The sequence below is a fragment of the Sorex araneus genome, chromosome 10 (assembly GCF_027595985.1).
Source record: "Sorex araneus isolate mSorAra2 chromosome 10, mSorAra2.pri, whole genome shotgun sequence".
Classification (NCBI taxonomy): domain Eukaryota; kingdom Metazoa; phylum Chordata; class Mammalia; order Eulipotyphla; family Soricidae; genus Sorex; species Sorex araneus.
Genome location: NC_073311.1, coordinates 46,282,923 through 46,343,870, shown reverse-complemented (window position 1 = coordinate 46,343,870; position 60,948 = coordinate 46,282,923). Strand labels below are relative to the sequence as shown.

At 41.5% G+C, this 60,948-nt stretch overlaps 1 protein-coding gene across 2 annotated transcripts; it reads right to left on the bottom strand.

The window, feature by feature from the left end:
- Positions 1–549: 549 nt before the first annotated feature.
- On the bottom strand, positions 550–51,615 carry WASHC4 (WASH complex subunit 4). Of its 2 annotated transcripts, XM_055118360.1 has the most exons (33): positions 51,501–51,615; positions 47,751–47,890; positions 45,111–45,164; positions 44,948–45,013; positions 43,536–43,581; positions 42,395–42,462; positions 38,947–39,029; positions 36,960–37,002; positions 35,765–35,868; positions 35,000–35,120; positions 33,285–33,408; positions 33,046–33,173; positions 32,241–32,401; positions 30,190–30,316; positions 28,724–28,849; positions 26,118–26,225; positions 25,022–25,168; positions 24,819–24,898; positions 22,993–23,098; positions 22,302–22,418; positions 20,492–20,660; positions 19,811–19,965; positions 18,331–18,405; positions 17,975–18,079; positions 16,065–16,199; positions 12,840–12,948; positions 11,525–11,591; positions 10,763–10,849; positions 10,326–10,473; positions 6,317–6,413; positions 5,377–5,573; positions 4,980–5,079; positions 550–2,884 (listed from the first exon to the last, which is right to left on the bottom strand). In XM_055118360.1, exons 1-33 carry the CDS (start codon positions 51,559–51,561, stop codon positions 2,817–2,819), a joined length of 3,522 nt encoding a protein of 1,173 aa, XP_054974335.1. In that variant the 5' UTR covers positions 51,562–51,615; the 3' UTR covers positions 550–2,816. The 2 variants fall into 2 exon arrangements, with proteins under 2 accessions (XP_054974335.1, XP_054974336.1); XM_055118361.1 differs by lacking the exon at positions 22,302–22,418.
- Positions 51,616–60,948: the final 9,333 nt, after the last annotated feature.

The window sequence follows — 60,948 nt, the reverse complement described above, 5'->3', positions numbered from 1 at the left end:
ACCACCACGATTTCCTTTCACCTTTGACATATCCAGAATAAAAGCGTATCATGATAAAACTGTGTGACAGTTTTCTCATCATTCCCACAATCTTACAGATTTAACACTCGCCTTGATCTTACCCAAACAATTTCTCTAGTATCGTCTACAAAAGGCTTGTCTCTCATCTCCAGAGCAGCATTTAAAAGACTGATATTTATTGTCTCAGTTCAGTTCATGTTTGCAAGTGACACCAGTTATTTCTAATACTCTGTACTGTGAACTAATGATCCCTTCTCGGGATTAAGATTTACAATGAAGTCTTGGTGCATTCTTTAAATTTTAGTGAAAAGAGATATTAAAAATGATCCTTAAAAAAAAAAAGTTCTTCACTTGGAACACATGGAGAGGAGCCAAATACCAACTTGAAATTTCTGGCCTAAATAGCCAGAAATCTTTTCAAAGACGCAGTCCATATATCTTATGAGATTAAGGGGAACTCAAAAAGAGCTACTACTCAGACTGCTGGTTTGAAGACATTCTATTTTGAACATAAACATCCAGGGGAAGTATATTTTGAAATTATATTTATTAACGTTTTATTATATATAGTGTATTCTTTAGAACTGGGGCCCGGGAAGCCCCACTCAAGTCAATAACAAAGTTTCCATCTCTTACAAAATGTAATTAGAACAATGTTATGATTACTCTTTAATTCCTGAGAATTTGCACATTATTAAGCTTTCTGTGAATTTTCAAAAGATGCTCACTAATTTTAAATTACAGTATTGTGAAAAAAATTAAAATGTTAACATTAACATGTTATCAAGGAAAACCATCATTCAAATGTGTCTATTAAGTTAGGTATAAATACACTCAAGCCCTATTATCCTGTTATTTAAGAGCTTTAAATAGGTGTAATCTTTTTAGAGATTTTTATATTTCAAATGTATCGATTTGCTATCATTATTCAGACTACGATAACTTTATTTGAATTAAAAGCAAAATAATAATCTGTCACTTTCTTCTTGAGAATGAGAATTCCATCCATGTGGAGATAAAATAACTGACACGTGGGGCTAATAAACAGAAACATCTGATTTTCAAATTACATTTTGATCCCTATTGAGAGATGAAATTTTTAAGGAAGTCAAAAGAAAAACAACTTCTATGAAATGGTGACAAAATTCGACACAATCAAATCCAAGAACATTAATATGAAGATTTATAGCAATGAAAATATAAATTATGAATTAATGCAGCATGCTTTAGGGCCATTTCTACAGTCAGAATGAATTACAAATACTACAAACCTTACTCCACGGGTGTTCGTAATTCAGTTGAGCCATGTCTACATAATACACAAGAGACATTTCCTACCTAGTTCTGTTTCTTCTGACTTCAAACAGAAGTGTTTCTCCCGGGGTGGGAAAGCGTCTCTGGCCACAGTGACGTCAGACGGGGTCACTGGTCTCCTGCTGCAGGGCTGGGGCCCCGGCAGCAATGTCAGGGTGATTTGGGAGACTTACCCAGGTAGATTCTCAGTAGACAATAGCAACTGGAGTAACCAAGTCCTCCCCAAAGGGCGTTAGCAATGCGTGTCAGGTTAGACTCACTTCCTCTCCTTCGCTGAAAAGGCATCACTGGAGACACTACAGACTACACAGGACTTCATGAACCGTTAACTATGAAGTGACAGAACCTTTACAAAAATAAAGCTGGTAGCTTACCAGGAACTGAACTACTCAAAAATCTCTCTGTACTTTTGAAATCAGTAACTGATCTAATAGAACTTCATTCTCACAGTGGTAGAGATATATATATATATGTATATATATACATATGTATATGTGTATATATATATATACATATATATAGTTTTTTTTAAGCCTGCACAGTGCTTATCTGATGTCTTAGATTATACTTGGTTTAAAGAAAAAGGTCTATTCAAATTATCACCAGGATTTCAATTCAACCTAATGTAGAAGAAAACCTGAGTTTAGATGTAGAAATAATAATTCATCCCATTTCCTCTGATATCATATATAGTGCCTTCAACCAAAAGGGGACTCTTCACACGACTCTATGGCTTTGAGTTCTCTTTCCTATTGCGTGTTAAGCCTGACACTGAAAGCAGTTGCTGGAGGTTAATGTTTCAAAGCAATGTAAACTAGTTATAAATGTCTCGTCAAAGACATCAGCAGCTTATGTAAGTCACATGAGATTAACAGAGAATCAGCGTACACTGTCTATAAAGGTACATAACAGACGCGTGTCTCGCCTCTAGTATCAAAACCATCTTCATACAGATTCCTTTTATAAGAATATTGATATGTAAGCCTCATGAATTTCAGGCTCAATTCCTTTTTGTTTAAAATGTATTTACTGCCCAGCACCGCCAAAAGTAAAAAAAAAAAAAAAAAAGTATTTACTAGCTGTACACAGTATATGCATTGAATTTCCAATGACAGAGACAAATATGGATCCAAGACCTATTAAACACAAATTACAAACATTCACAAGACCACAAGCAATTTGAGGTGGCAGTTTAGGGATTTGGATTTGCCACAACTTCACAATTTCACTGCGAGTAACTGTAGGCACATCATTTCCAGCCTAAAATCCAGGCAAAAATACCAGGTTAAAAAAAAAGAAGAAAAAAAAATCTCATTCTCAACTTCTGAACACTAGAACTTCAGAAGGATGGGCTTATCTTGAGAGCACTGTCTTTCAAGGGTCCCAGCATCCAAACACTCCCAGGAAACACTTCCTCCGCCGCCCTGGCAGTGGCGCAATGGGGCGCTGACGCGGTACGGGGGCGCTGCTGCCCTTCAGGGTCACTTGACCACGGGATCCGCAGCCACGGTGCTGTCCGGCAGGGCTCCGTCGCTGGCCTTAGCTTCTTCTGGAAGCAACAATGAAATTAACAGTGGGTGCGTCTGTTTAGCTAAAATACGTTACAACAACCGACTGTTTCTCCATCACAAAATAGACTATAACTTAAAATACCTTTTAAAAAAAACAAAACCCACTAGGCTAAGTATTCTAGTGCACCCTATGGTTAGACTAAGTACTATGATGTGCAACCCGTGACTGGTTCTACTGAAGAGGAGCACGGCGAGAAGACGCGCCAGGTTTGCGGCCACGCTCCTCCCTGCACTGGACGTCCCAGCCGTGCCACGACCAAGCCACCGGAGTATAAGAAATGGGATGCAAAGTCACAGCAAAAATGATCCAGAGTAAATGATTCACCCCATATATATTTTTATGCTAAAGGAGGGTGTTTTTTTTCACTGTGATAGTAAGGGAATAAATTCCTAGCATTTTGTGCAGAATGTCACGTGTACGTATTATTCTGAGAAATTTTTTCTGGAGGTCCTCGGAGAGGCCAGGAGCCTCTGGCGGTACCCGGCCAACCTCGCTGGCCAGTCAGTGTGAGGGACCCAGGCTCTGCAGTGCCAGGTCCTTCCCAGGCCGCGCCTATGACAGTCAGGTGGCAGATGGCAGGGGAGATCCAATCAGGATTGGACACGTGCCATGATCGCTATACTGTCTCCCTGGCCTGACAAAAAGTATTTTGCCTATGTACCCCCCACCCGTGACTGCATTACTTTTCGGAGCAATAAAACAGAGTCCTAAACAGCCACCACGCAGGCACGTCAACCCACTTCTGCCTGCAATGATACACACCGCCAGGAAGCCTGGAATGTTCCTCAGGAAGACCAACCAAAGCAAAGACAGTCACTAAAACTCAAAGGTTTATGGGATTTGTCTTAATGCTTTAGGCCTTAAGGGAAATATTCAATCTACCTTGTAAAGCACATCTAGTCCCCTGGGACTACAGTCAAAGTTTTCTGGAGCACGAATAAAAATCTAGGCAGTGACTGAATTTCTCCACACGCCATAGACCATATGATGCATTCCTATACACATTTGGCTAAATTTTTGCTAAATACTGCAAAAATTTGAGAAGTATCATACCCTAAAAAATGAACCTAAAAACAAACGTATTTTCAGGCCATAAATGCTGAGCATTTTCTATGGAACAATCTGGAATTATTTTTCAAGCATATAATTATTGCTTAGCCTAAATTCCAAAGCGGCCTGCATACACTCCTAACTGCACTGTAGCACTGTGCACTGTTGTCCCGTTGCTCATTAATTTGCTCAAGCGGGCACCAGTAACGTCTCCATTGTGAGACTTATTGTTTTTGGCATATTGAATACACCACAGGGAGCCTGTCGGGCTCTGCCTTGAGGGTGGGATACTATTGGTAGCTTGCCAGGCTCTCCGAGAGGGACGGAGGGATTGAACCGGGGTCAGCCACATGCAAGGCAAACGCCCTACCCACTGTGCTATCGCTCCAGTCCATCGTCATTAGTGTAAACAACATTCCTAACTGATAAATGGTAATTTATGAGGCATTATCAGAAAATATGCCGAGTGTTTCTGCTGATTCTACTCCGACTCTTCCTTCTTAATCTCACAGACCGGTTGAGATGAGGTAGAAGTGGGGGTGGAGGATGGCGGAGGGGAGCAAGGGCAGGGTCGGGGGAGGGACAGGGCCTGTTCAATTTTATATAAATTAAGAGAAAATCAACAGCTATCCCAGAATGCAATGCTGAACTGCACATTTCTTTCCAGTTCACCTCTGACCCAAGTGACTTCCATGAAAGCGTGTACTGAAGGGCCAGAGAGGTAGGACAGTGGGTGGGCATTTGCCTGGTACACAGCTAACACGGGCTCAATCCCCAGTATCCCAAAAGGGTCCCCCCACGCTCGCCAGGAGGTAAGCCAGTAAGCCCTGACTGCAGAGCCAGGACCAACCCCTGACACCCACCAGGTGTTCCACATCCCTACAAAGAGAATTCTATTAACAGGGCTGTATTCTTTTTCAAAAGGATACGGAAGCTGGAAGTCTAGACAAATAAAAGGGCTGTAAGTATCTACTACCAAAAAAGGATTTCTTGATCTTTCCAACTTTAATCTACTCACTGACCTTCTTTCTCTTTCTTCTCTTGGTTTTCTTCAGCCGCAGTCTTGTCAGCTCTGAAGAAAATTCTTGCACTGCTCAGTGAGAAGTAGAGCAATTCAAATTCCTAATAAAAAATTGTAAACAAAGTCTGAAAATACTTGTCACAGCCAGAGTGTTAAAATTACCATATTTAATATCATTATTTCTAGTAAATCACAAATTCAAAAAGTGAACTGAGAAGGATCCATCCACTGTTAAGATCTGAGTCCAATGGCTTCCAAGAACCCTTCACTTAAGAAAGGTTGTTTTTTTTAACCAATATTCTCCTCATTTAAGGCGGGGGTTTCCATACATAACTTGCTTTTTCAGGTATCAACTGAAGTAACTGTTACTACAAAGCCAGCGCAAGCGTGTGCTCTACCTGCAGATACACATCGAGGCGCTTCTGGGTGAGATTCATGGTCTGCAGCAGCTTTTCGTCCTGACCCGCCGCCTGCACGTGCTGCTGCCTGGCGACTGCTCGAATCTCCTTCAGGTACTTCTCCCGGACAGACTGGAACCAGTGAAGGGAGTCAAACTCCTGGTACTGGTCCAGAAGCTTGAGAATGTAAGCCACACCTGAAGCCATCAACCAAACCAAAGGTACGTTTGAGTGACACAGCAGCCCCATTCTACCCTCCACCAGGGTCCCCTAGTATGAAACAAGCCATCCTGAATCAATCCTCTCTCAAGAGACATTTCATAGGGAAAAAGAAAAATGACAAACTAAGCCACACGGCCGAATGCCTCCTTTCCAAGACGAGACTCTGGGCTGCAGAGGGCACATCGGGCCGACCGGATGCAGTGCGTGCAGGACGCCGGGTCTGACCCCAGCACTGCTCAGGACAGCCCCCCAGGATGTGGGCCCAGACAGCCCGACACAAAACACTACGAAGAACCAAAGACAAACCAATCAAAGGAGGGAGGGAAGGTGGGAGGGAGGACGGGAATTGCTATAAAAATGGTCCAGAAATAAGATGGCTGTGAGGATGAGGAAAAACTTCTACAACTAAACTGACAAGAGCTTGGGAACTATCGGAGAGCCCAGTACAAGCTGCTCTCACCACAAAACCACCACAAAAACCCAAGCCAAAGTATTAGATCCAACTAAACTATGCCATTCCAGTATCAAGCGGGCATGAATGAAAGTTACAAATGGTGGAAGCAATTATCACCAATCGGATGACTTGGCTGAAAGAACATTAAATGTTGCTTGTGAAAGTATGTGGCAAGCACATACATCTATCCTCAAACAAATCTTCATAAACACCCAACGTTAGGGGGACAGAGTATCAATGTGAAGATGATTCCAATAAGCTTACCCATGGCAAAGCCATCATCAGTGAATGCGGCTCCAATTTTATTTTTTTTATTCAATTTCTCCTTACAACTAATGGAATGCTCTACAAAGTTGAGGGTCTAAAAAGACATAAAAGCATATTAGAGAACAGTCTTAGGAATAATTCTGGAATTTATTCCAAAGGCAGTTATTTTAAAAACTATACACAAATCTGGTCTAGATTTCTGTTCTATTCTTGACATTTCAAGTATCTGCTTCATACCAAAAGCCACTGTGGAGGTGACAAAGTATGCAAGTATCCCTTTCAAGTCTTTAAACATAAGCATCCTACCGCTCATCACTTACCCAAGCAGAGCTTATACATTTTAAACTATGCTGCAGATTTTACAGAAGTGGACACTGAGGCTAGAGAGGCTTACTACTTTACCCACAGTCACCTTCTAAGTGAAAGCTGCAATCAGAAAGACTTCAATTCTGACTTCTGACTTCGAAGCATGAGCACAGATAACGACGGTAACCATCTCCACCCACCCAATCTGGGTACCCCCAGCTACAGTGCTTAGGGTTATTCCTAGCTCCACGCTTCAGAGTGGCCCCTGGAAGTGACCAGGGGCTGTAGCCAACCCAAGCGCAAAGCAAGTGACTTACTTCCTGTACTATTTTTAAACCCTTCCCCACCCCATCCAAGTATTTTTGGTTTGGGAACCATATATGAAGGTGCTCAAATAATTGGCAGGGCCCTGGAAGTGTATGGGGTACTGTGGATTGAACCTGGGTTGGCAGCATGCAAGGTAAGCACCCTACTTGCTAACCTATTTCTCCAGACCCCACGCAATTTATTTTAAAATACTATTTCCTATCATGTTCTTTTTTTTTTTTTTTTTTTTTTTGCTTTTTGGGTCACACCCGGCAATGCACAGAGGTTACTCCTGGCTCTGCACTCAGGAATCACCCCTGGCAGTGCTCAGGGGACCATATGGGATGCTGGGAATCGAACCCGGGTCGGCCTCGTGCAAGGCAAACGCCCTCCCCGCTGTGCTATTGCTCTAGCCCCTATTTCCTATCATGTTCTTTGTGAAAATGGCAGCTGAATAAATTCCCCCATCAGCACCTCTCTTAAAACTTACCTCCAAAACACCTACTTGGGTGACACACCCAACACATATTTAATGAAGCTTATATGATGCAGGCATGAAGTTCACATGAGAAGGAAATGAATCCCGTCCTTTCCTCTAGAGCAGGGCTCCTGAACCTTGACGCAAACAACCCTCTCTGCCTGAGAACTGCACCATGTAAGTGCTGCCAGAGCCGCCTCGGATTCACTACACATTGACATTTGACTCAATTTTCGGTCATCACTTTTTCAGAAATCTTTTACTGTTGGCAAATTTGTCCCGGGCCCCATCCTGTTACAAGGCCTATACGGGCTTGCAACCTGCACTGCTAAGCTCAACTCAAGAGAAGCACTCAACCATGGCGGAGACGCACTGAGGCCACGGGCCACGCACGGGGAGGCAGACACAGTGAGGCCATGGGTCACACACAAAGAGGCAGACACAGTGGGGCCATGGGTCACGCACAGGGACACAGACACAGTGGGGCCACGGGTCACATAAGGGTATTTGCTATGTGGCCAACACAACTAAAGAACTGGATTTTTTATTTTATGAAACTTTAATTTAGGGGCCAGGTGGTTACAAACAGGAACACGGCTCTAGAGGGATGAAGGAAATATGTTCTTAAAAATAATATGATAGACTGACACCCAAGGACAGTAGAGATAGGGCCAGGAGACTGCTGCATGGTTGGCAGCCTGCCTCATGAGCTGGGGGAGAAGGCAGCTGGGATAGAGCAGGGATCACCAAGTCAATGATGATTGGAGGGATCGCTCGGGATGGGAGATGTGTGCTGAAAGTACATAAAGGACCAAATGTGATAGCCTCTCAGTATCTATATTGTAAACTATAACGCCCAAAAGTAGAGAGAGTATGAGGGAAATTATCCACCACAGAGGTGTGGAGGACGGGTAACAGGGGGGGATACTGGGGACACTGGTGGTAGAAAATGTGCATGGTGGAGGGAAAGGTGTTCAATCACTGTATGGCTGAAACTCAAACATGAAAGCTTTATTAAAAAAATAAATATTATGATATGGTTTGGTAGGTACTATATTCTCCCTTACTGAAACCAAAGCATCAAATTTCATTATCTTTCCCTACAAAACTGAGATATTTATCAGTTCCTTTAAATCCCTATTATTTGTTCCATTTATGTTTATCTTTTTTTCTGGAATTAGATTGTAAACTCAAGTACAAGAGAAGTGTCCTACACTTTTTGTAGTGTTATTAATCCATCATCTTTTCCCCTACCAACTCATTCTGACAGCTGCCTTGCAAAATTCTATTCTTCTGCAAACCTACAAATGGTTCCCCACTCTACCCCAGGGCCTGAGTGCACTGTCTTTGACATACAGACATGTGGGGCTGGAGCAACAGCACAGTGGATAGGGCATTTGCCTTGCACGCAGCCGACCCGGGTCCGATTCCCAGCATCCCAGATGGTCCCCTGAGCACCACCAAGAGTAATTCCTGGATGCAGAGCCAGAAGTGACCCCTGTGCATTACCAGGTGTGACCCAAAATGCAGGGGGGAAAAAAGACATACAGAAATGTGAAGAACCCTGGGTGGAGCTCAGTAGTCAAGGACTGGTTTGCAGGGGTGTGGCCCTAGTTTGGATCCCTGGAGATGGATGGGAGAGAGGGGTAAACATAAACACACACACACACACACACACACACACACACATGCACATGCGCTGCAAAACATCTTAAAAAACAATGAAAACTCATACTCACACATATGCTGTAAAGTGAAATAACATTAAAACAAGATACAATGAAAACTCACCCTGTTATCAAACTGTTACCAAAAGTATAACTAAGACTGATTTCTGTTTGGTTCTGTCTTAAGGTGAAAAGTTGTTTTCAGAAGAATGTGGACATTTCTGCTACATCAGTTTTAACATAATAATTCTGATACAGCACCAACAATAAATGCATTTTAAATGTAGCTGGAAAAAAATAGGGCTACTCATAGATTTCTTTACCAGCTATTTTAATGAATAGCAATTACTATACATAAGAAAATACAAGCAATAGGCAACACTTTAAAAATGCTACTTTTTTTGGGGGGAGGGGGGTCACAGCCAGCAATGTTCAGGGTTGACTCTTTCTCTGTGCTCAGGGGTCACTCCTGGCTCTGTGCGAGGGCTCGCTCCCGGCAGGCTTGGGGGGGAGGGGGGGCCGTACAAGGTGACAGGGAATGAATCTGGTTGAGCTGTGTGTGAGGCAAACCCTACCAGCTGCACTAGAGCTCCAGCCCCTAAAAATGTTACCTCTTAATGAAAGACAAAAACGAAAGCAGTGATGTTTTGGTTTTCAGAACGAAGCATTTATCATTTTTTAATAAAAAAATTCACTATTAGGAAAATATGATTCTTCTTGTTACCTCTTTTGAGTCAATTTTTCCCACCAGGATAAATGTTTTTATAATAGAATTTTGGGAAATGTGAGCTAGTTTTAGATGGCAACTATAGAATTAGAGCAAGATATGATAAAGAGGAAGAAGTAAAAATTAAGGATGGATGTTAATATTTACTACTCAATAGAGAAAAAAGTCTTCGAACAGTACACTTTCAATAGATGCAATAGAGATGCAACACAGTTTAGCCTTACTCAGCACTTACCATTCTGTAATCAGCACAATTACAGGAAATACTTATAATGGCATACACTTCAGTCATTAAAACTGCATCAAGAGTCTCCTAGTAGTTATTAACAATCTATCTTAACTATAAATAAGTCTTATCTTCACAGCTCGTAGTCTAGACCACGTCCCAAGATCAGTTTTACTTACAATCAGAAAATCACAATATAGGTGATATAAATTTCCTACTGCAAAGAAACTGCACATGCTTTTTAGCACTTTTTTAAAAAATCACTTAGAATATTTTAAATTTGCAAAAATATTTACCAAAGGGGGAACGATGATATAGAAGTTTCGGAGATGTATATTCTTTGGCCTTCGAAATTCTGGTGCAAAAACATCTACAAGCATTTTGAAATACTCTGTACCTTCTGCAGAATTCCTTGTGTGATCACTGAGGACTGAATCCAAATGCCTAAGATGTAAAAAAAATTTAAAAAGTATTGCTCAAAGGCAGGCAGATGTGGATTTTCAATTTACCTCTTAACAATGTAGATGAATCAAAGCACTCAAAAGCAAAACACCGTAAATAAATTTCACTAAATAAATTTCACTGGAGTTCAGAATGAATTCATTTTCATACGTGTTCAAAAATCAACATTATTTAACAACCCTAGTCCCTAAAGTAAACTAGGAAGGGCATCTTGAAACTTGAAGAGAACTTTGTATTCTTCTCACAAGGAACGGGAAAGAAATCCTCTTACCTTGCTGCTTTTAATGTTTCTTCTGCAAGACCTTCTTCTTTTACAAGTTCTTCAAAATTTACAATATCTTCAAGATCAGGAACAAACCTACCCAAGAATTTGGGAAGGAGTTTATTAAAACACATCAACGTGCACAACTGACACAGACATGAAAATGGTACAGTAAGACTTTACTTTTTCATTAATTGCATATTTGGAAAGAACCTTTCGTATGGTCTATTAGCATCATTGCTTAAGCTTTAAAATTGAGATTTTGGGCCAGAAAGATAGTACAACCGAGCCAGTCACTGTTAGGTGTGGCACAAAGTCAAAATAATAAATGAGTTTTAGATATAATCAATTTTTAATCCTTAAAATCCAGTATCTGGAGGGTATCAGAGCACAGCCAGCTGGGCCCAGGGATGCCCTGGCTGTGCGGGCAGGGATCGTGTCTGGTGGGGCTCAGGGAACATTTGAAAGGCTGAGGATTAAACCAAGCTGGGCTGCCTGCAAGGCAAGTGCTTTAACCACTGCATTACTTTTCTGACCCCCTCCCCCAAATTACATAATCTTTATTTAAAAAACTGCACTAACAAAATAAGACACCTATAACTAAGAGAAATAGGTTTTCAAAGGTCTATAGTTCTAAAATTTTAAGGAGGGAAAAAATACCTAACCAATAGAATGAATTTTTCTGTACATTATCTCAAAATACAGTCTTCTCTATAATATTACAATGAAAATGACATGAAAAATGTTCAATGGCAAAAGGCAAATGTTTACCTAATGGCATTGCTGCTGCAATGAAGACCTCCAGATCTTATCATTCGTACGTAGCCCATAGCATTACCTTAAAAACATACACGCAAAAATCAGGCATTTGTAGAAAGAAGTCTAAACGCTAATAATCACAAGTAGCTACACAGAGGGATCACGCACAGGGCTTCAACTTCGACTTCCCAGCAGATCCTACAGTGTACAATTTCAATGCTTGCTCCACAAGTCACACCGATACATATTTCAGCACTTAAGTACAAGTGAACGTATAATCATATCAAGCATTTTAAGTGCAGCTTTCTCAGAATAATAGTGGCATTATTTTATAAACCCAACATTTGACAATCGCTAGTTTCCCCACACACAGCTGGAAATGACGGCCAGAACGTCCACTCGCTGCCCACCAAGATGATTCTCTCTGGTCTGGAATAATCACTAAGCTTTTTTTTTGAAAATCTTAGGCCAACACAGGCATGTCTAGTAATATGTCCAAGCCAAATTTAGGATTTCTGCCCCCAATGATATCTCCTCCATCAGAAACTGACAAGTCAGTCCTTCCAGTCGCTTGTTCGGGTACCTCAGTCACCCCCGGCCCCTTTCTTTCTCCAACAGTCTGGAACTGACTGACTGGCGAATCACAGGCCAGTCCCTGGCCCACCACTGGCCTCATGTCGCCACTTCCATCGCCAGCAACCTGCCCACTCCCCAGCTACCACCCATCTAGCCTCTCTTCAGCAGTCTCAAGCTGCAAGACTGAGGAGACAGCACAAGGAGGAATGACACCCGTCTGGAAAACCTGAGGCCCCAAGTTTCACCCCCGCCCCACCACGGGTGGCTCTCAGCACTGCCTGGTACAGCTCTGGTGGCCCCCAAGCACTACTGGCTCTGATGACCCTGGTGGCCCCCACACCTCAGGTGAAAGCAGTGCTGCAGTGCTCAGTCCGAGCACTAACCCCGAGGGCCACTGAGAGGCGCCCCTTAGGAAATAGAAAATGCTGCCAGGAAAATGTCTGTCTGTCTCTCTCTACTTCTCTCTCTACTTCTCTCTCTCTCTCTCTCTCTCTCTCTCTCTCTCTCTCTCTCTCTCTCTCTGTCTCTCTCTCTCTCTCCCTCTCCCTCTCTCTTTCTCCCTCGCCCCCTATGGATGCCCTCCCACCCACTCTCTCTGGCCCACTATACTTTTAAAGCTTTTGATCAGAAAAAAAATTAGTATGATCAAATTAGACTCAGGAACTCACATGACCAACTCCCTTTTCATATGAGAAGTCTGACATGAGAGATATGGGGGGGGTTACTTCCCAACTCCATTTTAATAACTTACCAATTTGGCTGATGAGTTGCCTGAACTGATCAAGGTAGCTCTGTCCCTCTGGGGTTATTCCAAGTTTTCTGATGCCTCGGTTGAATTTTTCTGCTCTTTCAAAAGGATACTAGGAAAGATAATTTCAATACTACCTCTAATTAATAGAGAAACAAAGCATAAAATGCCCATTATGCCAGTATCACTTTCCTTTGAAATTTCAAGCATTCCAAAAAAAGATATTCAAGCCTAATGACAATATATATAATATAGCACAAAACCTATCAATGTTTAAGGGCAAATATAAATTTCTCTATGATATAAGCCGAGTAATATTTAATGCCAATGCACCTCAGTTTCCCACCACCAACATTAATCTCCTGTGACTCAACTACTCTATCAAATAGATAAAAGGAACCAATTCCTCCTAGAAACATGTTCAAAGAGGTGTGAGCGAGTTTCTGTAAGTTGAACGCATTTAGGGACTAATAAACACACTGCTGCCAAATAAAACACATTAGCTAATATTTCCAGTGACCACCACCAACTAAAATATAATTTTTCAAAGTTTTAGTTGACTGAAATATCTAGAAAAAAATCATTATGTCAGTAACAAGTGGAAACAATTCCTGTACAATAATATAGTGATTATGTCTCTGAATACTGGTAACTTCTGTACACCCGGCACGGCCTTTGCTTTGCATGCAGCTGACCCCGGTTAGACCCACAGCACAGCACAGCACCTGGTCCCCCAGTGCGGCAGGAGTGAGTCCTGAGCACTCTGGGTATGGCCAAGTCCAAACAGAGGTCACCTAATCCTTTACTGATGAGTGAAATCTGTAACATCGGTGTAAAACCGATCACTGTTAAAGGGCAGTAGAAAGCAGTACTTTGCTGGCTGTACACTGAGCAACTACCAACTGATATGTTGAAATATAGGGGCTTGGGGGCTGGATCTATAGCACAGCGGAGAGAGCGTTTGCCTTGCATGCGGCCGACCAGGATTCGATTCCCAGCATCCCATATGGTCCCCTGAGCCCTGAGCACCGCCAGGAGTAATTCAGCACAGAGCCAGGAGTAACCCCTGAGCATCACCAGGTGTGACCCAAAAAAGCAAAAAAAAAACCAAAACAACAACAACAACAACAACAAAAAACGGGGGGGGGGGGGTTGGGGAATATTAAGAAGGGTAATTTAAAATTTTTTTTAATTTTTAATTTTTTTTTTATTTTTGGTTTGAGAACTCTGCCCAGCTGTGCTCCTGGCTTACTCCTGTGCTCAGGGATCACTCCTGGCGGGGCTCCTAGGGCCAAACCCCAGTCAGCACAAGGAGCCTCACCCAGGGTACCATCTCCCTGACATTCTACTTTCATTATCATCGTCCCTTCCCTTTATTATCAACTTCATAAAAAGAATGAGATCAATTTGAATGTAGTGAAATGTGATGAGGACATTACTTTCTGTTAGGAATAAAAGGCAATATACATATGTGTCAATGTTTAACACAACCGTGAAAAGTACCTTAGAAGGAAATACATCCAAATACAGAAATGGGAGGAAAAAGAAGAGGACAGACACTGAGTTTATGCACTCTTTGTTTACATGTTTCAAAACGGCATGAATATTTTCTGCATCACTTTAAAATAAAGAATATTAATGCCTAGCTACACTGATAGTTTGATTTCCGTACTTTTTTGACTTTAAAGATTGAAGAACTGAAAACTGTAAAGGAAATCAGAAACGCATCCGGACTTCGCATCAGGTTACCAGCATTGGGCCACCCCAGGTGGGAAAAGTATCGTCCCTCCGCCTGTTCCCCTGGCGGCTCACTGGACGCCATCTTCCAGAGGCCACCTGACAGTCAGGAATGGGTCCGCAGTGATGAGACACAGGGGGCCTCATGGGATGGAAGAGAAGCCACCCTTGTCCTCCCCCACCCCAGTGAGACCCCGAGTCCCCGCCCCCAAAGGGCTCCTCTGGCTACTGATTAAGCTGCTTAACGGCCATGATCCCAGAGACACACGAACAAACCTTGGAACCCAGTGGCTTTTGGCAGATTTATTAAATCATTAAACCCTCCAGATGTAATTATTAAAATAATTTTAAAATTTAATAATTAAATCCCTCCAAAGAAGGGGATGGGCAGAGAGTCTCTTGCCCGCACACCTGGCTGTCTTCCCCGGGACCCCTCGGAGGGGATGGGCTCCAGCTTCCGTCCCTGCCCCGAGCAGAGGTCCCGGCGGCCAAAGACCACCGGAACCTAGCCACAGCCATGCTCAAGGCTCCTCTCCACATGTTCGGATAGGCCTCACGCATGAAGGTACCGGCAGAGGAACCCAGGTGTGTGTAATCCCATCAATGGCCAACATCCAGAGACTTAAAAGCAAGCTCCCAGAAGATATCTTATAACCTACTTCTCCCTCTGGGAGAAACTAGCAAGCTACTGAGAGTTTCCTGCCCACATGGGACAGCCTCACAAGCTTCCCATGGTGTATCCATAGGCCAAAGCCAGTAACTGAATCTCATACCCCTGACCGTGAAAGAGCCTCCAATGCGGCACCGTTGGGAAGGTCGAGAAGAGAGAGGCTTCTATAATCTCAGGGATAGGACGAATGTAGAGGTTACTGAGACCACTCGAGCCACTCGATAATCAACAGGATTTCATGATTCATGATTCATGAATTAAATCCCTCCAGATTTAATTATTAAAATTTCAGAATTCCGAAATCATATGCTATTCATAATCAGCAATAGAAAACAAATTGTCTAATGTTGCCTTTTCAGCAGGTCTGAGTATTGGAACCAAATTAATAATGGTGGGTCTGGTGTCAAAATATTGCATGTGATCAAAGTAGAGAGAGAGAGTAATGTGGAAATCATCTGCCACACAGGAAGGGGGAGGGCATAGGATGGGGGTATACTGGGGTTTTTGGTGGTAGAAAATGTGCACTGGTGAAGGGACGGGTGTTTCATCCTTGTATGACTGAGACTTAAACCTGAAAGCTTTGTAACTATTCTCACAGTGAGTCAATAAATAAATTTATAAATAAATAAATAAAGACTGAAGAACTGAAAACTGTAAAGGAAATTTTAAAGTCAAATCTGGGAGATACTGAGTAAAAATTTAAAAACTTAAACCCCGTAGAAACAGATTTAGCATTAACATGTAATGTATATTATATAACTATATAAACACTACACATACAACAGTTGAATCAAATTATGATTAAAGAAGATATAAAATACCTTGTGATCATTTTGGTCCTTGATTTCCCGGAAAAACCTAATATCTTTAATCAATCTAGATTTGATATGCTCATCATACATAAATTGGCTGAATATATAGAACTTCTTTTTCAAAAACTGGTAGGTGAAATTAACCTACAAAATAAAAATTTTAGAAATTAACACAAAGAAAAAAAAGAAATTAACACAAAGGATGTCACATAAATAACAATTAAATCAAATTATGTTAAACAATTTTGTGTTACACTTTATAATGCTTAGTATTTATAAAGGCTAATTCACGTTGAACCTGAAATACTTAAATGTTAGGAGTTTTGGGTTTTATTTGGAAACCATCTTCAGCATTGCTCGGGGGAGTTCCAAGACCTAACCCAGGTCCACCACATGTAACGCAAGCACCTCCCCTCAGTACCATCACCCCAGCCCAAATGTTAGTTTAAAGGCTCACTTTACAGAACTTTTTGTAAGGCCCACATAAATATTTTTACTACCAAAGGGAAAAAATAGAAAATATTCTCTTAAGAGGACCAAGAGTTATTTTTTGTTTGTTTGTTTTATTTTTCTTTTTTTATTGAATCACTGTGAGATAGTTACAAAGCTTTCATGTTTGAGTTTCAATTATACAATGATCGAACACCCATCCCTCCACCAGTGCACTCTCTCCACCACCAACGTCCCCAGTATAACCCCTCTTTCCAACCCTCCAGGACAGACAACTTCCCCCATACTCTCTCTCTACTTTTGGGCATTATGGTTTGCAATACAGATACTGAGAGGCCATCATGTTCGGTCCTGTATACTTTCAGCAAGCATCTCCCATCCCGAACGATCCCTCCAACCATCACTGTCCTATTGATCCCTTCTCTATCCCAGCTGCCTTCTCCCCCAGCTCATGAGACAGGCTTCCAACTATGGGGCAATATTCCCGGCCCTTGTGCCTACTGCCTTTGGGCGTCAGTCTCACATTGGGTTATCTTATATTCCACAAATGAGTGCAGTTCTTCTACGTCTGTCCCTCTCTTTCTGACTCATTTCACTTAGCATGATACTCATGGAGGACTAAGGGTTGAGGTGAAAAATCACAATACCAGATTCAAACCCTGTTTTTTGTTTTTGTTTGTTTGTTTGGCCAATTGGTCAGTTATTTGGGGGCCTCACCTAACAGTGCTCAGTGCTGATTTCTAGTGACCCACCGGGGACTATAAGTGGTGCCAAAGATCAAAGTGTGGTCAGCCACCTGCAAGGAGAATGCCTCACGCCCTCTACTGTCTCTCTGGCCCGGGACCCTGGTTTTTAACTCACAAACCACAGTATTAAGCTTTGATATTACTCCGCCTAGAAGATCCTTCACCACTCATCTGCACGGTACTTCAGAAAGAATCATGCTGATCTTTCAGCTTTCACGGGGGAAGGCAGTAAGTATTCAATTTTTATTCTGGGGCATCTCCAGTGGTGCAGAGGAAGCCTGGGGACTCCTCCCAGTGACTCTTGGCCAACCAGACCAAGTTCAAGGCGGCGATGGCCCCAGATGTGGTGCTTGTGGGGCCCTGCTGTGCCCTGCAGGCCGCCCGAGCCAGCCAGGCCTCACCTGGCAATGCTGGCAGAACATGTGATGCCGGGGATCAACAAGGGTCAGCCGAAGGCACATGCCCTGGACCCTTACACTATCCCTCCGGCGCTTTTCCTTAGGCAGGCGTGACACGGGTATAACTGGGGTGTCATACACGCCAAACAAGTGCTCTCCCTCGAGCTGTATCCCCCAGCTCAAGTAGTCAGTGGTCTGTCCTCGTACATACAAGGAAGTCGCTCTCATGTTACACACGGCCCGTGCTGACCAGAATACCCTGTTTTCCCAACTACCAAACTAAACAGGTCTCTATCCCTCAGTCACACTGCCAAGAGGTACTCACTGTTGTGTTCATGATCCCTGTGCCGTGTGTTCGGATTGAATTAGCAATATGTCGAATATTGATAGTATTCAAGTGTTTGTTATTGCTTGTTCGTTCAATAAAAATCTACAATAAAAAAGAATTTATGCTAGATAACACAACTCATCAAAAACACCTCAAAGAAAATGTGAAATCTACTTGAAAATAATGTCACTAGAAAGTCAGTAAAGAAGGTAATAAAATCAAAGAAATAAAATGCTGTCTAAACAATTTGGGGAGTTTATTTTGCTAAGTTTCTTTACTTTAAGAACTATGTGCCCCTCCCTTGGGCTTTCCATAATATACTCTTTATTTTTAAAATTTCCAAAACTACTCACCTGGTTGTTGAGATTATAGAGGTATCTAGATACAAATATATGAATGTTTCTCATAATTTCCAAAACATCCAGGCCCTATAAAACAATCCACAGAAAATTCTATTATTAGTTTAATAAAAATCAAGATTTGTTTCAATAGGGACTTGCTGCTTATGTTAAGCTCCCCAACATTTTAAATAATTTAAGAGAACAACTACACAAAAGTATGCCCAAAAGCCAAAAAAGGGAGTTCAGATAAAACACTCGGGATTATCTTCTTAAGGGAATGCAGGTACATTACTGCACTGTCCTTCTGGGCAGACAGAAACTTAAGGTTAGACTATTCAAAGTTGTATGACTCGCAATCACTACCCCTTAAAATGAGCTAATTTGTTTGTCTTCCCAAGGATCTCCTATTCTTTTGTTATAAAATTGAACTAAATGGCCAGATTCTGGAAGATAGGATATGTTGTGATAATTATAAAATACATACTATTTTTCAGGACTGTGGAAGGTTCTTTATATGTAATTCTCAAAAAATGAGGTATTACTCTTCTAAATTCCACAGGTGAAGAAAATGAGGCTAAGGGAGTTCTCCAAAGTCAAACAGCTAGGAAGAGGCAGAACCCAGGCATTTTAGAAAGTCTAATTCCAAATCCTTATGTTCCCTTTAATTATAGCAGATCATCAATACCCCTGCAAGTTTTTTATTATAGTTTTTCTCATATTTTTATCTAAAACATTACTTACTCATCTTTTCCCCACCCATTAAGCTCTAAAAGCTTATAAGCTGAGACATTTTCTATTTATTTTTGTATCCCTAGTTCAGTGCCTAGACTGTTTTCAGTAAATATTGTAAGTATACTGAGTATACATACTGATCCCAGAAATGGTCCCTATATGCAGCAAGTTGGCAAAAAAAATTTTAACACTTAAATTTTGGAAGTAAACATTTTGGGGACTAATTTGATCTGAACAGTATTTTTTAAACGTACATGCAAATTAACTGAAAACAGTTTATTATTAATTTCATTATTGCATTTTATGAGTAACTGCCATATTAAAAATTATACTGCATTCTTTAGAGAAGCTAATTTACACTCTTTATTTCAGGAACACTTATAGGGACAAATTTAACCATTTTTCCTAAGACATGAAGGCTTATGAAGCAAATGTTTAAAATCATTATTTAACTGCGACCCAACTAAACTTTTCTGTATTCTGCATAAATCACCTCATTATCCTGATGTTTCTATAAAGAGCTAAATTTTGACGCTGTAAATGCTCAGCAAAGCTGAGTGTAAACAGGAAGCCTCTGGTAGACAGTTTTCATTAGCCCGCATGTATATCAGATAATCTTACTCTTTGCAAGTATGAGGTTTTATTTAGCAAACATTACATTAAAGATATACCAATTAAGAAAAAATATATATATTTCTTACAGAATACTATTATCATGCTACTATAATCTGGCTGTGCTAGAAACATTTTGATACTGTACCTGTTCCAAAGTCTGGCTAGGAAGATGTGCCTCCGTCATAACCAATCCATACCGCTGAGTAGCTAAATTTCTCATTTCGCTGTAAGTGGCCCAATCATGAAGAGCTACTGTGGTTAAATTGTAGAAAGTCTTGTCTAGGTAGTGAGTTACATAAGCTGGGGGGGGGGGTGGAGTTGGAGGGAGGACAGAAAGAATGATAAAAGAAATTTATGAACTTGTCTTTTTGATTTCTTTAGGGGCCACACCTGACAGTGCTCGGGAGCTAATTCTGAGATCAATCCTGGCTCTGTGCTCAAGGGACCACAGGAACGTCAGAGAACGTCAAGGGCAGCAAGCACCTAGATCCCTGTAACCTCCAGCCGAGAAACAACTTGTCTTTGAACACTAGGCTCCCTTCCTTAAGGAAAATGCAACTAAGAATCAAGAAGGAATTAGAGAACAAAAGGAGTGGGGCCCTGGTCCCCTGGGTCCCCTGGGTCCCCTGGCCTGACACAGAGCCCCTTAGGCTCTGTTCCCGGCAACACACAGGATCCCCAAAGCACAGCAGGAGTGACCCCCGCCCCCGCCCCACCCCTCTCTCTTAGAATTTCAATAAAAGAAAACCCCAACGTTTCCAATTACTTGTTCATTTAGGGTAAGAAGACCAAGACGCCAACCTGAGAAGGAAAGCTGCACACTCACCTCGAATGTCAATGAATCGATTGAAAAACCGAATGGGATTCAGAGAGAAAAAGAGAGCCAGGTCTTTCCTGCCCACTTTGAAGGGGTTTCGGTCGTCCAGCTTGAGGTGTGTGTGCACAGAAAGTCGCAGATCTTTCTCGATTTCTTTGCATAACTTGTCCAACAAATGCTATTCGCAAAGAGGTGGGAGCTTAATTTTTCAAAATGACATAACGGGTTGTTTTTCCCCTACCCACCCGTGCTTTGTACTTGGAGTTTTATAATCAATTCCATGATGAAAATTATTTTCTCAGTCTGAATTCGGTATAAATATTCCATGGTAAAATCTTGAATCAAAATTTGCTCTACATTTTATATCAAAGATTTTACTTTTGATTTCTTTAGGGGCAACACCTGACAGAGTAGGGAGAAAATGCTAAACTTGTGTTTTCATTAATACTTTTCTAATGGCTTTATTTCGAGAAACATGAATTCAAAATACAAATAAAGCAAACAATTTATGGGAGCTATCAACAGGGAAGAAAGGTCTTTTAGAAATGATATTTTGAAAGCTTTCTACAGGGGCCGGAGTGGTAATACAGCAGGTAGGGCATTTGCCTTGCACACGGCCGACCTGTGTTCAATCCCTGACATCCCATATGGCCCCCCGAGCAACGCCAGGAGTAAATTCCTGAGTACAGAGCCAGGAGAAACCCCTAAGCATCACCAGATGTGACCCAAAAAGCCAAAAAAAAAAAAAAAAGAAAAGAAAAGAAAAATTAAAAAATAAAAAGCTTCCCACAGTAATCACTGAAAATCATGAACTAAAAAGTAATGAAACAATCATGCCTTCTAGTTTATCATAAGCTTTAAATACTGATGAGACATGGCCCTTAATTTTTAGCCAGTAATATTTAACATAAGAAACCATAAGTTTCCATAATCATAACACATTTTACTTATACTGTGACCCTTACTCATTTTAAATTCTTCCCTCCAAATATATTGCTAAGTGGCAATTTAATTTTATTTTTTAGTTCTTAAGTAATTTTGTGTTTATAGTATGTACTTCATTAAAACTGAAAGGGCTACATTCTATCCCCCTCCAATTATTTCTATTATGCAAGTCTTTAAAATAATTTCCCCTCAGAGAATCAGTACTCTTCAAATGAACAGTGAGTTAAGACAGACACTAACAGGGGAACATCACAGGCCCCGGGCACCCAACACTGAGCACTGGGCCTCAGCAGGAAGCTTATCACAACAATATATGGGGGAACAGACTGGGAGTAGGGACACGGGGACCACCGTGACGAGCAGGGGACGAGCTGGTGGCAGGTGTGCTGCTGGGACGCTGTACGCAAGAAACCCTACCACTAACAGTATTGTAAACCACAGTGCCTAAATTAAAATTTTTTAAAAAATAGTCTAGACCCTTAAGTTGTCTAGTATTAGCCAGCACTCAATATTCAAATCAATTCTACATCTGCATTCTTCTACTAGAATTTTAAATTCAAATATGCAATTTACTGAAGGAAATTCCAAACTTCTGATCTGGATGCTATAGAAAACCAAAACCCAAAGACTGATTTAGCACAACAGTGACATTTTTGCTAATAACAGTGTCCAGAGTCCCGTTCTGTGTGCCGGCAGTGGGGACAGCTCCCGGGGCCCACACGTGCAGGGAAGGCTCGACACTGACCCGCAGCCCTTCACGATGGCCCGTAAGTAGTGATTCTAACTCAGAGAAAGCATGCTACAATCCCCAAAGTTTTTCCAAACAGTACATTCCAACTATGTTTTAAGCTTTCAATTTCAAATATGATATTACCTCATTTAAAATTTCCATAATTTCCTTGTCGTAACAATCCAGGAGTATTTCATAGGACGCCAAATGCCTTGCATGCATCATAGCAGGCACACAATCCCGTAACGCACTGAACATGTACTAAGAAAATTAGAATGTACATCAATTTAGAAAAACTAAATAATATTATTAATCCAAATAATATTACAAAGATTATCTTAAAAGAGGAAATCTCGATCTGAAGGGGTTTTTAACACAAAGCTATTTCACTTTCTAAAAAAATGGGTAGATTTGATTTTTCTAAAAAGATTTTATTTTCTAATTTAAAATTCCAATTTTAAATATATGGAAAATTCAAATCATTTATTCTTTTCTATCTGGATTCAAACAAATACTTATTTCCATTAACAAAAAATGTGAACAATACACCCCTTGCTGACAAATAAATCTGACTACTGTGATATAAATTAAAATCAAGTAAAATACAAGTGATCTAAAATATGAGGACAAGAGTTAGCTATGCCAGTTTGAATTCATTAGTACTAACACAAAACGTAAAGAGAAACAATATAAATGATCGTGAATGTGCAGAGCACTGTATAACACAGTATTAGCAGTCATAAGGTGGCTAATTCAACCAAATGATCTACTCTAAAACTAGGACAGTTTGCGCGGAGTCTAAAAAACAGTGAATATTTCTTATATTACTACTTACATGCAACCGGGCTGCATCAACAGCATTTTCATAGACATCATCTAAATAGATCGGGAAGACGGCGCGGTGCCAGTAGAGAAAACAGCAGTCACACTGGATCTGGACTCTGTGACCAACAGGGACAATCATGGGTACTGAAATGGAAGTCTCCATAAGACAACAAACAGAATCACAGTATACACTGTAAGGATAGAAGCTTAATCTCACTCCATTTTGAGTGGGGTGGGGCCATTCCCAGCTGTGCTCAGGGGTGACTCCCCGCTCTGGAAGCAGGAATCACACTTGGCAGTGCTCAGGGAGCCGGAGGCGATGCCTGGGATCACGCCCGGTCCGCCTAGTGCAAGGCACGGCCCCGCCCACTGTACCACACTGCTGTGGCACCAACCCCACTCATTTTGCATTTCTGTATCACTTAAAATTCGTGGAGACTTGCCACAAAATATTTTTTCAAATTAAATCAAATCAAATACTCCAGGTGTCAGAGCGATAGTACAGCGGGTAGGGCCTTTGCCTTGCACGTGGCCGACCCGGGCTCGAGCCTCAGCATCCCATTCGTCCCCTGAGCACCGCCAGGAGTAATTCCTGAGTGCAGAGCCAGGAGTAACCCCTGAGCATCGCCGAGTGTGACCCAAAAAGCCAAATAAAATAGAATAAAATACTCCATCAGGTATTCTAAGAATTCTGCATATGTTTTAAAGCACAAATGAAAACAAATAACTTTTAAATATGTCTGAATATTCAAAGGTACTCAAAGCAAATGTATATTCTGCATTATCTTATATGCCTAGCTGCAAATGTTATATATTCACTGTTTTTCATCTCTAAGTTGAAATGCAGGATCTTAAAAAATTTGTAATTAAAAAAAAAAAAAAACCCTCCAGTCACACAACTTCTAATCTTTGCCAAGTGACTTATTTCTTATCTAATAAAGCAAGCTCAGGCATTGGGGAGGTGGTATAAGAGACAGGACACAGGATATGCCCTAGGCAGTTCAATCTCTGACACCACATGGCCCCCCAGGCATCACGCGGTGCAGCTCTGGAGACACGGGGGCACTGATTGGGGGTGGCCCTGGCACCACACCTGAGAACACCAGGACTGGCCATTCTGAGCACCATACGGGAGCCTTCCCCTCCCATAACCCCCAAGAGGAAAGAGCGCTCAGTGTTTCAACAAGAATGGAAATATGAATGCCTCTGGCTTCATAAATGGCAGTTTCTCATATAAAAACATTAAAGTTATAAATGCTAAATGGAATCTCCGTTGTAACCTTAGCTGGGAACTGGAATTCACAAGATGTTTGTCCTTTAATTAATTTGCTACTCGATCAATGAATAGGGGGGAGGGGGAGTCACAAAATGCAAAATTAAGTTTCTAAAAACTAATTTCAGTGACTGCGCAACCAATGACTTAGTTGAAATCAATGTCTCAAAATATCAGAAGGCTGTGTGACACAGAACGCTTTTAAATTTTTCACAAATAGGTGAGCTACATTATTAAAAATATCAATCACAAAATTTCTGAAGAGAAAACCTACAACAATCACAAAACGCACGCAGTTCTGCCCGATGTTCTAAGAGCTAGATGACATTTTCTCACGTGAGCTCTTCCAGAACTTACATGTTGACTGCGGAAACAAAACTAAAGAAATAGCTTCCCTGGTCACAGCCTCACCGTGCTCACTCCAAAGGCGTTAGTCACAGACAGGAACTGTTTGGTCTACCTTCTCTCGCTATGCTTCAAGGGAAAACACTGGTGTTTCTCTTACCCTGCTGTTTCTGTTACCTAGGCACCAGAGCTGGCAAGCATCGCCTATACTTACTTACCTTTCTCTAAGTTCGCTGATGAGATCCAGTTTTTTCATGACTACCTGAAGTGGAAGGAGTTCTTCGTCCTTAAATGTTTTCTATCAAGAAAGTGAGAAAAAAGAGAAGTGGCAAAGTTAGGGCAGGTTTCCTTGGCCAAGAAAAATGGAACTGTGAAATCTCAGATCTCAGTTTTATGCCCGGAGCAAGCGCCATACTCTTACCATCTGTGTGCCGACACTTAGTGCCAAAGAAACGATAAGTCGCCGCTGCCTCGTGCTGGGCCCGTTCAGCGTGTTTTCAGCCAGAACTAGAGCAGAGAGCACATCAAGCCGCTGTTCACTATATTTTTTGTCAGAAATTACTCTTTTCTTAAAAGATAAAACAGGAAATATTCATTTTATCTTTGAAGCAATAACCAAAGATGAATTAGAAAAAAAAAATTCCCAATTATTTTTTTCTAGGATTCAATTAATTAAGAGAGCAAAAATGCTTTTCCTGGCCAGGTTCTTGGGCTAATGTAAGGTGCTTTACTTTTGTAAGATTATGTGTAGGGTGAGTCTATGCATACGTTATACTTTAATAAGGAAATCATTGCTTAAAAAAAAAAAAATCACACTATTTTGAAATAGCGTATGTTGTCACTTTTAGTGACCATACGTAGCAGCGCTGGTGGCCCCGGGTCATCGCCGGCAGAGAGTGGCTTACTGACAGTGACCATTACTGACAGTGATCACTACCGACAGGGATCATTATCGACAGTGACCATTACTGGCAGTCATCAGTAGCCTTGTGTTAATACACTTATTACATGAGCAGAGATAACGAATTCCTCTAATCAAAAACCACGGAGTACCCTGGAAATACTGGGGATCCTTGGGGGCCAGAGTGACGGTACAGGGATGAAGGCACACCCCTGGCATGTGGCGGGCTCCAGTTTGCTTCCAGCACCTCACGGTCCCCTAGATACTCCAGGGTGCAGCCCTGCAGGCCCCGAGCGCTGCCAGCTGTGGCCGAGGAAGCCCCCAGGCAGCCCTGAGGAGACTGGGGTCATCTCCGGCACTGCAGGGCCCAAGCAGACCACAGCCTCAGGCTCTGAAAGCAAACCTACAGCCCAGGGGCAAAAAAAAAAAAAAATCACCAAGAGGGGCCCCCAGATCTCCAGAGAACTGCTTGGGAGACCCCATCCCCCAGCCCAAAATAAGTGATGATCTCACGTGTGAAGGAATGGAGTCAACGGGGTGACTTAACAGCAAAACTCAGACAAGGGCACACTGAAAGGATAATGTGATTCTGCTTAACGCAGAACAACGCCCATACCTTGGCCACGGAAATAGAGTGAAGAGCCTGATGCTGAAGGTGCTGTGTGATATGTGACACCGAGTCGGCCACAACCATGCTTCTCCTGTAGAACATGTGCTCGATGGCCTAAAAGCAGTCAGACGTAATGTTGTGAGAATCAACTTACAACTTTCAGGCAAAATTAGGAAACATTTTTAAGACCTCAAATAAGGCAAAGAATTTAGAAATGAGGGGCTGGAGCGATAGTACAGTAGGTTGTTTGCAGGCAGCCGACCCGGGTTCGATCCCCAGCATCTCATATGGTCCCCTGAGCACTGCCAGGAGTAATTCCTGAGTGCAAAGTCAGGAGTAACCTCTGTGCATCACCAGATGTGACCCAGAAAGAAAAATAAATAAAAGAATTTAGAAGTGAGATGCAAAATGCATACCAGAGAGGATAAAACTGGTAAATCCAACTGTTTTAAGATAATTTCTGTTCACCAAGGAAAAAAAAGAAAAAAGGCTAGACCAGAGAGCAAGCTCAAACGACTGACAAGCTTTGCCCCAGTTTCAACCTGGACATCAGGAGTGACCTCCCCACCCCAGCACCAAGTATAGCCAAGGGTGACCCCAAAACAAGCAAAAGAAAACTGATAAAATGTATGAGACAGTATCTGCCACATACAAAGGACTAGTATTTAAATATATAAAAACCCCAAATAAATGGATTTTTAAGAAGCAAATTATCTAATTTAAAAATGAATAAAGATATGAATAGATTTTCTCTCTCACACACACACATACACACACACACACACACACACACACACACACACAGAGGAAACATTATTTACAAACACCCACATGCCCCACTTCGCTAATGGCGGTCAGCCTGAGAACAATAAGAAACTGACCCCACTGTGGGAGAGAGTAACATGTGAGCTGATAGTGACAGCCGGGCTGCTCGGCACTGTCCCAGCGAAGGGCAGACTGCACGTATGCCAGGCATGCCGCAGAGCAGTGTCTCCCCAAGGTGATACGGACTCCCACGGATGCTGGGACAATTCAAAGGGTTATTAGTAGCTTTGGTGCAATTCGTCATCATCGTAGAAAAACGTAACAGGTCTGTCACAGACAACCCAGCAATCCCCTGCCAGGAATACAGAACCTCAGAAAAACGCTTCCCAAGTAAACCAAGAAACAAACAGAAAAATGGTGACATTATTTATAATAGCAAAATAAAAAAGACAAAAAACTGGAATCCACCAAAGTCTGTCTGCAGGAAACCTTGACAGCAATGAAAACGAATGAACCACCCCAACACAGGGAGTTTAAACGTAAACTTATGAATTAAAAAAGAATAGAGTACATTAAGAATTAGTTCATCAACATGCACTGTAGCACTGTCCTCCCGTTGTTCATCGATTTGCTCGAGCGGGCACCAGTAACGTCTCCATTGTCAGACTTTGTTACTGTTTTTGGCATATCAAATAGCCACAGGTACAGAACAATGATTAGTTTACAGGCTCGTCCACATAAGGGATACTAAACTTTGACCCTGGTCCCAGAGTCTGCGTCTCAACTGCACTTGACCACGTGGGTACATATTCTATTGTCTGCACCTACCAAAAGATCCCAGCACTTTCTTCAATTGTGAACCAGCCTCGTGCTGACGGGAGCACCCACCCCTGAACATGATCAAACAGTGAATCATGCCGCAGGCCTCCAGTTCTGTTCATGCTGCCAGAGACGACCTAAGGCCTCAACCATGCGGCGGCCACTCATCCTACCAGTCGCATGCCCAGTCCAGGCCGGGCCCTCCGCCCAGCACGCAGGCCTGCTGGTTCAGTGCTTGGCTGAGAGTGCTCAGCCAGACAAGCAGAGAAGGAGCAGGAAGGTTGGGGGTGGAGAGTAGGGGCGTGGGGGAGGGAAAGGGGCACCAAGCCACCCTGAGGTGACCCCTCTGACTTATCTCCATGGTCATCTTCGTTCTTTCAGTGGTGGAAGGGGGGTACGGACACGTCCAGTGGTACTCAGGGATGATACGGGGCAGGGATCAAACTGGGGTCAGCTGCACACAAAGCTGCTGCACTCTGGCCAGTTACCTTATTTTTAACTAATGCAATTATGCTCACACTTGCAAAAGTAGAACCAGAGAGAGAGAGTACAGGGGTTAAAAAAGCACTGACCGTGCATGAGCCAACAGCAGTGCAATCCCTGACACCTCAAATGGTCCCCCAAGCATGACCAGGAGTGACCTCGAGTACTGCCAGGCGTGACCCAAAACAAAAAATAACTTTTTTAGAAGTTTATGTAAGTCACACTTTATTAAAACTTAAGCTAATCTCTCTCTCTCTCTCTCTCTTTCTCTCTCTCTCTCTCAGTAAAACTTAAGCTAATCTTAATTTTCCCCTCTCTCCTTCTAATAAGGTTAACTTTTAACAAGGTTTAAACGCATTGATCATCTACAGAAAGTTACTTGAAAGTTTCTTTCGCTGGCTAGCTCCTTTCTCAAAATAAGAATAAAGCACATTTGTTCCTAATGTTTTATTTTCACATAACCAACAAGTTAAACTGTAAAAGACGATCCTACTTTTACAGGCCATTTTAAACTGTAAGGTAAAGTAAAATCACCTCAAACATACCTTGAGAAGTTCAACAAGCCTGCACAGTGCTTTAACTGAGGTTTTAGTCATCGGCTTCTGCATGGACATGTAGAGATTCATTGTGGTTTTAATAATGGTACTAATACTATATGCATACAAGAAGCCCTATTGAAAGAAAACATTGATTATAATCACAAGGTTTCATTTCTCTAAGAGTTCATTCTCTATGAAAGATTTAATATTCCTTAACCTGCAATAACTGGTGTTTATGAAGTTCAATTTATAGCTGGTCCTTAGAATTTTGAAATACTTTTCTTCACAAAGTGAAATACAGGATGTTTACTTTTCAATACAGCCTTATAAGGCTAGAGAGATGGTCTAGGGCCTGGGGCGTCTGCTTGCATCGGGCTCAGTTCAGTCCCCGGCTCCACACACAGACAGACCCCCAACACGCCAGGAGTGACCTCTGAGCAGGAAGCCAAAAATGGCCCCTGAGTACGTTAGGTGTGTCCCTCTCCCAAATAAATAAATTAATGTGAAATAATAGCAACAGCACTGTCTTGTAAAGTTTAAAATATGCATAGAATCAAATAAAACAATAGCAGAGAAGGTAAGAGAAAATAAAATTAGTTTAAGATCCTTACACAGACTAGCTAGTTATATGTTGGACTTGAATGAATAAATATGCATGTTAAAATCTCTAGAGTAATCACTACCAAGAAAAAAAAAGGAAAAGAACGTAGATGCAACCAAAAGAGGGAGAAGTACAGGGCGGAGAGACGGCACAGTGGGAGGGCGCTTGCTTTGCACGCAGCCTAGCCAGGTTTGATCCCTGGCATCCCGTAAGGTCCCCCGATCTGCCAGGAGTGATCCCCGAGTGTAGAGCCAGAAGTAACATCTGAGTACCGGCAGGCATGGCCCCCAAAACAAGAACAAAAAAGGGAGAAATGAAATGATAAAAATAATTTTTAAAGGATCAAGAACAGAAAAGAAATAGGACATGGAAAAACGAGACAAACAGAAGCAACTAGTTAGGTAATAAATGTAAATCTAAATTATCTCAATCATGAGGCATAAATAGTTTAACAAATAAACAATCATTTTGGAAAAACATAAATACTGTACCCATCAAAACAAGAACACTAAAATTCTCTTAATACCAGGAGTCAACAATAAAAAGAGAAGAAAACCACCATACTACTTAGAAATTATAAAATATCCTCCGAAATAAACCCAGAACTTAAGAAGTCACAATAAATATTTTGAAATAAAGAATAATAAAAATAAAACACCAAAGTTACAGGATAGGGCTAAAAATGCTTTGAAGAAAATGTACTTTTAAACGCATATACTGAAAAAAAAATCTAAACGAGTCACACATAACCAAGCCAATTTTAATTTAAACAAATTCTGCATTTCCCCCTCTTTTTCCAGATAACAATTTCTAAAACCTGAATTAAGAACGAAATGACTCCAATATATTCTAAGAAAGAAGATGCAACTACCTGTATAAAAATATTGCATCGGTTGGTAAGGTCTTCGGCAAATTTATCCATTCTCTGCTCTTTCGACAAAATAGACTCCATTTTCATCATCCATGAGCTCACGAAAATGTAGTAGGACTGCACGTCTCTAACAAACAGAAATTCGGCAGTTAGAAGACAGGAAAGAAAACGTATATTCTCTCTGTTTCTATTAGTTGGGATGAAACATTTCCTTGAGACAACCATTTTATCTTTCTGACTTTCAAAGTCTAGATTCCATATATACATACATTATCTACTCATTCAACAAGATACTTGCTGTCTACACAGAAGAACGATTGTATCTCAGTACTTAAAAACAAAAAATAGTAGACAAAAGGCAGAGAGACAGTACAGTGGCACCTGCTGCTGAGGGATGTATGTTTCAGTAACATATATACCTGCCTTGCACGTGACGGTGGTCACCGACAACGGTTCTGATCCCTGAACTACATACGGTGCCCCGGGCACCAAGCCAGGTGAGGATCTGGACTGCTGACTGAGAAGCGGCCCCTGAGCACTGAGCCAGGCCTGGTGCCTTAACCACTGCCAGGTATAAGTAACCCCCTCAAAAATGACCAGGTGAGGCCCAGAGATGAACCAAGAGCCGCGGCACGAGAAGCAGAGCCTCCCGCCTACTGACTGTGATCCTGAGGTCTCCTAACCCATTTTGGCACCAGAGCAGATTCTTGCAGCCATGCATTTTGACTGTGAACTGAACTACAACCTCGTGCAGCCCGGGGAGGGATTTTTTTTCCCTCTCCACCCCATTTTTCTGAGCGAAAATGGCGGCAGCAGCCACGCGGTGAGAGCCACCCTCTAAGTCCGCTCCACCAGGAGGTAGGACTTTCTTTAGTGACGTAGCCTGTAGGTGGTCCTGGGAGGGGAGGTGTTCCCGGCGCACCTTCCGCCCAGAGATGAACCAAGAGCCGCGGCACAAGAAGCAGAGCCTCCCGCCTACTGACTGTGATCCTGAGGTCTCCTAACCCATTTTGGCACCAGAGCAGATTCTTGCAGCCATCCATTTTGACTGTGAACTGAGCTAAAATATTAGAAACCCAAAAGTGAAGACTCAAAGTCTTCACTTTTACCAAGGAAGAGAAATTATTAGATGATGCTTATTCAGCAGGCCTGATTGTTGGGGAAAATTTCCAATCAACAATAGTGAGTTCTGTATGGAAATATGAAATGTACTCAATATAGAGAGAGAATAATGGGAATATCATTAGCTACTTAGATGGGGGGTGGGGTGGGAGGGGGGTGTATTGGGGTTCTTGGTGGTGGAACGGGTGCACTGGTGAAGGGATGGTGGTTTAATCAGTATTTGACTGTGACTTAAACCTGAAAGCTTTGTATTTTTTTTCTTGTTTTCACGGTGGTTCAATAAAATATTTCTTTAAAAAAAAAAAATGACCAGGTGAGGCCCAAACCACCCTCTCTGTAACCACCCCCCACCCTTGAAGCCCTCGACATCCCCAACCCACTTGCAGAACAGTGAACAGGCCTACACTGTGGGCCCACTGTTATACCAGCCCTGCCAAGACCATCGTGATGAAATACCACGCCAAGAGCACTCACTCAGTTTCAAAGGAGACCATCCACACAGGAGAGTGTATCAATCACTTTCACCCACCATTCCTACGCCAGCTGCCAGATTCACTTTGTCTTTTGTATATACACCAGAATGAAACATGTTTCCAGTTCTGGAAGCAATCCAACTGACAAAGTTCAAAAATGGCCAAAGGGTCTTATTGGATTGTCAACTTTAGATTTAACGTATAAACAGAAAAAAATAGTATGGAGAAAACCAAATCTGCTTATATAAAACTCAACGATGGAACAGCCAACACTTGCAATACTGGATGTGGCTAAAACTCGCCCAACTCCCCAACAAGGAGTTGAATGAATCTTTAAAAGACCACCCAACCCTTCCTCTGGTAATGGATCAGTATGTTTGATCTTGTAACTCAAAAGCTTTCTGTGGTAGTCTAAACCTGAAAATACATTTTCATCAAGGATACTTATTAACTTACTTGGTAAGTGACTGAGCTTTCTGTTGCAGGAAAGTATCTCTGTGTATTTTAATGGCGTGAAGACTTTTTCTGTCTAGGAGTTTGGCAGCTGCTGGTACTTTCTGGATCAAAAAATTATCAGGAAACCAAATGATATTAGCAGTCAAGGTGATGGCTGGGACCTGAAATAATAGAAGGAAACCATAACAGAAGGAAAATCTTTAAATATTAGTTAAATAATAAACTGATTAGTAACTCTGTAATATGCTACAAAAAACAGTTCAAGAAAAAACTTATCTTGTAGTAGCCATTAACACGACATAAATTCTTCTTCTGTGACACAATTAGAACATAATTATTGTGATGACAAAATATCATTAAAAACTTATTTTATGGGCCTGGAGATGACTCAAAGGTCTGAAGGGCACCTCTGCATGTGGGAAGCCCGGGTCCCCATACCCAGGACAGCACGGTTCCCAAGGAAAGGACCCTCAGCAATGCAGGGTTTGCCAAACCCCACTCCCCACCCCCCACCCCGCCGCAAAGTAATAAACACAAAATACAGTTGTTGTTTTTTTTCTTTTCTTTTTGGGTCACACCCGGCGATGCACAGGGGTTACTCCTGGCTCTGCTCAGGAATTACCCCTGGCGGTGCTCAGGGGACTATATGGGATGCTGGAATTCGAACCCGGGTCTGCCGCGTGCGTGCAAGGCAAACGCCCTACCCGCTGTGCTATCACTCCAGCCCCCACAAAAGACGGTTTTTATCAAAACTTTTCTCTCAACTTTAATCAAAAGAAGTAGAAGTTCCTCCCAAGTTTCTTACCTTCTTACAAATGTCCAATAAAGATTTATAGAACTTCTTATCAACAGTTCGAAAAATTTGAAAGTGCAGTACAAAGAGTCCACAGATTCCAACATACTTATCTCTTTGGTCGATCTCAGAAGGCTCTCCTGCATTATAAAGCCATGCCGAGAGGAAAATAGAATAAATATTCTTAAAATTCCTTTAGGAAATGAAATTTCTATTAAAAACAAACAAACAAAAAATACATTTTACATTACCAAGTTTGGCTTCTACATTTGCAAAAATTGAACGAAGACTATGTGCAAATTCTTCAGCAAAAGTGCTATTTTTGGACACAGATACTCCTCCATTGAGAGAATCAAACTGTTGTTCTATACAGGCCTATACAGGAAACATTTAAAGAGAAATTTAGACTCGCAATAATAGCTCTGAACAGATTTATGGTAAACTATATGCATCACTGCAGTTTTATAAACACTGACAAAAGGTTCGTAATCTTAATCTAGCATTTAAACCCTTTTGAATGGAAAATGTGCATGTACTTATGTGAGTACCAATTATGTGAAAATGATAAAACTAAATAAAGAACAATTCTGCATTGAGAGAGAGACTAGTTCTCAGTGGAGATGATTTTATCTGATACAATAATAGAAAACATTTGTTTGTAAGTAATTTCTGGCACTTTATGTGTAGATATGGTATATATACATTTCTACACAAGTTCATGCACGTACAGAAATAACTGATGGCAAATGAATCAATGACCAATGTTACTTCTGAATCTCCTGGATGTCAAACTAACAGACACAACAGCTAGGTCAATTTTTTTAAAACTGTGATTCTATGAAATATAAACGTAACACAATCTTGAATCAGACTGCAAATAAAATGCACTGCAGTTTCTGGTGAAGACCACCCAAAGCACTGCCGTCCATCAGCGCTCTCTGTGAAGACGGAAATGTTCCCCATCTTGTGGCTCCAAGTGAGGACCAGCCTCACAGCACAGCGACTTTCCCCTCAGGTTTGTGAAATGGTCACTGACATGTAGCATACTATCAAGATAGACCACGCTGATTACATGTGGCTACTCAAAGGACTTGAAAAGTTGCTAGAATGGTAAAAGTCAACTTCTCTTCACTGACTTAAATACCCACCTGTGGCAGCACAGACCCAAGTTACAGTCTCATAGCCTAGGAAGATCTAAACAGACTTTGACAATGTACACCCACAAACCACACTCTAAAGTCCAACAACACACGGTTCTTAATATAACTGCGTAGATATTAATCCCTAGTTATATCCTTGTGTATAATTAAAAACAAAAGTTTCACTACAAATACAGCTAACACATTATTCACTTTGTTTTGGTTTCTGGTAGATACTAAAATGATACACTGCCAGGAGTAATTCCTGAGTGCAGAGCCAGGAGTAACCCCTGAGCACTGCCGGGAGTGACCCAAAAGGCAAAATAAATAAATAAACAAACAAACAAATAAATAAATAAAATGATACACTACCAGTATTTTAAGCCAAAATGCTTTTAAAGAAAAACAATTTCAATACCAGACAGACAGTACAGGGGCTAAGGGCCGGGCCTTGCATGCAGCAGCCCGGTTCCTCCCCAGAGACTACACGGGTCCCAGAGCACCGTAGGCTACATCCCTAAAAGCCCCTGAGCACCACTGTGTGTGGCCATGGAGGACCCCCAGCCAGAGTGGCCAGGGGACTCGCCAGCACCACAGGGCCCAAGAAGCTTGGCAGACTTACCGGAAGGGGTCTCTGAGTTTCCTGAGCACTGCTTTGGGAGTTCCCCCACCCCCATCCAAAAGAAAAAACATATAAATACATCCAAAAGAAAAAACATATAAATATAGACAGGTAGGTAGATACACACACACACACACACAAATCTTTCAAGGCAAATTTTGTACTGAATCAACTAACATCAGTCTGATACTGATACAAGTCTTACCTGAAATATCGTTCCATCCAATAACTGCCCTTCTAACTTCAGCAAAAATTTTTCAAATGGCTTTAGCTTTTCTTCCTGAATCCCAAATTTCGAAGGATTGTGATGAACAGATTTCAGTAACCTTGTGAAAGATTAGAAAACTTTAAATTGGCTTTAAATTTTAAATTCTTAAATCAGAAATGCCAGAAATCAAAATTTCATATTTTTGTTTAAATATAAATTTCTACTGATACATTTTAAAAATACACACATTTAAAAATTCAACAAAAATATCCTAATATAATTTTCTAATCATGTAACACTTCATGTCTTCTTAAATTCAGAAACCGTGTGCTCTCTACAGAGACATTTAATAAGCACTTTTAAGTCAGTAGAAGATGGAGCTCAACGACTCAGGGCCCTGGTTCGATCCCTAGCACCACCATAAAGTTAAATATATTTGATTTCAAAAAAGCCTTGGCTGCTATGCGATGAAATCAAACTAAGCTCAGGACAAACAACTGTCCTGTAAGTAGAACTCAAGGTGAGAATAAATCTGAGTTCTAAGGTAGTCAACTAACGTTCCACTGTACTTTAGGGATCAGTTTCTCTTATTTAAGTACAGTACGATCTCAAACAAGCCTCTCTGAAATTCAAAAATGGCTTACAAACTTTATGAAATCATGACATTACAGCCTGCCTTCTAAATATGGACCTCGAAAGTATTATCTTTTCCTAACTCATAAACTATAAAAATAAGAAAATGTGTTTTTTTCATTAGCTCACCTTTTGTACATAGTCCAGTGGTCTTTCAATGTGACGTGATTATCAATAATTTCATCCAGGGTGAGCAAAACTGTGAGCAATTCTCCCAAGTGCTCATACATAGTCTGTCAAAACACCTCGAATGATTACCACTGAATCACCAGACAGAGAATAAGCTTCACATCGTTTTAAACTGAGGACTTGTATGTCAGGTCAGTGAGGATTAACATTATTGGTTGTAACATGTTTCTTCAGAGATGAATAGCAAACGGTTCTTCACACATGTCTTACTAATAGTCAATATAGGTAATATATTTAATCTTCTATAAAAAGTGTTCTGAGTGATTCATACCTAAAATGATGTTTAATTATCTTACTTTGGATGTTTTTAAAAAAGGTTACTGGAGCTGGAATAAGGAGGGAGGTTCAATCCCCGGCACCTCCTGGTTCTTTGAGCACCGCCAGATGTGGCCCCCAAACGAACAAAAATACATGACTGCTATCAAGGTGTTTGAGGAAAACATGAAAATGTTTATAAAGAAGAACAGTAAAATTTCTAATATTTGTACAACCTGTTCACATTTTCTATTCATATGAACTTTAATTCAGTTTTTCCTCTCAGAGAGCCCGGCAAGCTACCGAGAGTATCCCGCCTGCATAGCAGAGCCTGGCAAGCTCCCTATGGCGTCTTCGATATGCCAAAAACAGTAACAATAACGGGCCTCATTCCTCTGACCCTGAAGAGTCCCCAGGGAGGCAGTGTTGGGAAGGATGAGTAAGGAGAGGCTGCTAAAATCTCAGGCTCTTCATGTTCCTGGAGCGAGCAGACGCCATTGGGCTACACTAGCACACAACAGGGACGAATAGAGACGTTACTGGTGCCCGCTCGAGCAAATAGATGAGCAACAGGATTACAGTGATAGAGAGATACTAAACAATTTAAAAAATAACTGAACAATAAGCCCATCCGTAATTGTGATAGTACAGACCTGTTAACACTTTTCAGAGATATGTTGCAGGGTCTGCACTGGGCCACTCCTGGGAAAACTAAGAATTATACTGACAGAGGGTCATGACTAACTCTCCAACTTCACGGATGGAAAGAGCCATGAGGTGGGGCATCCTGTGGATGTCCCCCTGGGACCGAACTACTACATCATCCAACTCTAAAGCAAAATAACCAAAAGTACAGTTTTACAGATCAAGTTTGTTTTACCTGAAAATGAACTCCAGTTGTCTCTATAATTTTGGGTGCAATTCTGTAATAAAATAACACCCAGGTTTTACTAAAAAAGAAAACGAAACTCCTTTTCTGTCAAAGACCTATTATCTTAAGGAAAACATAGAGCAGAAAGCTACTGTAATAGTAATGCATATTTATCTTTATGAAGCCTTAGTCACTAAAATTTAAGTGACTGAAAGAATGACTATAATTTGTACTCTTCTAAGAAGGGAACAAACTTGTCAACAGGCTCGACTGTTCTTGCTGTACCTAACTTGGTAGGTAGAAAATAACAAATATGCTCCATAAATAATCATAGCAAATTAACTCTGAAGGACCTCACCTAAAATAAAGGTAGAGAAATAAAAAACCTGTTTCTTTCTGAACTACCAGATTTGTGATTTTCTCATCTAAACTCAGAATCGTGCATCTTCTCCCCCAGCTGGCATTTGAAAATTAGCTCTTTTCAGTCATATTTACTTCTGAGTTCTTGTCCCTATTAAAAATGCATACAACCAGTACAATAAGCAAAATCAGTAGCCTCAAGATCATGCAATTTTATTTCCTAAAGATCTTATTTACTCAACTAAAAGAATTTAAGATAGTACTGTATTTCACTGCATAATCATCACACCCCTTTTCCAGTAATACTGGAATTTAAAAATGAAAAATGCAAAAATAATGCATATATGTGTCATACTTCACATCTGGCCAAAAAAAAAAAAACTCATAAATTTGTGACGACTGTGGCAAAATATGGTACTTTATCTGTCAAATAAAGCACAGATAAGATATTCCTCAAGAGTGTCTTTAAAAATAAAGACACGGGGCCTGGGATGATAGCACAGCGGGTAGGGCATCTGCCTTGCACAAGGCCAGGTTCAAGTCCCAGCATCCCATATGGTCCCCCGAGCACCACAAGGAGTAATTTCCTGAGTAAAGAGCCAGGAGTAACCCCTGTGCATTGCCGGGTGTGACCCAAAAAGCAATAAATAAATAAATAAATAAATAAATACAAAATTAAAGGAAGTTTCCTCCTTCTTGGGCAGGGATGTGGTATCGGGGAGTCCTCTCTGAATTACACACCAGTGCCACAGGGCTGGGGTGCTATACTCCTACTCCCTTCTGCCATGAGAGCTCCAACGAAAAGACAGAACATAAAATAAATACCTGACTGAGGGAAAAACATGAGCATGAGAAACAGTCAACACAGTCTTAACTTGAGAAAGAGAGTTAAGATGCAGTATGATTTGCTAAGAACAATAATGAATGGACCAGTGATTCAAAGCACAGTACCTAAGAGTGCTATGGACTTCAGTCAGTCCTCTCTTCTGTTCTCATGGAAATCCCTGGTTTTACTCCTAAGCAAAGTTACTGGAAAGTTATAACTAATTAGTAAACGGGAAACATTTTAAGTAGAGCACACTGATGAAATGCAAGATGCCGCTTTGTGACAGAACAGAGAAGGCCAGTAGCACTTCAGTAGAACTGAAAATGTCAGCACTTCCCTTGGCGTTAGTCAGGGCGGTGTTCACCCAACTTGGAATATAATTAGAATTACTGATGAAATTTTCTCAATGTAGAATGCTCCACCCTACCCCAACCCCAAGATCCTATACTTTACATAACTAATAAAATGGAGGGAAACCTTCAAAAAAAAAAAAAAGAGGAAAGAAATACGGGGAGAATATGCATTCGCTAATTCACACTAACACTTTCCTAAGCAATCAAATTCCTTTGATTCTCTGTCCACAATCTAACTCAGACAGAGGGTTTAGTAAGCTGTGAGGTAAACATCTTAATAACTTAAAACATTCCAAATACTTTTTGAAACACCGTTATGTGTTGAAAGAATGCTGAATACATGCATGAAAGAATGAGTGAACAAATGAAAAAACTGTTTTAGATAAACAGCTAGTTTCCAAGAAAACATTTCCTGCGTCTCTATAATAAATGCAAAAACATTTCTAAAATGCATTACTTGTTACTGATATAGAGGGCAGCCAACTGATGGACTACATTCATCACCACTTCATAGCACCTCGAAACAAAACAAGACAGTTCCTGAAATGACAAGTGGGGCACATGTTACAAAGTTGCTTTGGTATGTCTCCATTTGACTGAATTTTATGGTAACAAGGTTACACAATATTAAACAGGTTTTTACTAAAATCCCCATTTAACTGCAGCCAGACAACTTAAAGCATCATCCACCATTCTCCTAACTCCTCTCCTGCACCCCAAGAGCACTGCTATCTCTTTGCCCCCACAAAGTTACATCATACATGCTTGTGTCTCATGCTTCAATAACACACTGTAAACTGCTAAATTACAGACTTTCTCAATCCTTCTTAGAATTTCCACTACCTGACATCACAGCTAACACTCAACAACTCAATAAACCCTGTCCTGATAAATGGACAGATGAATGGATATCTGAGTGGATGAAGTTCAAGAGTGCCAGTTTAGAAAGTATGATAATGAAAGAGTCTTCAAATGTTTATTATCTTTAATTTTGTCTAGAAACACAGATTTGGCACATAAGTGAAATATTATACTTGTCATATAATCAAATAATGTCTCAATAATGTTTGTCATTAAATAGTATGTTCTATTTTAAAGAAAATTTATATTCAGGAGCCAGGGCTATAATATAGCAGGTAGGGCGTTTAGCTTGCATGTGGCCAACCCAGGTTCAATCCCAAGCACCCCATGTTGTCCCACAAGTACCGCCAGCAGAAATTCCTGAGGGCTCAGCCTTGAGTAACCTCTGAGCATCACCAGGTGTGGCAAAATATATATATGTGTGTGTATATAATATACATACACATATATACATGATACTCAGAAGCTCTCAATTTTAAACCCAAAGGAAGTTTCTATCCCAAAATTAAAAACTTGATTAATCCTATGGGTTCCAAATTTTAGTCTCTATGAAATCAGGAATTTCTACTGGCTTTGTGTACTGCCGCATTCCTAGCCAAAATAACAGGTTTGTAACATATGCTAGGTTCATAAAACAGTTGTTAAATGTGTAAAAATAGAAGTTTTGCTATTCTCATATAACCCAAAAATAATTTTACTTTTAAAAATTTGGGACCACATCCAGCATCATTTAGGGCCTATCTCTGCACTCAGGACTCACTGCTGGCAGGGCTCAGGGGACCACATGGGGTGCCAGGAATCAAACCCAGGTCGGCCACATACAACGTAAGTGCCCCACCCACTACGCTATCTCCCCAGCGCCAATTTTAAACTTTTGAAAAATAATGCATTTCAGCTTTACTTCAACTGTAACGTTGTTCTTTATTCAATTTCTGAATTTTAAGTAAAAGCAATGAACATACAATGCAGGACAAAAAGAATGAATGTAACAAGGCAATAACATTATTATGCTTCTATATATGTGCATGTATGGAAATAGTCAAATATATAAACTATGTAAAACAGGATCAGAACTAAGCCAAAATAACAGATTTGTTTAAAAAACAAAATCTACATATATCGCCTTAACAAACACAAAACACCATGACACTCAATGACTAAGAGAATGAAGAAAAAGATGAATCAAGAAAATGTGAACTTAAACAGAAACTAAGGTAATGATATGAACATGAGACAAAAAAGACATTACTGGCGTTATCACAACCAATTAGTAGGTGAAACCTATTTACATGAGTAATATGAACTTTTTCTAGACCGTGGGGGGCACCCACACAGTGCTCACGAAGCCCTGGCAACACTGGGCCTGGCTGAGGCTCAGGGTTCAGCGCTGTCAGTGCTGTGCCACCTGGACCCAAAGGTGCTGGGGTGGGGGCACGCAGTGCCAGGGATCCGGCTGGGACCTCCAGACACAAGGTACGTGCTCCGGCCCTCCAAGCGACCTACTTCCCTCCCTCGACACACATGATTATCACCGCGGCTCAGGAGGGCGGAGTGCTCACTGGGGCTGGGGAGACGGCTGGGCATGCTGGGTGCATGCTGCACAGGCGGGGGGCCGGGTTCAATTCCCAGGACCAGGTGGTCCCCCGAGAGCCACCGGGCCTAACCCCCAAATACAGAGCAGGAACAGCCACGGAGCACTTGGTAGGTGTGGCCCAAACACAACAAAGAGAGGGTCACCAAAATAGTAAGATCCAATCATCACAAGCAGTTAACAATTCTGAACTTGCGTATAGTATCCAAGAAGAACCGCGAATCCTGACCAAACCAAGGGCCAAATTAACATATGCACTGGCACTCTGCTCGCTGCACTGCTCGCGGCAGCCTGTAACGGGAGACCAGAAGGCAGGCACGGGCCGTCCTTTCTGACTCGCGCAGTTCTGAATCAAGACAGTGCAGGCGGGAGGACCTCGGCCTCTTCCGGCCGGGCAGAGTCCAGCAGAGGCCACCCCGCACCGCCCTCTCGGGGCCCCAACAGCAGCGCTGCTTCCTGCAAGGAGGGGGCTCTGGCTGCAGGGGGCTCCCTGGCCTCGCGCCCAGACCCCAGCAACTCCACCCTCCCTTTGCCCTGGAGAGAGACTGGGTATCTGCTTCCCGGGCTCAACTCCATTGTTTTGGGGTTTTTCCCCAGCCCTCCAATGTTCTGGTCTTTTTGCGGGGTGAGGCTAGTGTTGGAGACTGAGCCGAGGGTCCCACGAAGGCAAGGCACGCGCCCTCCCACTGAGAGCTACACACTCTCCCGCCCAGTGCTCCAGTTCTCTTGGAACCAGTTCCCTCCCCAATCCCACCAGGAAACACGGTTTATTTCCATACCAGACCCTGACTGACACAAACCACAGTAAAGAGTAATATCAATGAAATGCTTTTGAGTAAGTCAAGTAGGGAGAACAAGCAGTCGAGATAGAGAAGGTTAAGTACGCTTCAAAAAGCGCATCAAATCTTGACCCAATAATCAGAAAGCAGGAAGGATTCTGTGTGTTTTTTCCTATCTCCAATGCCTGCCTTGTATATACACAACTTTCATAATGAAGGGGGAAAACAAACTTAGAAAATTTTTTGGATGAACTTAAACCAAAAGACCTAAAATAATTGAAACTTTGCAACGATGAAAAGCGTGTCTGAGCTGGAAACATCTGCTTAGAAGCACCAACTGCTGCTGTTCTGGACAACTGCACCACTGCTCATCTAGCACTTAATCACCGATGCTAAAAAGTGCTCCTGACAGAGCACCTTTTCCCATCTGGTACAAAACCTAAATTACTTTAAAGAAGTAATGACAATTTATCCATAAATTAAACTACACAAACTTATTTTGATACCTTATTTTCCTAAATGTACTATGAAAATCTTTCAGGAAATAACTATTTCAATGCTGTCACACCTAACAATATACATATTTAACATCTCAAGCTTCCTTTCTGAGTTACGTAAACATTATTCAAACTTTTCAAAGAAAAACCTCAAAAAGAAACTTTTTAAAAAGTTACCTGTAAGAATGAAATAAATCTACCCATCTGAATTTGGCAGTCACCTTCTACCATGCTGGAATCGGTAGCTTTAAAGGCAACACAAAGAGTCATACTTCAATGCAGTAATTTAAACTCACTGAACACCAAAAAATATAAAAAGTGATTTCTATTCACTAGGGCATCTTCTCATTTGCATATTAACTACAAAATTTTTACAGGGTAAAGGGAAATGAGATTTTATCATTAATCACAATTAAAAAGTAACCATCCATTTTATTATTAATGAATTTCGAAGGAAATATTCATCTAGGGGCTGGAGTGATAGCACAGCGGGTAGGGCGTTTGCCTTGGACGCGGCCGACCCGGGTTCAAATCCCAGCATCCCATATGGTCCTCTGAGCACCACCAGGAGTAATTCCTGAGTGCAGAGCCAGGAGTAACCCCTGTGCATCGCCGGGTGTGACCCAAAAAGCAAAAAAAAAAAAAAAAAAAAAAAGAAAAGAAAAGAAAATATTCATCTAGCTCTAGTACTTTGTGACTTTTTTTTTAAGTGTTGCTGACTTTAGCAGTATTGCCCCAAGTGGGTGGCAAGGGTGGGCCAGGGCATACTGGAGTAATGTGGATGGCTGTAGGGCAAAATATCAGGTGCCATTGGAAGACAGTGCTTGTTTTCTTAAAGAGGGTCGATTTCTAGGGGCTGGAAAGATAGTACAACAGCTGGGTACGTGCCTTGCACACAGCAAGCCCACACTTAGTCCCCAGCACCACACATGGTTCCCGAAAGCCCTGTCAGGAAACCTGGAGTAATAGTCCCCGAATGCAGAGCTAGGAGTAAGCTCTGAGCACTGTCAGATGCACCCCAAAAGCCAGGCACCCCTCTCTCTCTCTCAAAAAAAAAGTTAGACTTATAGGAGGGGTGCAGTGGGACTTTTTTCCGAAAAGAAGGCAGTAGGTCAAAGAAGAACCTGTCCCTTTACAGCATATGATATTTCATCACTTAGATTTTTTTCCCCAAGCCAAGAAAAAAAAATGAATGCATATTTTCTCATACCAATACATTATATAATATGGTAGTCCTAAAATCTTGTTAGCTTCATGTTCATGTCAATCTCAAAAACAGGCATCATGTGTTTTTTAAATGTGCAATTTAAAAACTTACCTCCTTCTCCATAAAACAAGAGGCCATTATAAAATTTTGTTTCTGCCTGTTTAAGAAAAATAAATTAAAATGATCAAACAGGTTGCCACTCTACAATGTTCTAAGATCTTGTCACAAATTCACTTAAATGTGAATTCACTTAAATGTGAATTAACAAACTGTAGCATTGTCCCGCTGTTCACTGATTTGCTCAAGTGGGCACCAGTAACGCCTCCATTGTGAGACTTGTTGTTACTGTTTTTGGCATATCGAATAGGCCATGGGTAGCTTGCCAGGCTCTCTCGTGAGGGTGGGATACTCTCTGAGAGGGACAGAGGAATCGAACCCAGGTCGGCCGCGTGAAAGGCAAGTGCCCTACCCACTGTGCTATCGTTCCAGTCAAAAATGCTTAAAAACTGCTGGTAAATTAAACTTATCTTTAGAGGGGCCAGAGCGAGGGTATAAACGGAAGGGCACTTTCCTTGCACACAGCGGACCAAGGTTCTGTCCCTGGCCCCCCAAATGGTCCCCCAAACCCACTATGAGTGATCCCTGAGTACAGGACCACGAGTAAACCTGTGTCCCCCGCAAAGAAAATTTACTGATTTTATATTTAATAAAATTTAATTTTATACTTCATAAATTTTATATAAAGTTTAATATCACACTACTGATATTCATAGTGATAGCTTTATTCCTTTAGCTTTCCTTGGTCTTATCTGACCACTGACTGGCTCACATCCTCCTAATTAATTCATAGGAGAGAGAGATCCTCCATCCGGTATCAAGGAAAGCAGAAGAAATGAAGTTTACTGACCCTTAGCAGTTTTTAAAATATGGGTAAGAGAATAAAACTAAATGCATAAGAAAGATTTTTTTTTTTTTGAAATCTAGGTGGGGAGGCAGGAAAACCTAACGAGAGTGCTCAGGGGCCAGAGTCCAAGGGGGATCCCCCTGATTCAACTCAGCTCAGCACTGCAGCGCTGGTGGCACAATGCTTGGACCCACCAGCGCTGGGGGCTCCCAGGACTACAGCTACAGTGCTCAGGGGAGGCCAAGAACTGTGAGGAGTCAAATTCAGGGCCCCACACATGCAAAGTATAGGTTCCAGCCCTCTGAGCTATCTCTTAAGAGACCAACAAAAAATTAAAAAAAAAAAATCAATATGTCCAGAAGATAATGAACAATTTTGAAGTTATGCAGACCCAGAGTCAAACTGTTACTAGCAGTAAGATCTTGGGAAGTCAAGTTTTCTTTGAGCCTGCCTCAATTTCTTCATCAATTCCTCAAGTTCCTCCTTGAATTGTCAGCAATGCATTTAGTACAATTAAGTAATCTGAATGGCAGATTACTTTAAATAAACAATTCATTGAACACTCAATATTTATGCAACACAATCTTACTTTTAACTCATTTCTAAAAATCTTAATTACCTCATATTTTAATTTCTTGATTTCACAACAAAGTGCAGCATAAACAGTGATGACCTTGTTTAAGACCTAGATTCATGGGTGAAAATATAAAAGCAAAGAATTAAATTATAGTAGATAATTAAGACATCTAAAAAAATAAATGTTTACGTTTAAAAATCTTTACCTTGTTTTCTGTCTTTATAAGTTCCAAAAGGGAAGACTGTTCATAAGGCAAAAGCTATAGAAATAAAAGAGGATATTTCTTTTCAGTAGGTAAAACTGACATCTTAAAGATACGAACAGGGACTAGCTATATTCCAATTCCAATTGTGTAAGAACCTCTACTTAGGACATGCACCATATCAGATGAGAAGTGGTATGAGAAGTGGTATATATGAACATGGGATATTTTTTTTCAGGGTAGTTAAAATGTTCTAAAATATACTAAAATTGCATGGCAATGGTCATACAATTCTCAGAGTATATTAAAAACCAAGAAAGGACAGAATTTGTTATACAATAAAAACCAATAATTTGTGGTAAAAGACTACACTTCCAATAGAAAAAAAGAAGAGAGAAAGAGAGGAAGGAAGGAAGGAAGGAAGGAAGGAAGGAAGGAAGGAAGGAAGGAAGGAAGGAAGGAAGGAAGGAAGGAAACATCTTCAAATTGGAACAGAGCAGAAGTGAATTAAACATTAAAAATTAAGATCCTTGGGGCTGGAGCGATAGCACAGTGGGTAGGGCGTTTGCCTTGCATGTGACTGACCCAGGTTCAATTCCCAGCATCCCATATGGTCCCCCCAGGAGTAATTCCTGAGTGCAAAGTCGGGAGTAATCCCTGTGCATCGCCAGGTGTGACCCAAAAAGGGAAAAAAAAAAATGAAAATATTTACATCTTGATTGGGATATAAGTTACACATGGGTACATGTGTTTGGCAAAATTTAAGGAATGGTATGTTCAGTGTATTTATATTAAATTTTATGCATCTTCACTGTATATAAAATGGCACCAACAAAAACAAACAAAACTTGGTATTCATGTTCTTGAGATTTTCTAAAAATGCTAACCCATAGGTTTGTATCTTATATCTTTCTTTTTGCTGTTGTTATTTTGGGGTCACACCCAGCAGTGCTCAGGACTTACTTCCTGTCTCTGCACTTAAGGATCACTGCTGGTGGGTCTCGGGAGACCATATGAGAGGTTAGGGATCAAACTAAGGTCTGCATACAAGGCAAGCAGCTTCAGATGTACTACTGCTTTGGCCCAGCCTGTGTCATTCTTTAAAAAAATAAAAACATCTGCATGGCTTAGAGAAAAAGAAATGAACAATTCTTCTGTAAGTTTAATTCTCCCAATTCCAAATACTTTTTCAAATGCTATTTTATATTATTTTATTTTTTTGCTTTTTGGATCACACCTGGAGATGCACAGGGGTTACTCCTGGCTCTGCACTCAGGAATTACCCCTGGTGGTGCTCAGGGGACCATATGGGATGCTGGGAATCGAACCCAGGTCGGCCGCGTGCAAGGCAAACGCCCTACCCGCTGTGCTATTACTCCAGCCCCTCAAATGCTATTTTAAAACAACTATGTTTTCATTAGTTTGAAATGATACATGCACACCTACATTGTACTAAGGCTTAGTACAATAGTCAAGACGTGGGAACAACCCAAATGTCTAATGATACATGAATAAAGAAGCTGTGGTTACATATACATAATGGAATACGATTCCACCTAAAAATAAAAAAACGATGGAGGGAGCTAGAGCCCAGCAGGTAGGGCATTTGTCTTGCACACAGCTGACCCAGGTTCAATTTCCAGGCTTCCCATTATGGGATCCCAGAGCACCACTAGGAATGATTCTGAGTGCAGAGGCGAGAGTATCCCCTAATCATCTCCAGGTTGTAACCCAAAAAGGAAAAAAAAAATGGAATTTTGCAATTTGCTGCCAATTTGGATAAAAATGGAGGGCATCACGTTAAACAATATGAGCCAAAGGGGAAAGAACAAATACCAATGATCTCACTTACTTGTGGCATATACAGAGATAAAAACAAAGGAAAAGACAGTATCATGAAAAAATTAATTAATTAATTAATTAAAAAACCTTGGGGCCACAGAGCTGGATCTACAGTACAGCAGGCGTTGCACACGTGCGCTGAGCTGGATTTGATACCCAGAATCTCACATGGTCCCCCCAAGCACCATCAGGAATAATTCCTGAGTGCGCAGAGCCAGGAGTAACCCTGATCATCTCCAACTGTGGCGCAAAAATAACTAACCCTTTGGGCCTGCATTACAAAGTAGGATACCAAATGAGAGGAAAGAAGAGGTAGACCAAAGTAAGCATGGTGCAAGTGAAAGGTATTGCACACTGGTGGTGGTGGTGGTAGTGTGCTAACTATGCACCAAAAACATGAATGTTAACATTATTGTAAATATATGACCGAAACGACATAATCAAACAAAATTAAAAAGTAACTGCTTTCCAGATATGGATCTCCTAATAATGTATACTGTCAGCGTATCACTGTCATCCCACGGTTCATCAATTTACTCAAGCGGGCGCCAGTAACATCTCCATTCGTCCCAGCCCTGAGATTTTAGCAGCCTCTCCTTACTCATTTTTCCCAACAATTAGAGGCTTTTTTCAGGGTCAGGGGAATGAGACCTGTTATTGTTACTGTATCTGGCATATCGAATATGCCACAGGGAGCTTGCCAGGTATTTTCCGTGCGGGTGGGATAATCTCAGTGTCTTGCCGGGCTCTATATTCTCTCTCAGTAGTAATGGACACAAAGATTTAAAAATAAACTCAAACCTTTAATGCTATAGGATCGAGATTGAAATCCCAGACATCTCCAATGGAATCATCCAGTGCATCCTCAATTCTGCTCAACTGCGACGTGTACTCCTCAAGAAATTTCCCGTAATTCTTGAGCTGGACCTCTGCATGGATTTCTAATTTTAAATGTAAAACAGCATGTGAGAGGCACAAATTATGTATAAGAGGACATTCTGCTTTAAATAACCCTTAAAAATCACAGGAAAGCAAAAACAACATTGTAGTACTTTGGACTGTCTAGACTTCTTAAAAATAAAGTTTCAAAATTAAACAATTCAACACCCTCCAAATACAGCAATCTTTAAAACAGTTCGTAGCTATTATACTGAGAGATCATCTTAAGGCCAAACTTTAAAAAATATAAAGAAATTGATACATTTATCCATAATCTAGGATTTCTAACCCATCTGCCTAATGCCCTGGATAACTTGCATTATGTTCAGATTCTGCTTTATCATAAACATTTTTTTTCACATACAAAAATCTCTTTGAAACGAAGTGTTCAAAAGGGTACTCTTACTGCTATACATAGTGAAGAGCTTTCTAAAACCACCCTGAAGGGCTTCCGAGGCAGTATGGTGATTCTACGCCTGCTTGCCTTGCAGCTGGCTCACCAGGTTCAATCCCCAACACCGCACATAGTCCCTTGAGCAAGGGGTCAGGAGTGAACTACAGCACTGCCAGGTATGGCCCAAACCCCCCCGTTCCTGAAAAAAAAAAAACTATATAAAATATGTGTGTGTACGTGTTACACTTACAACATACAAGTGTGTACGTGTATATACACTTAAGTGTTTTTAGATCATCTTAGGCCTGTTTCTTCATAATTTTATTCAAGTAGTTCCCAAAACTTGCTGCTAACTTGTTTTAAATTATAACAGAGTCAGAAAAGCTGGTAAAAAAATACCCAGCATAGACGATTATGCTGTTATTTATAAAATTTACATTAACAGACTTCCCCACCTCCCGGGGTCACTAGAATAAGCTGGACAAAGTTATGCTTTTTAATCAAAATTAATGAAACGAAAATCTTTCATCTTATACATAAGAATTCTGAGGTCAGAGCAACGGTACAGCAGGAAAGGTGTTTGCCTTGCAAGCAGACAACGAAGGACCCCATATGTCACCAGAGCCCACCAGGAGTGATCCCTGCGCAAAGAGCTGGGAGTAATCCCAAGTACCACTGGTATGCCGCTCCCCCCCAAAAAAATTATTTATTCTCAAAGGAAGCAAATTCAACTCTATTTTCATTTCTTTTACTGACGTAAAAAAAAACTGAATTCAAACTTTCCTACGAAAGATAAAATTGTTCTCTCCTAAGTTAGCAATGAGGCAATTCTACACTAAGATGTGTTCTGATTCATTAATGCAAAGTCCTAGTTAGTTCCCCATACCCCTTATCTTGCAAGTAATGCTCCAATTTAGGTGAATCAGTTCATTAAAGTTCGTGTCTCAATTTAGGAGGAAACTAGGCAATTTTAAAAAACAATTAGTCTAGATATGATTCACAGTCCCAAAACTGATTAAAACCAGACACAAAGAGGAGATGAGAAATCTTCTCTTCCTACATCTAAACTTGCACTCCTACATCTAAATCTACAACTGCATTAGAATCCATAATCCCAAGAACATGTCTACTTCTTACTCAGTAAACGATTAACAAATGAGTTCTTAAGCGCAATGTTGGAAAAACTTCCAAATAGATTACTCAGTCTTTTTTGGGAATTCACAAAGTAGCAGACAAGAGAAAACCAACAGTGCTACCAAAATTCCTTGCTATTAAGAAAATGAATACTTGGGGCTGGAGCGATAGCACAGCGGGTAGGGCGTTTGCCTTGCACACAGCCAACCCGGGTTCGATTCCCAGCATCCCATATGATCCCCGAGCACCGCCAATTCCTGAGTGCATGAGCCAGTAGTAACCCTGTGCATCGCTGGGTGTGACCCAAAAAGCAAAAAAAAAAAAAAAAAAAAAGAAAAGAAAATGAATACTTGCAAAACTGATTTTAAAAGGGTAAGAGGGACCCTGGGGATATTCAACAAGAACCTCTGCCTTGCACCTTGCCTTGCAAGCCTGAGGTTAAACACCCAGCAACGCAGAGAATTTTATCTGGCTTTGTTAGAAGAGTAAAGTAAGATCTGAAATAAAACTTTATGATCATTCTCCAGGAGTAAAACTCCCAAAAGCTTTATCTCTTCCAACAAACCACACTTCAGAGCTTTATCTTTAAGCTCTTAATAAATGACAGGTACATAGAAAAGTCTGATGAGTAAATCAAATCACTCTAAGCTGAAACATTTTCACACAGAGTAACATGTTCTTGCCATATATGTTAAGGTACCACAATAGAACTTTTTTTTTTTTTTTTTGCTTTTTGGGTCACACCTGGTGATGCACAGGGGTTACTCCTGGCTCTGCACTCAGGAATCACTTCTGGCGGTGCTCAGGGCACCATATTGGGATGCTGGGAATCGAACCCGGGTCGACCGCATGCAAGGCAAACACCCTACCCGCTGTGCTATCGCTCCAGCCCCCAGAATAGAACTTTTGTCCATAAAACATACTTAAGGGGCAGCTGACTTTGTTAGCAATAAACATAAAATTCTCGCCACAAAAAAAAAAAAACCCCTAAGTTTTTGGGGTTTTCTTGCCATGGCCATCATCAAGATGTTTTACTAAAATCAAATACCCCATGGAATATTTTGTGGAAACCTACAAACCATTCAACAAACTTTGTGCCCATCATACTTTGTTAGCAACGTTAAGCCAAATTCACATGCACTTTTGAAAAATTACATTCGTCTCTGGGGAAAAGAAACCACATCAAAAATAATCCACATCCCAGCCAGGACCTCTTACGTCACGGATACAGATGACCATCCAGCAAGACCAAGCATTATCACGCCACCTTCTACTACTCTCAAGTTGTTTTGTTTTGTTTTCCGCCAAAATATTTTTTTTCTCTAAGTTTCTTTTTGTTTTTTATTTTTTTAGGAGGCAATTCGATTTTCCGAAGGGAGATCTGCAGCAGGCTTGCTCTCATTTCTGACACCCTCCTAAACTGCAATGGAAAAAACTACCGGACATCACTGAAGGAGGGAGGGAAGGGAGGGGTAAAAAAAATACCTTTTATTTTTTCATATTACTTCGGTTCTGCTTTGGGACAGGGATTGGGGTTCAGAATGGAAACATCCTAAATCTGGTGGTGGGAAGCTGCCATGGTGCTGGGATTGGTGTCTGAATATTAAATGTAATCAAATATTGTGTACAACCTTATAAAAAAATTTAATAATTTTAAATACCATTTTAAAGAGGAAGAGAGAAGGGGAAGTAACAGGGAAAAAAAGGAAACAGGTCTGCAGGAGACTGCTGTTCACCTGTTTCTTTGCAACCGCGCAAGGAGTTGCATCCCCCGGGGTGGGAGATGACTTCGATGGGGGGAACCGCCTGGGACTTCTACAAAGTTGGGGAGGGGACACGGGAAACAGAAACAGGAACCGGGACGGAGGCGCGTCGCCAGCCCTGCAGGGAGGCCGAGGGGCGGCGCGGGGGCCCCGGGCCGCACGCAGGGGCCTCCGCCGCGCCCCCGACGCCCCCCGGCGCGGGCCAGCCGCTCCCGCGAGCGCATCCCCCGGTACACAGACACACACACGCCCCCTCCTCACCGGGGTCGCGGCCCCGCGCGCGCGCCGCTGGCAGCCCCCCTCCCCGCGGCACCCCCTTACTCTGGGAGCCGTCGTCCACGCGGTCGAACTCCCAGTCCGGGGACAGCGTCTCCACCGCCATGGCGCCCACCCCGCAGCCGCAGCCCCCCGGCCCCGCCGACGCCCGCAGCCCCAGCCCGGGCGCTGCCGCCGCACGTGACTTCCGGCCCCGCGGCCCCGCCCCTCCTCCCGCTCGCGGGGGCGGTCCCCGCTCCTGGGCCCCGCCCCCTGCCCCTCCGCCTGCCGCGGGGGCCGCTGGGAAAGCGAGTCCTCCAGTGTGGCGGAGGCGGACCCAGAGAGGATGGTCCCAGGGGTCTTTTTTTTTTTAAACTTTTTTTTAATTGAATCACTGTGAGATAGGCCCTTACAAAGCTGCTCGTGAGTGGATTTCCGTCATGCAGTATTCTGACACCCTCATCCTCCCACCAGTGTACATTCCCCAGGACCAGTGCTCCCAGGTGCCCTCCCATCACCTCCCCACCCCCCCACCCCCACCCAGGTCTTGCTTCCCTGTCCCTCTGAGGACCTTGCAGTTGTCATTCGCTCTCCCTTCTCCTGCTATATACCTACACCATCAATTTTTGCTCTTCTGGCTCCGGAACTTTTTTTTTCAATAATTGAGCGGGGGGTGGGGGTGGGGGATTGCTGTCTCACTCTAGATAAAATTAATTGTTAAATAAATAAGGGTGGAATTGATGCCTGGTGTTGAGGGGAGGGGGGGAGGTTCATAGAAGGCGTGGTCCCCCCCGGGGGTCGCTGTCTGGATGCTGCTAACTAGATACACTTCCTTGTCTGGAGCTCCTGCCGGTGCTGTTCTGGAGGAAACGATCCGCCGAGAGGTGTTACTTATTTTGTTTTTGTTTGTTTGCTTTTTGGGTCACACCTGGCGATGCTCAGGGGTTACTCCTGGCTCTGCACTCAGGAATTACTCCTGGCGGTGCTCAGGGCACCATATGGGATGCTGGGAATCGAATCCGGTTGGCAGCGTGCAAGGCAAACGCCCTACCCGCTGTGCTATCGCTCCAACCCCCGAGGAGTTACTTATTTTGATGTTACTCTTTTATTTTGTTTTTGGGCGATGCTCAAGTGCTGGAGAAACCCTATGGGGTATGCCCCAGGATCGAACCCGGTTGGTGCAAGGCCAGCGCCCTCCCCGCTGTAGTCCCTCCAGTTCCGTGGAGTTCGACTCTTCTTCCCCTGCACTTAAGGACTCCCGACCCTGCTCTTTAAAAGGGGAAAGATGGGGCCTAGACAGAGAGTATAGTGGCTAAAGTGTTTCCCTTGCATCCTTGAATCCGGCAGACCCAGGTTAGATTCTGGCACAATGTGAAATTGCCTCTAGCCACGCCAGGAGTGACCCCTGAGCACAGCAGGTGCCCAGAAATCAATTAAAAAAAAAAAAAACTTGTAAAGTAGAGAGAAGATGTGAAGCACTGCTTGAAGTGCAGACTAAATGACTTTTCCGCAATTACGTCGCTTATCTGCAGTTTTTCTCTTGCTATATTGTTTAATCGCTTATCTGGGATTTCCTTTTTTATGCAGTAATTCTGCATGTGGCAAGGATCCTAGATATGGGAAAGGAGCTAAATGCAGGTCAATTAGGAATAGTTAGGCAAAGTTTAATATGTTCTTACTATGAAGTGTTAGATATTGTTCAATGAAATTGATTTTCTAGAGTATAAGAAAGTAACAGGAGGTATTTGCAGATAAAGGAATATTTGTTGTTATTTAAGTTCAATAGATGTGAATGAGCACAGAAGTACTTTTATTTATTTATTTTTTATTTTTTATTTTTTTATTAGTGAATCACTGTGAGGGTACAGTTACAGATCTATACAATTTTTGTGCTCATGTTTCCCCCATACAAAGTTCGAGAACCCATCCCTTCACCAGTGCCCATTCTCCACCACCAGTAAACCCAGCATCCCTTCCACCCTCCCCAGTCCCATCTCCCCCCACCCCACACTGCCACTATGGCAGGGTATTCCATTTTGTTCTCTCTCTCTGATTAGGTGTTGTGGTTTGCAATAAAGGTGTTGAGCGGCCATTGTGTTCAGTCTCTAGTCTACATTCGGCACGCATCACCCTTCCCCTGCATGACCTCCGACCACATTTTACTTGGTGTTCCCTTCTCTGAATTGCCCAGAATGAGAAACCAGCCTCCAAGCCATGGAGACAGCCTCCTGGTACTTATCAGAAGTACTTTTAAAAGAACTGATACTATCCAGGACACAGGTCACCTGGAAAATAGTATGTATTTGTGATTAGAAAGATTTTTTGTGTTTGTTTCGGACAATGTGTGGGCTTTTGTGTGTGTGTGTGTGTGTGTCTAACAATGAGGTTATAATAATTTCTGTCATCAGAAAGAGAACATGAAAGGGGCTAGAGAGATTGCACAGAGGTCAAGCCTCGCATGAGGCTGAGACTGACCCCAGTTCAATCCCTGGCACCACATATCGTTCCCTGACCACTGACGGGAGTGATCCCTGAGTACAGAATTGAAGTAAATCCTAAGCACAACCAAAGTAAATCCTAAATTGTGGTCCAAACCCTCCCTCCCCACTGACACACAGACACACACAGACATACAGACACAGATACACACAAATAGTAAAAAGTAAATCGAAACAGGTGAAAGTCTCTTGAAGAATCTCTTGTTCTGGAGGCTAGTATATCTGTATAGGTCAAAAATTTGCCCATAATGGGGCTGGAGTGATAGCATAGTGGATAGTGTGTTTGCCTTGCACGTGGCCGACCCGGATTCAAATCCCAGCATCCCATATGGTCCCCTGAGCAGCGCCAGGAGTAATTCCTGAGTGCATGAGCCAGGAGTAACCCCTGTGCAATGCTGATCTGACCCAAAAAGAAAAAAAAAAAAATTGCCCATAAGACATCAGGCACCAGGGTGGATGCAGAGATTACTATTATGAATCTGTCTCTGTTTGTCTATCTCTACTCCCTCACTCCTGGGACTTACTATAAATTTTAGAAAGAAAAAAATTAAAAATCACAGATAGCATCAGTAATTAAAGACAGGTAAATTCTTTCCCCCTTATTTTCTGTGTGATCACTAGTTTAACTTTGCTGTATTTTTCACATTTGCATTAAATACCACCATTAATCTCCCGAAGGTCATTGTGATAAATTGAAGTTACCGGTCAGAGCAATTCAAATATTCAAATTCATTGATTTATTATTAATTGATCAGTCACAAGAGATAGTGTCATGAGAATAATTGGAAACACAGTTTCTGAAGCCAACTTGTTTAGAACCAAATCTCCCTGCCACTTACTAGCCATGTGATTCAGGGACTAATTAACAACAATCTCAGTTTCTTTACCTGAAATATGGGAATAATGAGAATAAATACTTCAAAGGATAATTATGAGGACTAGCTGAGTTTATGCTTGTGAGAGGAATGTATGATATTCCACATAATATGAAATGCTTGCTCTTCTGAGTCAAGTGAAAACTTAAATCTCAGAAATTACCTGTCTTGAATATATATACATGCATACACCCATACATATATGTATATATACATATATATATATATTTATATGTATTTGGTAAGGGGTGAGGGAGCTTCCACATGTTGCTCAGAAGGCCAGGGCCCCTCCTGGCAATTCCTGACCTATAGGGCCAGCAGTTCATTGTCAGGACCCAAGGATGCAGTGATGTTCAGACTCTGGAAGGGTTACAAGTTACTTGGGCCACCCTGGTGCTACTTGGAGAAGCCTTCTGGGCTGCACCTGGCAATACTCAGGGGACCATCAGTGCTGGAGACCAAGCCTAGGTTAGCCACATGCAAGGCCTGCTTGTATAGATGCGGATGATATAGGTGTATAAAATGAACCACTTCCACCAACCAATTTCTGGTGCTATTTCACCAACAAGAACGATCCTGGGGGCTGGAGCGATAGCACAGCATGCAGGGCGTTTGCCTTGCACGCGGCCGACCCGGGTTCGATCCCTGGCATCCCATATGGTCCCCCAAGCACTTCCAGGAGTAACTCCTGAGTGCAAAACCAGGAGTGACCCCTGAGCATCGCTGGGTGTGACCCAAAAAGAAAAAAAAAAAAGAACGATCCCTCAGCTTGGGTGTTGGGATACTGTATGACTAAAATCTAATCCTGAACAGCTTTGTAAGGAGCTATCTCACAGTGATTCAATACAAAAGTTTGGGGCCACATCTATTGGTGCTCTGGGCTTCCTGTTGGCTCTGTGCTCGGAGATGCCAGGGACCAAAGCTCAGGCACGTGCAGTGCCAGGTGAGCACCTCACCCGCGGTACGAGTTGTACTTGCTCCTCTCCCTTTGCTTTTTTGGGGTATTGTTTGTGAGAAAAATATTTTCATAACTTCTAAATATTATACTTCACTGTCACTGTCATCCATCCCGTTGCTCATCGATCTGTTCGAGCAGGCACCAGTAACATCTCTCATTGAGAGACTTATTGTTACTGTTTTTGGCATATCCAATACGCACGGGTAGCTTGCCAGGTTCTGCCGTGAAGGCTCGATACTCTCAGTAGCTTGCCGGGCTCTCCGAGAGGGGCGGAGGAATCGAACACGGGTCAGCCGAGTGAAAGGGGAATGCTCACCGCTGTGCTATTGCTCCAGCCCAAATATTATACTTATATGTATTATAAGTATAATATTATAATTATATATAGAAATGCATTGCGATATAGGTATATCACGTAACTATGTTTTGCAATAGAGTTAATGTTTATGGTTTGGATGTATAAAGTCACTGCATGCCATCACCATCTAAATGCCAAGACTGTCCAAAGAGCCCAAGACCCTCCACTACCGCCCCCAAGTCACTTCTAGCCCACCACTTCCTTCTTACAGACCCCTCCCAGCAATGCTGAGGAATCTCAGTTCTGTAAAATTCAAGAGTTTGTCATCTCTCCATACTGTCTGTCCCCTTATTTTTCTCTTTAGTGAGATCGTTGGGTAATTGTCCTCTGAACATTCAAACGATGTTAGTTATACACTCCAACACTGAACACATTGCTCAGTGCATATAAAACGATTGCGTATGGCGCATATGCTGCCTGAGTCCATGTGCTGCTTGTGCCCACGTGGCCGAGCACATGTGGTGCCAGAGCACATGTGTCGCCCGAATCTCCCCCCTTGAGATGTGTACTTTCATGCTTTCGTGTCCAGTGCTAGGATGTGTGTAGAGCTCTCTCCACCCTTGGAGAAGCCCGCGTTCTCGCTTGAGCGTGTTACTCTTACTATTCTCTCTCCCACTTATCCCTTCCTCCTTTTCTCAGAAACCTCTAAATAAATAAAATCTGTTTACTTCACAAAAAAAAAAAGATTATGTATATTAAAGGAACAAACCCAAATTTGTCTGTGTTTTCACTTGCTTAGTAATAGTAACTTTGCAGGAAAGGTATTTTTCTCTAGTTTTCCACCAGATGGCACTGTACCTTAAAAAATGAACAAGTATTTAAAAATTGGTCTAATAAAATGATCTTTTAAATTGTATATTTCTCCAGTACTATTTTTGTTTTGTTTCATTTGGGGGCTACATCTGGTGGTGCTAAGGGCTTGCTGCTGGCTCTGCACTCAAGAATCACTGGTGGGAAGAGCACAACAGAAAATAAATTATCTAGCATCTGCCCCTGGCAGGCAGGCTTGAATGGTGGTAGGAAAATTCAGACTAATGGTGGTGAGAAGGTGTAATGGTGGTGGGACTGGTGTTGAAATATTGATTATAATTAATTAATGTGAACAACCTCGTGAAAATAAGATTTTAAAAAAGAAATAAATACATGCTTAAATAGAAAAAAAAAAAGAAAATCCTCAGAACAACAATAAAAAAATAAAGTCTCAAAGGACTTAAAAAAAATCACTGGTGGAGGACTTGAAGGACCACCTGTGGTGCCAAGAATTGAAACCAGGTTAGCCCTATGCTAGGCCAGTGCCCTCGCTGCTGGACTACCTGTACAGTCCCCATCGTCAGCTATTTAATTAGGACTTCCTCTGCTTTAAAAATCACAGTGGTTCGGGGCTGGAGCACAGCAGGTAGGGCGTTTGCCTTGCATGTGGCCGACCCCGGTTCGATTCCCAGCATCCCATATGGTCCCCTGAGCACTACCAGGGATAATTCCTGAATGCAGAGCCAGGAGTAACCCCTGTGCAGAGCCAAATGTGACCCAAAAAGCAAAAAAAAAATAAAAAAATATAAAAATAAAATAAAAATCACAGTGGTTCAAGCCTTTCAAATAGCCCAGATCTTGGAAGAGAAATTATTTAAAATATTTTGACCAGGGTCTAGCGCCTTAACTCAATGAGTTGCATGTGTGCTTAATATGTGGGAGATCCAGTTCCGAAGAAGGCATGACATAGTAGCCGGAGCACAGCAATGCCAGGTATGGCCACCAAACAAAACAAGACAAAAATACAATTAAAGAAAAAAGAACCAGGGATAACAAAGTAGAATAATCAGGCTTGGCATCACAAGCAAGGCAATGGAAAAAATAATTAAGAATATCCTCAAGCACAAAAGCCCTGATTCAGATAGTTTCATCAGTGAGTTTTATCAAATCTTCAAACAAGACTTACTACCTTTACTCATCAAGCTCTTCCAAAATATTGAGAAAAAAATAACAACCCAAGGGATAGAGATACTGTTAAAAGAAAATTGTCTGACGGATTTCCCTGATAAACATTGTTGCAAAAACACTCGACAATATATTAGCAAACTGAATCCAAGGCATATCAAAGAGATACCATGATCAAGTAGGTTTTATTCCAGGGATACAAGGATGGTTCAATATTCACAAATCAATTAATGTAATACATCACATCAATAAAACAAAAGATATAATAATAGCAGTTGATGCCGAGAAAGCTTTCAAAAAGATCCAAAATCCATTCACGAAAAAAATCAATAAAATAGGTGTGGAAGGAAATTTCAACATAGTAATGACCATCTGTAACAAATCTACAGCCAATATCATTCTCACTGGTGAAAAACTGAAGGCATTTGCTCTGAGATCAGGCACAAGACAAGGATGTCCACTCTCTCAACTATCGTTCAATATAGTATTAGAAGTTCAGCAACAGCAATCAGCAAGACAAAAAAAAATCAAAGAAATTCAAATTGGAAAGAAAAAAGTCAATTTACCACTATCTGAAAAAGATTTGATTAAAAATAATATATATGTATATATATAGAAAGAGAGAGACAGAGAGAGCTGAGAACCTAATGAGTCTACTGAAAAGCTTCTAAAAACAATAAACCAATATAGCAAAGTAGTCGGTTATAAAGTCAAGATACAAAAATATGTAGTATTCCTATATGCAAATAACAAACAAGCAGAGAAAGAGACCAAGTAGTCTACTCCATTCAAAATGGTGTTCAAAAACATCAAATACTTATGAATCAAAAAATATAAAATATCTATATCAGGAAAACTATAAAATACTTAAGAAAGAGATAGAAGACTTAAGGAGGTGAGAAATATCCCACGTTCTTGGATTAGAAAAATTAATGTCAAAATGATCTGAATCTAAATTATTACATAGATTCAATGCAAACCCAATACAAATCATGATTACATTCTTCAGGAACCCAAAACTTTCAATAACAAGGTTTGTATCAAATCATAAAACACCGTAAATAGATAAAGCCATGCTGAGAAGCAAGAAATTGGGGAGTATCTCATCACCTAACTTGAAACTATGCTATAAAGCTGTAGTGATCAGAACAGCATGGTACAGAGCATAGCCTAAACAATGGGTGACAATTAAATATCCAAAGACAAAGCCTCATTTTTATGCACAATTAATTTTCTACCAAGCAGCTAAGCATATGCAGTGGAATAATGATAGCCTCTTCAATAAATAGTGTTGGAAAAAGTGGATGGCCACAAATAAAAAATAATAAAACTGGATCCATACCTCATACCTTTCACAAAAGTCAATACAGATACGTTGAGATCAGATCAGAATCCATTACAAAAATTGAAGAAAATATAGACAGAAAGCTCTAATATTTGGACTCAACAGTGTTCTTAATGATACAGGTCTATTAGCAAAGGCAACAGAACAAAAAAAATTTAAATGGGACTTTATCAAACTAAAAATTTTTGCATGGTTAATGGAACATGGAATAGAACTAAAGACACCCAACTGAATGAGGAAAAAAAAGATATCCCCACTCAACACATCAAATAAAAGAGTAATACTCAAGATAGATAACGCATTCACAAGGAGCAACAAAGAGAAATCCACAAACCCTATAAAAAATTGGGGAGAGGAACAGACACTTCTCTGAAGAAGACAGATGGCAAATGGACACATGAAAAATTTCTCATCATCACGTATCATCAGGGAACTTCAAATCAAGATGATAATGAGATATCATCTCACATCAGTATGAATGGCATACATCAAGATAACTGGAGACCATTTATGTTGGCGGGAATGTATTGCAAAAGGAATTCTCATCCACTGCTGGTGGGAATGTAGCCCGGTTCAACCACTATGGAAAACAGTATGGAGATTTCTCAGAGAAGTAAAAATACAGCTACCACGTGACCCTGCAATTACATTTCTTTTTTTTTTGGGGGGGGTCACACCCGGCGATGCACAGGGGTTACTCCTGGCTCTGCACTCAGGAATTACCCCTGGTGTTGCTCAGGGGACCATATGGGATGCTGGGATTAGAACCCGGGTCGGCCGCATGCAAAGCAAACGCCCTACCCGCTGTGCTATCGCTCCAGCCCCTCAATTACATTTCTTGATCTCTATCCCCAGAATTCTCAAAAAATATTATTCAGAAGGACATGTGCATACCTCTACTCATTGCAGCACTCAGCACGATAGTTAAGATATGGAATCCACCTAGGTGACCAACAACAGATGAATGGATAATGAAAATATGGTACATGCGAACAATGGAATATTATGCATCTGCAAGAACAAAATCATTCAATTTGCTGCACCTGACATGGAACTTACCATGTTAAGTGAAGTAAGCTAGAAGGATGACAAACACTGGATGACTTTACTTAGCTATGGCATGAAGAAGAGGAAGAGGAAGAGAGAATGCATGGTCTCAAAGGGGGGTTGCCCAGATTACATTTAACCCTTGATCACAGAAATGAAAAGGACAGGGAAGAAAGAAACTGATGCAGAGGAGGGGGGAGCCATGTTAAGAAGAGACAGATTGTAGAGAACAGGACCTTAAGCATATTGATGCTGTAGAGATGTGGTATGGTACATGCACGCATATATGTGAGATATATATATGTATATATATATGTATATATATATATGAGGCAAGAATAATACAAGTATGAGATCCAACCTACAACAACTAAACTTTAAAATGTGCCTGTCAAGGGGGCAGGCAGGGGGCAGGGGGGACCCTGGGACAATGGTTGAGAAAAGTTGCCAAGACAATCGATCACCTTAACCCTATACTATGTCTCTGGCTCCTTTCAA

What these genes read in the sequence shown, in the direction of transcription:
- WASHC4 (XM_055118360.1), bottom strand. Translation starts at nt 51,561, where the DNA reads ATGGCGGTGGAGACGCTGTCCCCGGACTGGGAGTTCGACCGCGTGGAC. An exon ending in TCGATCCTATAGCATTAAAG is followed by an intron (nt 45,165 to 47,750) that starts GTTTGAGTTTAT and finishes TTATTTCTATAG; the next exon opens with CTTTTGCCTTATGAACAGTC. An exon ending in GAAACATTAAAAGCAGCAAG is followed by an intron (nt 10,474 to 10,762) that starts GTAAGAGGATTT and finishes TTTACATCTTAG; the next exon opens with GCATTTGGATTCAGTCCTCA.